At 39.5% G+C, this 72,089-nt stretch overlaps 1 protein-coding gene across 1 annotated transcript; it reads right to left on the reverse strand.

The window, feature by feature from the left end:
• Positions 1-3,441: 3,441 nt before the first annotated feature.
• Positions 3,442-58,349, reverse strand: osy (ABC transporter oskyddad). The gene is made up of 9 exons (XM_002053376.4): positions 57,636-58,349; positions 41,265-41,524; positions 23,406-23,565; positions 22,829-23,091; positions 21,880-21,973; positions 15,363-15,790; positions 15,083-15,302; positions 11,046-11,223; positions 3,442-4,570 (listed from the first exon to the last, which is right to left on the reverse strand). Exons 2-9 carry the CDS (start codon positions 41,498-41,500, stop codon positions 3,816-3,818), a joined length of 2,334 nt encoding a protein of 777 aa, XP_002053412.1. The 5' UTR covers positions 41,501-41,524; positions 57,636-58,349; the 3' UTR covers positions 3,442-3,815.
• Positions 58,350-72,089: the final 13,740 nt, after the last annotated feature.

Raw genomic sequence — 72,089 nt, forward strand, 5'->3', positions numbered from 1 at the left:
CTGCATATGAGAGTGCCTGTTGTTGCCGTCTCTGGTAATTGCTTAAATAATTAAAGCTTTCTTCGAATTTGGCAGTTGTCACTAGTAAATGCGTTAATTGATGATGGCTAATAAACACAAAAAGTTCTAGGCAAAAATATTTAAAAAAAAACTATTAACAGCTCTGCTGATTAAGTGGCAATTATTGCACATAAGTAATGCAATAACAATGCAATATCCATGAAACAATCAAAAATTGTTTACTAGGCTTGAACAAGTGGCACCCAAATTTTAATGTTCATTTTTTGGCCTAGTCTTGAACAATATGTATTCTTTATCTGTGCGGGCAATGCTGGCCGTTAAACTGAATATACCACACAATATATTAGTTCAGTTTTTTATCTACGCGTTGCGGAGTCCATATAATAAATACCTTAATTTATATGACACCTTGGCTTACTGTTTTATCTCATCTTTCTTTTGCGACCTTGAGACTTTTTTTCTTTGAATTTTTAAAAATTTTGAAAATTTTACAACTATGCTCAAGCACCATCGTCAATAGTGAATACTATTACCCACAATTCGCTAATTGGCATTTTGCTTCAACGAAAAGCTGCTTAAAAAATATATTTGTTGGTAAAATAGGCAAAAATGTTCAAAAAACTTTTTATAAGCTCGAGTTACGTATATAAATATATACATATGTTCTAGCAGAATGACCTCAATTACATTGAGGTTTAAAATTGAATAAAACAAAAATAAATAGTAATAGAGGTAAATATAACTGAAATATTATGTTAACTATCCAAAGCGAAATCCAACGCTCAATTTTCTAAATGTCTTCGAATTCGCATGAAAAGATTTTTTATCTAAATATAATCCAAGTGTCAGAATTAACCTCTTCTTATTTTGTGTTTCTTCGACTCATTATTTATTTATTATTATCGTCTGTTTCTAAAGTATACTGAGCAAATACAACTTTTTCCTTGCTGGCTACCCGTCCGTCAATTAGTTTGCAATTTATCTGTATATGTGTCCAATATGTGTTGCCGCTATTAAGGATATCGAATTGAATTTTCGCAACACTACGTTTATTTTTAGTTTCTTCATTTTTCCTTTATTTATGCAGAGCTAAGCTCGACACATTCGTTAAATTCATTCAAAATATCATTTAAATTGATTTTATTTTTATCTATCGATTTTTAATGACTGTCTATTTTCATAAAGTTGAAAGTTTTCTGTAAGAGTTCAGTGTTTGAGCCCACCTCCGCCTATAGACTTTTAAGTACTTTAAGACTTTTTAAGAAAGTTGTATTTTACGAAACCCCTTAACAAGCACCTGAAACTTTGCAAGCTACCAAAAAGGACACTTAAAGTCGAATTCTTGAAATTATTGCATTTGATTAAAATGGCACCGCAATTATGGCAAATGGTGAGCTATTTAAAGGCTGGTCCTGGCCCAAGCCAAAATAAAAACTCGATGCCTCGGGAATGTGGGGTTCACAGACCAATTTATGCCAAGGAACACACAACATTTACGCGCTGACATTTGTGAAAGTGAAGCCCATTGAAATGAACAGACAATTGACATTTTGAGCAGCGAAGCAAATGGCTGGCATGCTGAACAAGTGCCTGGGGAGTGGGCTAGGGTGAGGTGGCAGATGCTGGCTGAACATTAAATTAATTGAGCAATTAATTAAGACGCCATCGAGCTGGCGGAGCAGCAACACTTCACGACGTAGAAGGGCCAAAGGATCTAAAGGAGCAGCCCAGCGCGATTGCGAGTGCAGCAAAAGGAGCAGCCACAAACAAAGAGCCATTGTAGACATCTGGCTGACTGGCTGAATAACTATTGGATGTCTGATGGTCGGTCCGTCTGTATGGATATTATTAAGGCTTCATGGAGCACGTGAAATTATGAAGTTGAGAAATTAATTCAGCGGCAAGTCGAAAAGTTTGAACTTTCAATTATGTGGAAAGCAGCGCAAGCTGCCTGTGCTGGCAACATGAACATGAGAATGAGAATGAAAATGAAAATGAGTTTTTCCAGCAGCTCTCAACTTTCCAATTTATGTGCTCGAGTGCAGCCGTCAGCTACACTCAAGTAATCAATGATGGCACCCAAACCACAACAACAACCCAAAATCATTTCCCATCGAATGTGAAAAATAATAGCAAATACTTCCGTTCATCGTTATCGTTCGCTGACGGATATCTAATTCTAAATACACACGCTCAGGGCTTAAGATGAGTTGTAGGGGTCAGGCAGGACAAGGCGTCGCCTGCGCATTGCCTGACTGATTTGCGACAGCAACTCATTGAGCTGATGGAAGATGGAAGCTGCAGGCGTAGGGACAATGAAGATGGATAAAGGACATGAACATCAATGCAGTGGCAATCGCAGTGCTACGCCCAGTCGAAGGTTGGTCCTAGTCCTCAGCTAGTCCTAGTCACGGAAACGGACGACATGTGGAGCACGTTGCAAATTTCAGATATGGTCTGCCAAGTCCACAGTTACACGCCCTCTTGTGGTACTGACCTACATATGCATATAAAACACCCTACTGTGTGCGTGTGTGTGTATAGTGTCTGCCCGTTGCTTTTCGCAATTCCTGTCCCCCGAGCCGGGTCACCGCAGGAGCAGAAACAAAAGCTGAAATCCCCATCCTTTTGGCTGTCCTGTCACTTTGTCCGCTTGTTAAGTTGATTTCTTGTGCCAAACGGAAACTGCACGTGTGGCACGGCCACGTTACTCACCCCGGCACTTGCTACATGCATTTCCGGTTTAATTGATTTTGCCGCAAAATGTGAAATGTGTCGAAAACGAGCTGCTGGACAAGCTCAGCTGCCCCACCTTGATCGGGGGCGTTGCACCAACAAATAATGCGCATGTTAAAGAAGCAGCTGCAAAGGGGTTAAAAATTTTGACCAGCACTCAAACTGATAGATAGGTGTTTGGGGCCAACCTTTGATTGCAGCTACTCTCGGTAAATAAATATTGGCTAAATCAAAGACTGATTGAAAGGGTCGAAAGTGCCTTAATTTGGCTTATAATGAAGAGCATTCGGATCTGCATTTGAAAGTTCACTTTGGGGCTTAAATATTATTAAAGTTAAGTGCATCAATTTTTGCAAAGCAAAACAAATTATTGCTAATATAAGCATGAAACTTATCCAATAAAGCTTAACCTTCAATTATTTTTTCAAATTTAATACTACGTGGAAACTGCTTACATGGATGTCCTCGAAATAAAGTTAAGCAAATGTCTCTTGGAATAGTTACTGTGACCCATAAAAAGTTGAATGAGGTCCAATGCTAAAACCGAGTTAAAGTTTATTTCCGAATTTTAAGAGCTCCTTTTGTTCGCACTAATATTGTTTAATATAAGTTTAAATTTTTTTTAATTTTTGTTTTCAGCATACCCAATATAGATAATCCCAAATAATTAAACATAAAATCCTCTTATATTGCATTCACATTTTATTCATTTTTTCTTGGGTTTTCTGTTTCTTTAAACAAGGATAAAATGCTTAACGCTTTGTGTTATTGAATTTAACATTGATTTTTGTATTTATACCGAAAAAGGTGTAACGTGAATGAGCATGAGAAAATGTAGGTGAGAGGTGATAGCTGATATGAAACCTTAAAAATAAAAGGCACAATTATTCCATGAACATGTGACATCCGGAACCTTAAATATAGAGAGTTGTATCAAATAATTGGGTTGACTAACACATTGTACAAGAGACATACACTCGCTAGGCTTATAGAAAACTAAGGACTACCCTTACAACCTAATAAAATCATAGGCAATAACTATTGGCGCTGTTCTCGTCCTAGCCCTTTTTAAACTTCAGTAGCAGAATGGTGAGCACCAGAAAGACGAGCACCCACGCTGAGATGGAAATAAAACCATTGTAGACAGTTGGATTGTCCATGCCCCAGCCGCGTTGCAGTATAGAGCGCATTGATTCTGTAGGCTTGGTCAGTGGCAGGAAGGCGGTGATAAACTGCAGCAGCGGAAACATGCCCTCGATGGGCCAAATAATACCGCACAGCATCACAATGGGCAGGAACGAGCCCATGGCTACATATGTCGCCGTCCGCTCCGTATCCACAGCGCAAGAGATGACAAAGCCAAAGGTCATGCCACAGAGTCCGTTGAGTATGCACAGCGCGACCACCAGCCAGATGTCACCCACCAGAGTCAGCTCAAAGAAGTAGAAGCTAACAATGAGCACGAACACCGTCTGACTGAGCATCACCGTGAACTGTGTGACGACCTGCGAGAGCAATATTTCTGGTCCTGTTATTCCTGCCACCAGGCAACGCTCAAGCATGCCTTCATTGCGTTCAATCAGCATTGCGCCCGACGTAATGGCCACCGACAGAAAAAAGATAATGGTCAGTATGACGCCGGGTGCCGCAAAGTCTGTGAAATTCGGATTCCTATAGCCATAGATGGGCTGCGCGAAATCCACGGGCACGCGCCCCAGCTTGGGATTCACATTGCAATCGCTCAGCAAGTTCTCCACAAAGCTAAAGAAAGTGTACTGCAGGTCGCGATAAAGTAGTGTAGAAATCTGTTGATCTGTTGATGAAAAGATTAAGACCAGGAATGTTATTTAAAGTAGACAGATATACATATATCATAGATATGAATAGACATATTAGTCTGATAATCAAAAGATAACAGCTGAATTTGATGCAGAATCTTTAAAAATAAACATGTTTTTCATATGAGCACTTGATTTTTGACCGGCCGTGCCTATTGCAGCTATGTAATATATATATATATGTTGATATTCTTTTGTTCATATAGCCCATCTCATTGGGCAAATTGCACATTGACGCCCATATTATTTCGTTATTAATAAAACTACTAAAATGGCTTATTGCATATAATAGCAATTAAAACAAGTAAGGGGTTCTAGTCGGGAGCTCCCGACTAGGGGATACCCTGAACCCTCTTTTTCCAACATCAAATGCATATATGTATATATTCTATTTTAGAAGCTATATGTCAAGTTTGAGGACTCTAGCTCTTATTATTTACCAAAATTGCCAAAAAAATAGGATATCGATATCGATTGTTATCGATTGCTTGGAAACGGAGTTAGTTATCGATTATCGGGAACAAACTCGATCTGCGCAGGCACTAGGAGCACCTACATCTAAAATTTCAAGTCTATAGCTCTTATATGTTCTGAGATCCTTGCGTTATTCATACGGACGGACGGACGGACGAACGGACATGAAAGTCAGTGGGCTTATCGTGCGTACCTGCCGCGATGGCTTAATCTCACGGTTCCTAGTATAGGATTAATTCTCCGCCCGGAGTTATGTCGTTTTGGAACGTCAAATCTCCGCGCGAAGACAGCTATTAACCGAAATATTAAAAAAAAATCATCGGAAAAGATTCGATTTTCGCACCGACCTAGATTTTGAAAAAAATCGTCATAGCATATCCGCGCGGAGTTATGTCGTTTTGGAACGTCATATCTCCGCGCGGAGACAGCTATTAGCCGAGATATTAAAAAAAATCATCGGAAAAGATTCGATTTTCGCACCGACCTAGATTTTCAAAAAAAATCGTGATGATTTGGAAGGTCATATCATATCCGCGCGGAGTTATGTCGTTTTGGAACGTCATATCTCCGCGCGGAGTTATGTCGTTTTGAAACGTCATATATCCCCGCGGAGTTATGTCGTTTTGAAACGTCATATCTCCCCGCGGAGTTATGTCGTTTTGAAACATCATATCTCCCCGCGGAGTTATGTCGTTTTGAAACGTCATATCTCCGCGCGGAGTTATGTCGTTTTGGAACGTGATATCTCCCCGCGGAGCTATGTCGTTTTGGAACGTCATATCTCCGTGCGGAGTTAAGTCGTTTTGGAACGTCATATCTCCGTGCGGAGTTATGTCGTTTTGAAACGTCATATCTCCGCCCTTGGCTATGTCGTTTTGGAACGTCATATCTCCGCGCGGAGTTATGTCGTTTTGGAACGTCATATCTCCGCCCGGAGTTATGTCGTTTTGGAACGTCATATCTCCTCGCGGAGTTATGACGTCATATCTCCCCGCAGAGTTATGTCGTTTTGAAACGTCATATCTCCCCGCGGAGTTATGTCGTTTTGAAACGTCATATCTCCGCCCGGAGTTATGTCGTTTTGGAACGTCAAATCTCCGCGCGGAGACAGCTATTAGCCGAGATATTAAAAAAAAAATATTCGGAAAAGATTCGATTTTCGCACCGACCTAGATTTTGAAAAAAATCGTGATGATTTGGAAGGTCATATCATATCCGCGCGGAGTTATGTCGTTTTGGAACGTCATATCTCCCCGCTGAGTTATGTCGTTTTGAAACGTCATATCTTCGCGCGGAGTTATGTCGTTTTGAAACGTCATATCTACACCCGGAGTTATGTCGTTTTGGAACGTCATATCTCCGCGCGGAGTTATGTCGTTTTGGAACGTCATATCTCCCCGCGGAGTTATGTCGTTTTGAAACGTCATATCTCCCCGCGGAGTTATGTCGTTTTGAAACGTCATATCTCCGCCCGGAGTTATGTCGTTTTGGAACGTCAAATCTCCGCGCGGAGACAGCTATTAGCCGAGATATTAAAAAAAAATCATCGGAAAAGATTCGATTTTCGCACCGACCTAGATTTTGAAAAAAATCGTGATGATTTGGAACGTCATATCTCCGTGCGGAGTTATGTCGTTTTGAAACGTCATATCTCCCCGCGTAGTTATGTCGTTTTGAAACGTCATATCTCCCCGCGGAGTTATGTCGTTTTGAAACGTCATATCTCCGCCCGGAGTTATATCGTTTTGAAACGTCATATCTCCCCGCGGTGTTATATCGTTTTGAAACGTCATATCTTCGCGCGGAGTTATGTCGTTTTGAAACGTCATATCTCCGCGCGGAGTTATGTCGTTTTGGAACGTCATATCTCCCCGCGGAGTTATGTCGTTTTGGAACGTCATATCTCCGCCCGGAGTTATGTCGTTTTGGAACGTCATATCTCCCCGCGGAGTTATGTCGTTTTGGAACGTCATATCTCCGCCCGGAGTTATGTCGTTTTGAAACGTCATATCTCCCCGCGGAGTTATGTCGTTTTGAAACGTCATATCTCCGCCCGGAGTTATATCGTTTTGAAACGTCATATCTCCCCGCGGTGTTATGTCGTTTTGAAACGTCATATCTCCCCGCGGAGTTATGTCGTTTTGAAACGTCATATCTCCCCGCGGAGTTATGTCGTTTTGAAACGTCATATCTTCGCGCGGAGTTATGTCGTTTTGAAACGTCATATCTCCACCCGGAGCTATGTCGTTTTGAAACGTCATATCTCCACCCGGAGTTATGTCGTTTTGGAACGTCATATCTCCGCGCGGAGTTATGTCGTTTTGGAACGTCATATCTCCCCGCGGAGTTATGTCGTTTTGGAACGTCATATCTCCGCCCGGAGTTATGTCGTTTTGAAACGTCATATCTCCACCCGGAGTTATGTCGTTTTGGAACGTCATATCTCCGCGCGGAGTTATGTCGTTTTGGAACGTCATATCTCCCCGCGGAGTTATGTCGTTTTGAAACGTCATATCTCCCCGCGGAGTTATGTCGTTTTGAAACGTCATATCTCCGCCCGGAGTTATGTCGTTTTGGAACGTCAAATCTCCGCGCGGAGACAGCTATTAACCGAGATATTAAAAAAAAATCATCGGAAAAGATTCGATTTTCGCATCGACCTAGATTTTGAAAAAAATCGTGATGATTTGGAAGGTCATAGCATATCCGCGCGGAGTTATGTCGTTTTGGAACGTCATATCTCCCCGCGGAGTTATGTCGTTTTGGAACGTCATATCTCCGTGCGGAGTTATGTCGTTTTGAAACGTCATATCTCCCCGCGGAGTTATGTCGTTTTGAAACGTCATATCTCCGTGCGGAGTTATGTCGTTTTGAAACGTCATATCTCCCCGCGGAGTTATGTCGTTTTGGAACGTCATATCTCCCCGCGGAGTTATGTCGTTTTGGAACGTCATATCTCCGCCCGGAGTTATGTCGTTTTGGAACGTCAAATCTCCGCGCGGAGACAGCTATTAGCCGAGATATTAAAAAAAATCATCGGAAAAGATTCGATTTTCGCACCGACCTAGATTTTCAAAAAAAATCGTGATGATTTGGAAGGTCATATCATATCCGCGCGGAGTTATGTCGTTTTGGAACGTTCTATCTCCCCGCGGAGTTATGTCGTTTTGAAACGTCATATCTCCCCGCGGTGTTATGTCGTTTTGAAACGTCATATCTCCCCGCGGAGTAATGTCGTTTTGAAACGTCATATCTCCCCGCGGAGTTATGTCGTTTTGAAACGTCATATCTCCGCGCGGAGTTATGTCGTTTTGAAACGTGATATCTCCCCGCGGAGCTATGTCGTTTTGGAACGATATCTCCGTGCGGAGTTAAGTCGTTTTGGAACGTCATATCTCCGTGCGGAGTTATGTCGTTTTGAAACGTCATATCTCCGCCCGGAGTTATGTCATTTTGGAACGTCATATCTCCGCGCGGAGTTATGTCGTTTTGGAACGTCATATCTCCGTGCGGAGTTATGTCGTTTTGGAACGTCATATCTCCTCGCGGAGTTATGTCGTTTTGAAACGTCATATCTCCCCGCGGAGTTATGTCGTTTTGAAACGTCATATCTCCCCGCGGAGTTATGTCGTTTTGAAACGTCATATCCCCCCGCGGAGTTATGTCGTTTTGAAACGTCATATCTCCGCCTGGAGTTATGTCGTTTTGGAACGTCAAATCTCCGCGCGGAGACAGCTATTAGCCGAGATATTAAAACAAAATATTCGGAAAAGATTCGATTTTCGCACCTACCAAGATTTTGAAAAAAATCGTGATGATTTGGAAGGTCATATCATATCCGCGCGGAGTTATGTCGTTTTGGAACGTCATATCTCCCCGCGGAGTTATGTCGTTTTGAAACGTCATATCTTCGCGCGGAGTTATGTCGTTTTGAAACGTCATATCTCCACCCGGAGTTATGTCGTTTTGGAACGTCATATCTCCGCGCGGAGTTATGTCGTTTTGGAACGTCATATCTCCGCGCGGAGTTATGTCGTTTGGCAACGTCATTTCTCCGCCCGGAGTTATGTCGTTATGGAACGTCATATCTCCGCGCGGAGTTATGTCGTTTTGGAACGTCATATCTCCGTGCGGAGTTATGTCGTTTTGGAACGTCATATCTCCCCGCGGAGTTATGTCGTTTTGAAACGTCATATCTCCCCGCGGAGTTATGTCGTTTTGAAACGTCATATCTCCGCCCGGAGTTATGTCGTTTTGAAACGTCATATCTACCCGCGGAGTTATGTCGTTTTGAAACGTCATATCTCCACCCGGAGTTATGTCGTTTTGGAACGTCATATCTCCCCGCGGAGTTATGTCGTTTTGAAACGTCATAGCTCCGCCCGGAGTTATGTCGTTTTGGAACGTCAAATCTCCGCGCGGAGACAGCTATTAGCCGAGATTTAAAAAAAAAATCATCGGAAAAGATTCGATTTTCGCACCGACCTAGATTTTGAAAAAAATCGTGATGATTTGGAAGGTCATATCATATCCGCGCGGAGTTATGTCGTTTAGGAACGTCATATCTCCGCGCGGAGTTATGTCGTTTTGGAACGTCATATCTCCTCGCGGAGTTATGTCGTTTTGAAACGTCATATCTCCCCGCGGAGTTATGTCGTTTTGAAACGTCATATCTCCCCGCGGAGTTATGTCGTTTTGAAACGTCATATCTCCCCGCGGAGTTATGTCGTTTTGAAACGTCATATCTCCCCGCGGAGTTATGTCGTTTTGAAACGTCATATCTCCGCCCGGAGTTATGTCGTTTTGGAACGTCAAATTTCCGCGCGGAGACAGCTATTAGCCGAGATATTAAAAAAAAATATTCGGAAAAGATTCGATTTTCGCACCGACCAAGATTTTGAAAAAAATCGTGATGATTTGGAAGGTCATATCATATCCGCGCGGAGTTATGTCGTTTTGGAACGTCATATCTCCCCGCGGAGTTATGTCGTTTTGGAACGTCATATCTCCGTGCGGAGTTATGTCGTTTTGAAACGTCATATCTCCGCCCGGAGTTATGTCATTTTGGAACGTCATATCTCCGCGCGGAGTTATGTCGTTTTGGATCGTCATATCTCCGTGCGGAGTTATGTCGTTTTGGAACGTCATATCTCTTCGCGGAGTTATGTCGTTTTGAAACGTCATATCTCCCCGCGGAGTTATGTCGTTTTGAAACGTCATATCTCCGCCCGGAGTTATGTCGTTTTGGAACGTCAAATCTCCGCGCGGAGACAGCTATTAGCCGAGATATTAAAAAAAAATCATCGGAAAAGATTCGATTTTCGCACCGACCTAGATTTTGAAAAAAATCGTGATGATTTGGAAGGTCATATCATATCCGCGCGGAGTTATGTCGTTTTGGAACGTTCTATCTCCGCGCGGAGTTATGTCGTTTTGGAACGTCATATCTCCGCGCGGAGTTTTGTCGTTTAGGAACGTCATATCTCCGCGCGGAGTTATGTCGTTTTGGAACGTCAAATCTCCGCGCGGAGACAGCTATTAGCCGAGATATTAAAAAAAAATCATCGGAAAAGATTCGATTTTCGCACCGACCTAGATTTTGAAAAAAATCGTGATGATTTGGAAGGTCATATCATATCCGCGCGGAGTTATGTCGTTTTGGAACGTTCTATCTGCGCGCGGAGTTTTGTCGTTTAGGAACGTCATATCTCCGCGCGGAGTTATGTCGTTTTGGAACGTCAAGTCTATAGCTCTTATATGTTCTGAGATCCTTGCGTTCATACATACGACTCGGCCATTGATGCTGATCAAGAATATATATACTTTATGGGGTCGAAGATGCTTCCTTCTGCCTGTTACATACATTTGGATTTTGCACAAACACAATATACCCTTATACCCATTTTTAATGGGTTCAGGGTATAGAAACAGCTATTCAGTATACTCAAAAATATAAAATTCAATTAATATTCTTACTCGACCAATCCATGCGCACGCCTAAATCAGATGCCTCTACGGTGCTATCCTCTGCATAGCGGCCATCCTCGACTCGTTCGACTAGGGCATTCGTATAGTTGGGCTGTATGACAAGGGCGGCCCAGGCGTATCCGCGACGTACCTGCTCGTAGGCGGCTTCATCGTCATTCACGAATTTCTGTGCAAAAAAGAAAGAAATGGGAAATTAAGTCAGTGCATTCAAACACCAACTGTCAATCAAATGTTCATTCAATTAGCCTAAGAACTCAATACAACTGTCTAGCCAAAAGGGGGCATATAAAACCCTATAACTACTTCTTGGTACATGTGGGTGAGTGTAGAGCAGCGGCATGACTAGGCGTCTTTCTTTGTTGTTGTTGTGCAATTAAAAACGTCAGGGTGTCAGGGCGCGCGTAGGACTATTGGAGCTTCCTTAATGTGTCTAAAGCTTCGTGGCTGTTCCTTTGTTATGGTAGACGGTGTAACTGTTGTAAACGTAACTTGTAGTGTAACGGTATCTCGCATCATTTCCTGTCGCATTGTTTGTTGCATGCTGGGCGGCGTTGTAGCAGCACAATAAAAGTAACTCCGCGTAATTAATGTGCGTACTTTGCGTCAAGCGATAAATTCTGTAAACAGCAACAACAATAACAACAACAACAGTAACGAAAAAAAGGGAGTATCCTTAAGGCAGCGCCGCAAAACAATATGCGTTGCCTACTTTTGTGCGTTGCGCCTTTTGGTTTTTGCACGCCAACGTTATTGTTGCCGTTGTCAACAATATGTTTATGTTATCTTTCACAATTTCATTGCTCCGATTTTTTTTTTTTTGTCAGTTCTGCATTTTAGCTTTTGCGTTATAGGCAAATAAATAATGAAGTGTAAGCTCAGAGTAATGCCGCTTCAGAAATTGGTGCCCCGCATATCCTTTGGGCGTAAGCCACTGCTTGTAAGTGCTCATACATTGATTAAGTTTGTTCAAACAACTTTTTGGCCAGAACTTTGCCTAAAGTTTTGGCAGCCACTTATGTACATACAATAATCCACAGACAACAGCAACAACATCCACTCTGACTTGTGGCACATGTATTGGCATTTGTATTTGGGCTAAGCTTCAGCAATTTTGTGGCTTCCTCGTGCGGATATTTAAACCGAAGAAAATCCAGAACAACAGGCGTGAAATTTACGAAATTGCCCCATTAATGCTTGGACAAATGAAGACATTCACACGAACATACACATATACGCACATGCCGAGAAAATGTTTTTTTACGGCGTAAGAATACGCTGTCAATTGAACTTATTTATAACATTATGGTTATGATTAGCGAAAGTTAAAATATTTGAAAGAGTTACGCAGTCGTAATAACAACAGATATCAATATATATCAAGACAATGTTTGTTATCAAGCTATTGTTGTCCCATCGACAGCTACTTTGTTGCTTACGTTGTTGCCAAAAGGCTTACTGAACAAGATCTGATTGATTAAATATTTATAAAAAACATAAATAAAAATATGTAATGCCATTTAATTTACTCACAACCAATTCAATCACATTGCTCAGAGTTGCGGCAACAAATGGCAATCAATTCAGCTGCTTTGATAACTTTTGTGCTTTAGCTAAGTTCAACATTGTTTATGACAAACTTGAGCCACAAACTATGCGCAAATGAAGTCAACTTGGACGGTAAACAAGAGGGGTTATGGGAGGGCCAGCAACGGCTTATAGAGTGTTACAATCTAGAGCAAGTTGTAGCTCTACGCAAATGAGCTGGAGACAGAAAACAGGTGAAACTTTGGCGCGTAGCTGCGCAATTTTTGTTTTCACTTCCAGCCGCAAGTTTTTTGCCCATAAAATGAAACCACTGAGGAGGTATTCTTTAAGTTAAAGCTTGTCGCTAATCAAGTGCAACACAATAAACTGACTGCACTTAGCCCCGCCTCTTAGTTACCGCTAGCAGCAAAAGGCGCCTAATGAGCAGCGTTGTCACGCCTAATGAACTTTTAATTAAAAGCCACGGCAGCAACAACAATTTGGGCCCCGCCCACAATACGTTGTGCAATTTTCGGCATAATTTAAAAGCCAAAAGCGCTAACGGGAGCAAAGGGGTTGCCTTTTACTTGGCTAGCCTTCCGGGCTGCGTCTAAAAGGGTCGCCAAAAAAAGAATTAAAAACCAATTTTTATAGCACTTAGATAAGGGGGTCAAGCTAGAATGTGTTTGATGTAGAAAAAACCACAAAGCAAAAGTCTACTTTGAAAAGATATAAAACGAAATTATTATTATATATATCCATTTTTTTTAAGCTGGAGCATATAGGAGCTGCTGCTGTCGTTGCTTGTGGCAGCTTACAAAAAAACAGTAGTAAGCTATTGAAATGCTGTCAATAAGCGTAGCGCTTGAAGGCCATCAGTTGAGGCAGCAAAAATTTAAATTTCGAATGCCAAAGACCCTCCTTAGGGTATCCGGGGGGCGAGCACAGAACATTACGTTGCTATTGTTCCGCTTATTGTTGTTGTTGCCATTGCTGCTGCTGGCCACGTGCTGATGGCTACTGGATATGCTGTTCATTGAGCTAAATTAACTTTTGGGTTTCTCAACAAGGTGCGGGAGACACAACGAACAAAATACAGACAACAACAAAATTAAAAGGCGCAGCACATTTAAGGACTAGCGGCAGATGCGGCTTAAAGATACGCTTGGCTTGTATTTTATTTTTTGTTTTTTATATATTTTTTATCTAAGTTGAAATTTGCGCAAATTAAGAGTGATAAGGGAGGGACGGCGGTTGACCGAGCTGCTTTTCAATATTCGAGGCTAAATAAAAGTTTTTGCCTCGGGTCAGACTTTGCAAATAGGCAGTTGAAGCGTACGGATTGTTGTTGTTTCCGTTTTGCAGTTTTATTGTTACTGTTATTGTTATTATATTGTTTTTAAAAGAGCCACAATTTGTGGCGTCTGCTGAAAAAGGTCATGCGCTCTTTCGTTGTTTTTATTTTACGGCATAGGTTAGCTTTGATGTCACAGAAAAACATTTTTCAATCTTGATTGATTTGGTCAGCTGTCAGATATTTGGCCTTTAATTAAAAACCATTTTAAGATGTACACATGCTATATGGATACTTAAATGAAATATAATTTGAAGTATTCACAGTCGAATTTAAGCTTGTGAGAATCTTCCAGAGAGGCGCTGATTGTCAACAAATTTTAATAATATCTAAAACATATGCACACAAATAACAAGACTTATTTTTCTAACTCTCTTTCTCTCGTTTTCTTTCAATACTCTTCATTAATAAGCCATGATTAACAGATTGTGTGCTTGGGAGAGAATTTTTGTAGCTTAGACTTGCTTAGAGGACCAGCTTACAGTTGTGCACAAATTAGCCAAAAAGAAGGCATTGTTTTTGAAGCGTAATTTGCAATAAATTGCTATGAGGGGCAGGTCTTCTGCACTGGGGCTGGATTTCAACTACTATTTTTGCCCCACAGCCAGTAAATTTATTGATGATCTCGACCGGCCTGCAACTGCCCAGCTGCCCAGCCGCCCGACTGCCTTACTGCCACACTGTTGGTGCTGTTGCCAAAGATAAGCAGCTGTAATTTGTGTGCGCCAACACCAAAGGCAACAGCAACAACAGCAGCAGCCAAGATGGTGCCAACTCCAAGGGGGAATCGCTCTGGGTCTGGGATCCAGGCACTTGATTTAGGAGTGCGGCAGAATGGAGCAGGGGAGCAAGACGAGGGGGCCAAACGTTGTGTGCAGTAGATTGAGGAGCATGCACACGGTGGCTGACCAGCTTTGCTGTCCACACAAATTGAAATAAATTACACGAATGGCCGGCAGGGTCGAACCATCGTCTCAACGTCCTTCAATAAGCAACAGCAACGGCAACGGCAACGGCAACAACAACAATAGTTACTAGAGTGGTTATTGTACTTATAGCCCGGCTTCTATTGCAGAATTTGAGCAAAAGCCAATGACAGCGTAAGCCCCCTTTATGCCCCAAGGTAATTTGCATTGCATGTACTCACCACAACCATGCTCTTGTTCTTGACCAGCATATCGAGATAACGGCAGCTGAGCATCGTCTGATTGCATCCGGTGTGCACTGGACAGAATTGTTGCACAATCATTTCCTCGGACATCTCGTGATTTGCCACGGCCAATTTAAGGCCAGTCGGATCATGGCCAATCGCGTAGCAGAAAAGTAATATCTGCACCACCGGCAGACCCACTATGAACAGCATTATCCTAGATGAACCACAGTTATTTAGACAGTTGGCTATGTTAATTTGCTAGCCATTTACTCACCCCACATTGCGCATCATCCAGAGAAAGTTTTTCCAGATGAGCGCATGCAAGTGATGCGATTGCATCACATGCAGGTTGTACCAGAAGGATGTCGGCATCTCCTGCGCAGGTGGCAGCGGTGGTGCAGCCGGCGCTGTGCTGCTAATGGGATCACGCACCGCCGAAGACATAGATATATTATCACCGAACTCGCCAGAGATCTCGGCGGCATGCTGTTCATCGGACATGTCCAGCGCTGGATTCGATATGGCTGGCACTGTCACCTGCTCCACAATTTCCTGTGCAATAGAGGACCGCCGACGCTTGCCCATGTTCTGCATCACTGAGAGCTTAAGGAATACTTCTTCCAGCGATTCGGCATTATATTGTTGGCGCAAAAAGTCTGGTGACTCCTCAGCCAGCATTTTACCGCCGCGCAGCAATCCAATCTGTAAAGACAACACATTTTTTTATAGAAAATTGTTTCGAGTTAGAGACAAAAGTGTCGCCAAGTCAATTAAACTTTTGACTTTGACAGCGACTCGTTCGTGTACTTGCGTACCCACAAACCCCAGCACCCTTCCTGTTCCCCAATACCTTCCCATGCACGATTCAGGTTAAGGTAGTCTATTCCTGGCTTGTTTGAGCGAAAGTTTCTTTGTCTTTGCACAATGACAGAATTATGCACATCCTGTTGTTGCTGTTGAAAAGTTTTATTGACTGTCCTTGAGCCACGCCCCCTTGCAACAGGCAGCTAATCCAACGGCCGCTTTGTCACAACGTGCGGAAATTGAGTTAATTGATTTCTGTGCCGCACATGACTTGGCATACCGGGCAACATTTAAGGCAAGTTCGGGACATTGTTCCTGCCACTCCAGCATCGCTCTGCAGATTGACTGCCTGGCTTTGGCCGGCAAACTTTAGCGGCTCTGCGAAACTTGGCCAACATCTTCATAGCCAACTGCTCGCTCATCAATTCCAGTGCTCTGGATAGCTTCATTAGGCATGCACATGAGTGAATACAGCGCTAGTTCCTACTGCTGCCCTGTCTGTAATGTGCCTTCACTTGGAAATTCGCTGCAAAATATGCTATGGACACAAGCAAATTCACTTACACCCACATCCACAAACACGCACGAGCTCTAGTTAGTTAGAAAAGTTTTGCTGCTTGATTTAATTCTGTCTTCGGTCTACCGGAAATCGGTTGTTTCCTCAGGCGTGTCCATTGGCTGTTCCATTTGGTAATGCGTCGATAGAGCGACCTATTAACTTCCTAATTGATTGCCACTGCACGGCTAAGGCAGAACCTTCCTGACGTACGGTCAGCCAATTGCACTTTCATGGCCCTCGATGTGATCAGCATTTAATATTGTCCCAAACTCCAAATGCCATAAATAATTCCTTTTATATTTTATGCTCTGGCAGCTGTTCTTAAAAGAATGCCACGAAATGTGAAACGCATACATATGTAGGTATTGATGTACCAATAAAGAATTCATATATAATGGACGGTTTTTGGAAAATTAGCTCTTAAATTGGATAGAAATATTTAAATGAAAATAAAAAATTGTATATGCTATTGAACATATCAGCTTTAAAAAAAGTGGGCCTTTAACAACTTTTGGCACCAAGCTTACATATCTATTTAATTGCGTTCATAACATTAGCGACTAGTTTAAATACTGTTCTGAATATGGTAAAATATCCACCCAACTTAGATGCAAGGTACTTTATATGCCTGCAAGTGTATTTAATCTTCTGTATCATGAATATAACCATTTTTCTTGAATTTTTTTCGTGTATAAAGCCGGAAATTGAAAAATGATATACGAGAAGGGCAGTACCAAGGGCATTGTTCGAAATTGCAGGAAAGGCGTAGAGCTATATGCATGCACATGGAAAGAAGATGAACTTTAAGTTGTTAACTTTAAAATTCATTGTGGATTTTATCAAGCAACATTTAAATCTGTTCTCTCTCTTTTTTTTAGCAAACAAAAATTTGTTTAATAAATATATATAATAAAAAAAATACCAATTTTAATATTGATTCTCGCTTGTATGGGAATTTGTTTAGCTGTCTATTTTTTTTAATTTGACTTTCTCTCTTTAAAATTTATCAGTACAAGCAATTAGTTTTGCGAGCCTCATCATTTCTTTTCCCTTTGCTGTTGAATGGTTACAAATAGTTCGAGCATTTGTATTTCCTTGATTAAACTGCTCTCTCTCTCTCTCTCTGCTACTTCATGCCTCAATTTGTGTGTACGCATTTAAGCACTTCCTGCTCCTAGCGTCGCCGGATGTGGAAACATCTTCGTACATACATATCTGACGAAAGACCCACATCAAAGGCTGGCAGCATATTATGGCAGAACATCAACGCCTGCAATTTGTGGCATTATTAACCAGACCCAATCTAACACCCAACTCAAGACTAAATGGCTTGCAACTAAAATTGTAGCTTGGCGGCAACAGTGTTTACGTTCCGCTGTCTGTCAAAGTGATGCGTTTCTTTTTGGCCCTCTTTAGACATTGCTACCTAAATATGATGTGAACGTTGGCTTGTGTCATGGGAATTTTTTGACCAACACAAAGACCGAGAGTAGTAGGAAATCGCGTATACGCCGCATATTCCGCGCAGTTGATATGTCGCTAGGGCGGCGGTGGCCCTTTGCTATTACCCAGTTGTATGTGCAGCACTTTCTGCTCTAATAAATGAAATCAGGGACCGTAACATTATTTGATGGATATATTGTTGCGACTACTTCACAACCCCCCGTCGCATCCCTTCTCAGCACCCCTGCAGCGACACTCAGAGCTCAGAGCAGTTGGCAGTTGGCAGTTGGCGTTTCAGTTTCTGTTTCTGAATTTTTGCTTGTTATATTTTTTTTGTCTAGTATCTTTAATAGTTTATGCTGTCTCTTCTGTGTTGCATTTCTCTTTTGTGGCGTAATTTTCCGCATGTTGCTTTTAAATTCAGAAAAAAAAATATGTATAAAAAGAAAAATATGGAATTGTTTTTTGAAGCCAGCACAAAAATGCAAATGGACAGTTGAATAATTGCTGATGTTGAAAAATTAAAAAAAAAATAAGCCTGCCAAATGGTTTGCTTGTCTACGCGTATGTTCATATGAGAAGCTGAGTAATTATTGCAATCATATTGATTGACAATTAAAAGCAACATGGCAGTCGCCATATTATTATTGTTGCAAGTGAAACAGTCAAACGGAAATTTTTTATTTACAAAAGTACATATAAAAATATTTTTACGCAGCGTAAGCCAATTATACTTTTGCCAATATTACCCTTTCGACTTGGCCAAAAATGTTTACTGTGATATAACAGAGTGCACATGAAGGTACAGTATAATGGTGTATAATAAACAAGTACATATCCGAATTTTAATAAGTCTATATATGGATTTATGTTTGTGCTACCGTATTTATTGTTTTATTGCCAAATTAATTTGCTCTATTTGCAAATTTCATTAATTAATACACATCACATTTTAAGAGTATTTTACTTTTAGTCCCAATCAAAGGGTAGTCAGTAAGCACCATATAAAGGCGATCTGACTGCCAATTCATAAGCCTCATAAAATTTCAATAAACAAAATTATTACAACTTTTATCTAATAGCCAATGTTAATAGCTTAGCTTTAAACTTGATACAACACAAATTTTAATGATATCGCTTAAAGTTTTACAGCACATCGAAGTTCAAATTATTTTTCATAAATTCAGCCAGCGGCAATTGCACATAAATTTGTTGGGGTAATGCATTTACAGCCAATAAAATGCACGACATGCAATAATAATAAATTTTAAATGCCAAATTGGCGAAAGCAATGCACATGAAATCCGAAAAAGAATGGGCGGACCAAACCTCGTGCCTAGGTAAGTGTCAATAAATATGTTTCACTCAATCAGCACGAACAGGAGCTCAGTCTAGTAGGTCTATGTGTGTGCGTGTGTATGTGTGTGTGTGGGTTAGCAGGAGTGGGAGTGTGCGAACTGTTCAAATACTCACACCGAGTGTTTTAGTGTGCATGCATACGCTCCTATGTTGCCCTCACGCAATTCTGCTGAGTCAACAATAAAAGGACAAAAAAACCGAAAAACCGAAAAAAAAAACACAAACTGACCAAATTCCACTGGGCAGTTAGACAAGTAAGTCGCACGACAGCTGAAGTCCAAGTGACGTGCAGAATTGGCGAAAAATATGTGATACTGCAGGATGACTCCTTCGAGCTGAGCTCCAACGTTGAGCATTGCGCAACCTGCGGCAAAGTAAAAACGTGGCACGAAAAAGTGACAAAGCTGAAAAAGCAATTTGCTGCCGGCAATAATACGAGTAGTCAACTCAAGCGTGCACAATCTAGGCGAACTCCGTGCTATGGTATTGCCGCCTTTGTGGTTGTTGTTGTGAAAAGAAGAGACAACACGTGTTCAATATGAGCAATTAAACACTGTCACCAAAGTTACTAGGCAGACAAAAGTCGGACCAAAGTTGCTGGCCGCTTGCCACCATAGGCAGTTTGTATTTCTTTTTTTCTTTCTCTTTTTAGGATTCCAACAACAATTGCCATTAAAGACACATTTCAAAGGGCGACGCGTTGCGGTTAGATTAACTAAACAGTAAACCTAGGGCCCTATTTTATGGACTGGGCTTCAGGTTACCAGCACGTCTTGTGGCAAACAAAGGCGCACAATGATTTTGTTTATTGGCCATAACTCTTTACCGCAATGACACACAGCGAGGGTGCTGTTGTCGTTTCGACAAGCGTCTAACAGCTGTTGCCAGCAGGCAACAGAAGGGGTTCAATTGTCGCGTGTGTGGCAGGTTCCGTAAAGTAGTTGGCTAACAAGCTCAAGAGCACTCTCTGAAACAAATACTCGAATATGTATCAAATAAGCCGCTTTACATAAGTTAATTTTTGTTGTTGTGGAAATGTATTTAAATTCAATTCCTCAATATATATCCTTTAAGGTAAAACTTTGTACAGGATATATAAAATTCAAAAGCTTGCATCAGTTTTTAAGGCCATTTACTTAAAGTAAGTAAGTAAGCTCACGAAACATGAAAAGCTTAACTGTTGAATGTATTCAATGCTACCTGTAATATTAAGCACATCTGTGCAACTTGTTAAGTAATTCGATTTATTAAATCAGCTATATATGAAAGGAAAGACTACATACAGAATTTAGCTGGATAAAGTTAAAACGAATTCACATAAGCCCTAATTTTCCATCTTGTGAAAATGTACAATTTTAACTAATTTACAATTTTTGCAATGCAGCATCCCCAAAATCGAATCAAAAAGCCATGCAAGCCCCATAAAATGTAAACGGAAATCAAATCAGTGCCCACGTCTGTAGATCTGTTCGCCGCAATTAAGTGTTGATAAGGACCTAAATAAATCCGTGTTTTGCAACGTTATAAATTGCTTGGCCATCAATCATTCGATTTCATATGCCGAGCATAGTGTATACACGTGTCGTTTTGTTTGTCTGTTTTCTTCGACCCAACTATCGTCAACTCTTTAAGGTCGTTTCTTTAGCATCAATCTTTGGGTCTTGCTACTGATATATCTACAGAATTGGCTTTAGCTTAGCTTCCGCTCGGACCTGACCAGCATAAGTGCGTTTCTGTGTGCAAGGACTTGTTTGTTTTATATATGCGTGCGTGTGCTTGTGTCTCTATGTGTGTGCATATCCTGTGCGTGTCGCATGGGTATCTGTTGGTCTATCTATATATCTGTCTATCTAAGTGTCCATTGTGACGGGCGTTTGCTTTGTGCGTTTTGTCACGCTTTATTTCTGTATTTTCCAAGCATTTTTTCTCTCTTTTTTTTTCTGTTTTTCATATTTTTGCTGTAACTGTCAGTCGCTCGCACAGTTCATTGTCTGCCACACACATTGGCAGGGGGCAGCAAATGACTAACACAAATACACACCCGCTCCCTCACGCAAACACATACACACATACTGAATGTATTCCCGCATTGGCTGATTATGGTGCTTCGCATTGCCAACATAAATAAATCTGAAGTAAATTTTGCAATGTGTCTCGCTCGGAAATGCCTCGTAAATCGTGCCATGGCCATGGGTCAACAGCGGGACAGCCAGTAAAATTATACTTTTTCGAAAGAGAGAGAGGACACAGATTTGTTGCAGCCTGCGCAGGATACAAATTTGCCAGCGACCAGTCCCACATGTCCCGCGCCATCGGCACATTCATTCCCTAACAGAAGGAAGCACTTAGCGCCGCGTGTTGACAGCGCACACTCGAGCTTGAGCTGATAAGCGCCGCCGCTGTGTAGGGACTCCCTCGACAGCTGAACTTTCACCTTTGCCAGCCCGAACCATCTGAAGCGCATAATATTGCCCATACGCCGCATATTACAAATAGACGTGAAAGCACCGACTATTAATCAAGCTAGCAAACAATGCGTGGGCGCCAAAAAGCCGTTGACACTTGCTGGCAGCCACAGCTCTACACCCGCCGCACCCCCCTTAATATGTGTCGAATGTGAACTTACCACATGCGCCTGGGCACACTCGTCGATGTAATGCGTGGTGATTATCACAGTTGTGTTGCCATTTTTCGTGATGTCCACCAAATGATCCCAAATGCTGAAAATGTGTAGAAGAGTTAATCAGAAACCATCAATTTAGTAAGTTAAATAACATATTATCTACTTGATACCACCATGAGCGGAATCTTAAAAGCATCAAACAGTTGGAGGAATTGGTTTGATCCTGGCTAGCTAACTCGTACTTAGATTCGGTAAAAATGTTTCTATTTCAATATAAAAGCAATTTTAAAATTACGGATTCAACTTTATAATTTTGGTTACCTGGTAGAGGAAAATAATAGGGATGCAAGCCATTCCAATATTGTTTAATTTTTCCTTATAAGAAATTATTATGCGCTTGCAAATTTTCCGCTAAAGATTTGCTTCTGCCGAATTTTCTGATTGAATGCGGAATTCTCGCGAAATGGTGTATACCCTTTTCAGAATGCTTTCGACAAACTCATTAAGCGCACGTGGTAAAACAAAAGCTGCAATTTTCGCCTGTGAAGCTCTGAGATATCCGTTTTTCATTTCAGCTCGAAATTTATAATTACATTTCATTTTCTTCCTTTTGACTTGCTTTTACTGTCAGTTTCACGATTCTCACAATAAACTTAATATGCGGATATATTTTTCAATACATCGCTTTTCCAATTTTCCCTCTAATTGTTATTCATATCATGAGAGCATAATTCGGATTAAATGGAAATAAATGCATTCATTTTTAATATTATCGAACAAAATGGAATTACAATTAATTGGATTAAGTCCACACTCACAAAAGTTTGTTGTTATGATCATATTAATTGAGACATTAAAAAATTGTTTTGCTTAGCGAAATTCTGCGGGCTCTTTATATTCCCAAGGATTGAGCCACCCTCGAGGCACTATTTATTGTATATTGTATACGCACCTCTGTCGAAGCACCGGATCCACGCCCACTGTCGGCTCATCCAGAATGAGCAGCTCCGGTTCATGAAGCAGAGAGACAGCCAGGCTCATGCGACGCTGCTGTCCACCGCTCAAATTCTTGACAAATTTCGAGCCATTTGGCAAATTGAGCAATTTGAGCAGAAATTCGGTGCGATCCTCTATGTCGCTGCGGGGCATGGCGGCAATAAGTCCAAAGTAGATTAAAGTCTCACGCATTGTGAACTCCCCATAAAGAGCTGTCTCCTGCGAAATGGGAATTAAGACCGAATTATATAGCGAGAGCGTACGAATGCAAATACCGTTGCCTACTTCACGGCGTTGCAGCTTTATGAGCCCCGGGGACTAAAAATATTACTGCGCTTTGTCGAAATTAAAAGTTCTGTGCTGTGCACCAGTTAAAAGTTTTTTTATTTGCTGCCTTTTTTCTCTTACTCTGGCCTTTAACGTTTTATTGCATTTATTTAATTTAGTTACGAGCCATGAAGCCAACTGCGGCAGGGCAATAAAAAGCGCATGAAATATTTAGGCAGCTGCACGGCACATGGAGTTCAACTCACCTGTGGCATGTAGCCAATTCGCGGACCGGGTACACCGGATCCGGGTGAGCCCGGCCGTCCGCCAAGCACCCAAATTTCGCCCGAATTGAGACGCCGTCGTCCAACGATGCAACTGAGCAGTGTTGTCTTGCCACAGCCAGAGGCGCCCAGGAGACCATAGCTGCAAGAGTGAAGGAGAAGTATGAGGTGGAGTGAACAGGGAACATGGGCTATTTAATACCAAAGCTTATATAATAAAATGCATATAGATAAGGCTGTACACACGCTGGTATGTATGCTTATATGCATGCATGAGAGTAAGTCAGGAGCTGTTCAGGCTGAAAATGGGCCCAAAACCATTCCGACTCTATGAATGAGCTATGAGTACTGTAGCGGAAACACTGATTATTATAAATTGCATTAAATTCTCCGAAACGAGGTTACGTAGTAGCGATTCACTATAAATTTTATTGATTTATAAACAATAGTTACTTTTAGAAATAATAAACAATTGCTCAAAAATTAAATACGCCATTATTAAGTACTCTCACCTTGAATCTATTTTTGAAATTTGTTGCAAGCTGGTCCACAATCGAACAACTTTCAGAGATACCTTTATCACAAAACATTTAAAAAAAAAATAAAAAATGTCATGGACCCGTTCAGGGATTGGCGCCCAATACAATTGCTGCACCTAATGGGACACCGAGCCAATCCACATGAACCGGTCGAGGCAGCGGCATTGCATTTAAGTTGAGTCCTATAAAGCGAGCCGTTCGTTGGGAGCCCAGACAGTTGGACAGGCTGCCAGGCATGCCACAGCTTCACAAGCAGCCAGGCAGACAAATATTTTAAGCACTTACCCACACACACTCACAGGCGCGTAAGAGGCATAGGCACACCATCAAACACACACACGCGCGCACACACACACACACACAGCACACACTGTGGTCCATGAAAAGCATCAGGTGAAAAATCAACTGTGAATAGTTTTGAAAAAATATTCAGGTGCAAAAAGTTTCATTGCAGTCAGCAGTGCCCTTCGCATCGCTGGGTCGTCCTTACCGTCCTGCCCATGGCATGTGTGCCGCTTATCTCGTATGTGGAGTGGAGGAGCTGTTGCAAAATATATTTAGGGAATGTTTAGCACAGCTAAGAGCGTAGAAATCCCTTGCCCATGTCCATGTACAGGCCAACGCCTTCGTGTTACTATGTCTGCAGCGCGCGATAGTTTACAGAATTACCAGCTTGGCTGTTGGTATTTTGTTCACTGTGGTGCGCTGGGGCAGGGCTAGCTGCCGTGTGTGCTAGTGTGTGCTTAACCATGAATAACATGCAGGTCAAAGTGACTCCGCAGTGTGCACACGAAAAAGCCACACTTGAATAAGCCAAGCCAAGCGCCAAAGGGGTAAATAAGAGCGCAACTCTGCGCAGGCCAGCTTCAAGCTAAACTGGGATCCAACCAACGTGCAACAAAGGTAACAACAACAGCAACAAAAATAATAGTAGGAGCAGCAGGTAAAACAATAAGCGCAAATATGATTTAAGTGTGAAAGTTTAAGAGCTGCGAAGAGTGCAAATAAAGTCGACAAACTTCTTTGTTGGCTTTAAATGTTCCCAAGTCAACTAAATTGGGAGTTAGAAATCTATGATATGGGAGGTGTTATAATAGCTTAATATTTTTTAAATTGTGGGTTGTGCTTACATTTATAAATTGGAATTGAGTATAATTAGAGTGAATCATATAAGTAGAGTGAATGGCATTCTAGGCATATCTATTAAGCTCCTGGGCACACTTTCAACCATTAACCGTTTGATAACTAATGTCCACTTTTAATCACACTGCACAACTTATTTTTATTTTCATGTTCCTGTGCTAAAATGTGTGGCTGCTTGTGGCATTAGACATGCGACTGCATATTGCCACACGATTTTACCATAAATTTCGCCCCACAGAGCTCGAGAAATGTCACCGTGCGTTAAATGGGCGCCGTCAAGCTAAAATTTCACAGTGGAAAAAACGAAGCCATTGCAAGTCACAAATTACCAACATTTACCTGCGGCGTGCGCATATTTTAGCCAGACGCTGTCGCCGTTATTCAGCTAACAAACACAGCAAAAACAGCAAGCTGCAACAACAACAAACAATGCAACTTCAAATGGCGCCAACCGACGACCAAGTTGATTTTTGAAGCCATTAAACTTTTTTGTGCGCAGCCCGATGCATTCGCCAAGCAGTTGGCCAAGTTGAACATTGCTGCCGCAGTGATTGATGATTTGTGCCGCTGAATTAGCTTGTGGCATGCCACGCTGCACTGCCGCACATGCTTTCTTCAGTCCCACTGAAATGTTTACTAATTAAATGTTATTTAACTCGGAGACATTTGTCATTAACTATGGATCCATTGCATTCGAAATTATCTATTATCTGTCTCTGGCTTAACTTACTGTCAGTTTGTCTGTCAGTTAGTCACTTAGTCAGAGGTCATAATCTCCGCTGATAATTAAATTTAATGTTTGCGTATTTTGTGCCATATTTTATTGACTACAACGTGCACACCAGCAAAAAAAAACTTTTTAGTCGACTTTAAGAGTTAGGTGTTGTTGTATGTAGCTGTTGTGCATTACTCCTGTATTTTGCTGTTCTTGTTGTTGCTAAGCAGCACATCGCTGGCAATTAGAGGCGCGGTAATGCGTATTTAATTAACAAGCTTACTTTGTAGTTTCCCATGGAACATTAAGAGCATTGTTGGCAAGTCTGAATGACTTACTTGAGCGACTGCTAACAAGTCAGCTGTCTAATTAAACGGTAAACTTTTCTAATAGCAAATCGCCTGCATGCTGCTCGCTCGCCTTACTCAAGCATGCAAAAGTCTAAGTGCCTATCTCTAAGTTTTCTATGGCTACTACTTGAGGCAGAGTTAAATCAGTTCGACATATAGTTAGATTAATAAACAAGAAGTTGGCTAAGCTCTAGATGATTAAAAACTTTTAAATATTTACAGCTTTGTGAAGAGCTTAAAAGTGACTCCCATTTACCTTTTTTGTAACAGCTGCTGCCTAAATACATAGGTTGTAGTTGACAAAGAGCTCGTCCAAACAATGGTACAGTCTTGCGTATGCTTGATATTTTTTCAATTAGAGACAAAAACGAACGCGTTACGCATACGCAATGTGGACCCAAATGTGCAGAGCTCATAAAATTCAGACGGCGTCGCTGCTATTGCGCCTGAACGTATGCTAATAATTAAAATGTGCTGGCACAAAAGCAAGCAACCGAAGGAGCGATGCGGGAGAAGAGCAGGTTATGGAAGTATGACTGGCAGCCCAGTTAGAGTTATAGTTGCAGTTACAGTTACACTTGCTCATTCAGTTGTAGTACGTGCTGACCATTATATACACAACACTTGACCCCGGACTTCGGTCAAAACAATGACTTGAATTTTGTGTTTTGAAAGGATTGTTTTGCTTGCCAGGGCAACCACAGCAGCAGCACCAGCAGATGCCTGATTTCATTTTGCAGCGTTTATAAATTATTTAAACAATTTCATGTGCCAAGCATATAAAAAGCGCTTTCATATTATTTCCCATATTTAATACTTGCTTTTGTTTGAGCAGCGCCGGCAAACTCAGCGTTTTTCCACTTGCGGTCAGTTGGACACAACAAAAAACAAGATAAAACGGCTATCTTCGGCACACCGTGGATTAAATACCCTTGTAGAATTAGGGCTTTTGGATATGAGGAGGATAGTAAAATTAGATTGATGAAAATATCTTGAATATAACAAAATTAGATATCAATAAAACTCAGTTTTCGGTGAATTTTACCAAAAGAGCGCTTAACAACATTTGGTACATTTGGTAAGTCTCCCTTATGGAATTTCATGGATAATTATAATACCCTTTGCAAGGGTATAATGAAGGACGTACAGAAAAGATATCTCTAGGCGAGAGTGAACAGCTAGTAGGTACCCGGTGGGAGCATGTATATATCTGTCGTAACGACATTTTATATACTATTCGGTTTGTAGCGTTTAGGATTATTATACTCATAAATATGTTGATGTTTATCGAAAAGGACCTGTTAAATACTATCGACTATCAAAACGATCAAATAGGATTCACAAGAAAACTACTAAATTAAAGAAAATTCGCTGTTTCCCTATTATGTACATTTTTTAAAGTCCATTTAGTTGTTAATATTTGATGAGGTCCACTCTGTTATTGATATGGATGTCTGTTTGTCAGCTCGTTTCTCCCCCTGTATGTGTACAGGGTATAAAAGCCAGCTAATATTGCCACTCAACTGAAGATGATGTTGCTCTTGCATCATCTACCTCGCCGCCTCCGTCGCCAACGTCCCTTGACTGCGTGTATTTGTTTACTGTCTGTCTGTCTGTTGCATATCAGTGGCATATGCAAAGTGCATGTGTATCGTTATATGTTATAACTTTAACAATTTTGTTTTCGGTTCAGTCTGGCTTTTGTGTTGGTAACTGTCTTCCGCATGGCGTCCCGCGTCCGGTTGAGCACTGTTTTGACAGTGGCCTGTTATATTTAAATGGCTGCCTTGCTTTTTGGCTTTTAATTAAGTTTGCGTGCTGTCAGTTGGCCAGTTGAAATTGAAAGCTCGAATTAAGTTTGCGAGAGCTTTAAGTGTGCCCTCCGACTATCTGGGCGTGTCCACAACAACTACGTTTATGAAACTTCAATATTCGAGCTCCGGTAAAAAATTGCAATTTTCTCGGGATAAATTTTTGTCTATTTGCTTCGTTAACCGCACATACAAAATTCTATTCTGCGACTGAATGTTTGCAAAACTTTGTTTTTCCCTCCTCGCTGCGCATTATGCTAAACTTTCTTGCAATTTTTATACCCTGAACCCATTAGGAATGGGTAAAAAGGGTATAATGCTTTTCTGTAAATGTATGTAACGGGCAGAAGGAAGCCTCTCCGACCCCACAGAGTACACACATTTTGGGGCAGCATCAATGGCCCATCTCAGAACATTGGTAGAAAAAGGTTCAGGGCATCCCCTAGGCGGTCACTCCCGGCATGAGCACTCTTACTTGTTGGTTTTTTGTTGGTTTTGAGTTTTTTTAAAATTATTTTTGTCAAATGCAATAGGCAACGCCAAAACCAATTACAAAACTTATAGCCGCATCGTAGGGAACAAACAAGAGTGAGTCGAAAAGTGGGCGTGGGTGCAAAGTTAGCTCGCAAACAATTGCAATTTATTAAGCCAAGGGCCAAGCCAAGCGGAGCAGAGCACAAACAATGTTCATGTCCAATCTGCTCAGCGGCGGCTGTCTTCCACCATAATTAAAACAAAGTTCAATGCGCCAATGCTGACTGCGTACAAGCTAGAGATGGAGAACAAGAAAAACAACTAGACATGCATTTAGATATGAACACGTTTCAAATTGAGAAAACTGGCCTTTATGGTATTCAGATATCGTGTGCTTTTGGACATCAGTAAAATTTATAAAAAATGCTGTTAAATAGGTACCAAATTTAATTTTAATTAGAAGCATCGCGAAAGTAACTACACTTGTTTTATTTCCATACTCTACCCGCTAGAATCAAAGCTAATGATCGTTTCGTGTTTTTCTTTGCATGTCTTTAAGTTATTCATTTTCCTTGTGCGTCATTCATTAACGTTGTGAAACTACGCGTGCAACCTCTAAAACCAAATTGAATATATTTTTATACACTCGAATCTATCAATCATTTCCTTTTCATTATTCATCTCTTTATATAAATTCAGCTGTAAGTTCTATTTTATTTACATACTTGTCTCAAATATGATAAATATTTTAAGCCAAAGCCTAGAATTTTCTTCTTTTTGTGTATTTGTTTTATATACTGTATACTCTCTCATTCTATAGTATAGTTTCTATAAGGCCTAATAGTATGTGCAATTAGGAATTATATCTTTCAAATAATCTATTTTAATTACATTAAAGATTAATTAATTCTCAATAATTACATTGTGTACTCTTTGCCATACATTCTTCCATGGGCGCATCACTGATGCGAGCATTGCTCATACGCCCAGCTGTACGAATTTATTATGCGCTGCAGCGTTTCCAACATGTAATTATGTTGCAATAAGTTGGCTGCCCGGTCACTGGGCAAGCAAAGCGTTAATGCGCGTGTTACAAATGTGTGAGCAGGCACTTCAATTGATCAATGGGTGGGTGAAGCAACTGGGGGGTGGACGAAGGTAGCAACAAAGACAGAGCTAGACAATGGAGTCACTGATTAGTTGTGAATTTACTGCTGATTAAGATGCCTTTTAAAAGAAGTTGCCGGCAAATGAACTTTAGCACAACTTTCTGTATGTTGTTTGTTTGTCTGTTTGGGCGGTGTGCCCGGATCTGTGTGCTGGTGTGTGTTTGCTCTTGTTGTTGTCACAAACTTTTCGTTGAATTGGCAGTTTATGAGAAATTCAAGGACAGCATTAATTTCGCGCACAACTACGTACAAACACGCTCGCATCACTTGAAAGTTTGGACACGCCAATTGTAAATACATGTGAATATATACATAGGTATATATTTATATAATATATTAAGTTACGTTCAAGTCGTGCGGGTCGTTGAAAAGTCAGCAATAAAAATGTGAAAAAAAATCCAAAATGCTGAAACGGCTAGTTTTCCGCTTAACGCAATTTATCGCCATATATATTAAATATATCTCTATACACATATTTATATAAGATATATATATATATATATATATATATATATATATATATATATATATATATATATATATATATATATATATATATATATATATATTCCAATTGAATCCCGAAAAAGTGAATTACAGAGGAAGTTGTTTTATTTTTGGCTTTTATTTAAAATAAAAATTAGTTTTGTTAGGCCCGAATCTGGTTGATTTGCATATATGTAATCTAATAGACACGATAATAAGTGTCGCAATCCCATAATTTTTAACTATATTACAATTTGCCTGCCTGTTCATAGCTGCCATATATCAAAATATTTACTAATGCTTATTCATAGGCACAACCTACTTAATTACAACTTTTCATTATGGATACAGAAGCGCGATTCAATGCAAATATTTTGTCATTCAATGCAAATAAGTGCAGTGCAAAATGTTATATAAACAGTGCAAAATAAAATCACAGCGTATGGGCTTTTGTTTTGCCTTGTTTACAGGTTAAATGAAATCATGACAATCAGCTCAGATGCAAATTGCATGCCACACGCATAGATGCAGACTCAGATACAGATATATGAGACTGCCTCTACTGCTGCTGCTGCCGCTACAGCTGCTGCAACCATATGTCAATTACTGTTTTTTTGATATCTAAATTGTTGTTGTTTTAGATGCTATTCCTGCTCTATTGACATGCTAAACTGTTGTCTATTGCACGCTAGCCCATGCCTGATTACAAAGCCAAACAGAGGGTCACAATTTTGATGTTGTTCCCGCTGTTTTACAAATACGTACACATTTTTTGTAATGAATATGTGTGCGAGGGCGAGCAGCAATGCAATTAACAATTAAGCGCAACGGCAGCCATTTTGTTATTGACCCAACTGACAATTGGCGAGGTTGTATAAATAACCAATACAAATTCCAATTTAATGTGAATTTATTTTATGCGCATAATTTCATTTTAATTAGAAATTGCATTAAGCTCGCGTACTTAAACAAGCAGCAACATAGTCAGAGCTTCAGGCCATGCAGCAATAAATAAATATGCTACCAACTATGTTTTAATGGCTAATTTAACTCGCTATTGTGGCAAAGGTAGGCGCCTACCTAACTCACATATTCAACTGAATGCTGCATCCTTTTTAGCGGATGTTGCGCATACGCCATGTTGAAAGTAAGGTCAACCCAAATGCCGCCAGGCACTTGGCGCTAGTCGACCAAGCTAGGCAAGAGCACTAGTATGTGTGGTTCTGTATGTGTGCATGTGTTTATGTGGCCACATTATACTGCGCACAAATGAATGGGCCAATTGGCTGCAATGTGCATTTTGTAGGGTCTGCAGGCATTTACGTGTAAGTGGTGCGTGGGCATAAGATGCTCGCGTCATGTGGTTTCGTTAATTGAAGAGTGCGCAGAAAGTGCATAAGTGGCTCGAATGACTTGATGGTTGGGCCACTTAGATCTAAATTCTAGGCGAGTAAATCTACAGGATATTTGCCGTTTGTGAAAAAAATTGTCTTCAACTTATGTTTAATTTACAATTTTTTTTTGTATTGTTTTAGCATTAAGTAATTACACTGTACTAAATGTATATCACCTATCAATTTAAAATTGCTTATTACAGTGCAAGTATTGGACATCAATTTTACAATCAATTAGAAGAGAATAATAAAGCTTAAAGTAAATAAATGTTTCATTTTTTTTCATATTTACACAAATGTATACTTATACCCTTATTAATTTTAAATTCGCTGCTATGGTAGCGCATTACATATTGCATATGGGTCTGAATAAAAAGTAAAATAATTGTGCAGGAAAAACAAGGAAACAATGTCGCAGCAGCGGCGGAAGCTTTGCAATTGTGTGTGTGTAGGTGTGTGTAAGCGCGGATGGCTCACCTTTTCCCACAGGTGAATGTGTGTATTTGATGTGTATGTGTGCCTTGGCGCTTAACTTATTAAACGCGCACACTCAGTTTTAATTACTCACACAGCTGTAAAAAATACTTAAATATATACGCACATATGTGTGCTGCTAATTGCGGCCACATTTACCAACACACACACACACACACTTTGACAGACATGCAAGCGTGCACAGTTAATGCGCACTTCCGTTTCCGCAGTAATGCCCTGAACCACAGTTATTTTTATAAGCCCGCCCGCCGCTTTGCCCTCGACAGTGAGCTGCAAGGTGCAGGACCCACCCGTAATTGTTGCTGCAGTTATTGTTGTTGCTGCTGCATTTTGCGGCATATAATTGTTAATTTCAACAGTGCTGGCGCACTTTGAATGATGAACGTCCAAACTGCCTGATTGACGCACAGACTGCACCTCGAATGCAGCGCAGTGTCTTGCCACTTGCTACTTGCCACATGCCACATGCCACATGGCGCGCTGTCAGTTTGATGTGCTGTGTTGCAAATTAACAACATTTTAAGTGCGCGGCCGCAGAATGAAAAACTGCCAACATGGATAAACATTGACAGATGCGAGTGCACAGTGGGGTACGAGAAGAAGCGGGCTGCGGCTTGGACTAAAAATGAAGTGCAGCTTAAGCAAATTAAGCGCAAAATCAGAGCAATGACAGCAGGAAGCGGAAAAGAAACAGCAGTTCGAGAGAGTTAAATTGATGGAGAAGCAAGCAAAACATCTCAACCATTTGAGCCAGCCTGAGATTGAGGCAGCTGCCAAGAGTTGAGCTAACAGACTATTATGCAATCATTTAAACATTGAGTAGAACAACAAATACAAGCGAAGCAACCTCAGTGGCAGCGCGAGCTATGCTAAAATAAATTGAATTCCTAGACGCCTAATTGCGGCCAGCACTCAAAAGCCGCCTGTCAACGTCCCAGGCACGTAATGTCCTTGACAGCAGGACAGCAGCGGCAGTTCAGCCTCTCCGTTTCGTTTCTTACATTTCGATCTGGGTAATTGCTGCTTGAATTTCAATTCGCATTCCGATTTGTAATTGCAGAGTTGCGACGACCCAACCCGACCCCGAGGACGTGGCTGTGTTCAGTGCTTAAACTACACTGGAATTTTCACAGTGCTTAGCAGTCAAATCGAATTAAGTATTTTTGTGTAAAATCAAACTGGTCTCCTGATGCCTTTTAATTAAAACTAAAGTAAATAAGGTTTACCCAAAATTTAAAACTAAATTACAATAATATCGGTATAGAAAAAGAAACCTTTTTTATTTAGTATTTAGTGTGATATAGCATTTAAAATACAATATAACATGTGCTAGTAGTTCATTAATTGAAAAACATTTAGCTGAACGAATTATAACATAATTATAATTAATTAAGGATATACATGAAGCAAACAGTTTCAACTTCATTAGAAAATCCACAAGGCCTCGAGAGAAGAGCATGTGAAATTCATTTGTTGGCCAAACTAATTTTCTATGCCACTTAGTTGAATGGGGGCGTGTGACTGGGCTTAATTTGGTCGCTGGTTGCTGGATGCGGGTGTGCTGCCGGCGCTTGACGGCCATTTTCAAACAACATTCAATCAATTAATTATTGTTTTATGTTGCTCTCAATCCTTCAAATGGCACGCGGCGGTCTGGGCCGCTGTGCGAAGGCAACGAGCAAAGCAAAATGGCCGCACACTTTACAATTAATTTGCCATTATGTGGTGAGGCTCTGTGCGCTGGGTCGGCGCCATTTTTAATCGATTTTCATTACAGACTCGCTGCGGCCAAGTACCGTTCGTCACTCATTTGACGCGCCAATTGGCCACGTCCAGCAAGCCGGCTGCTGCCTAATTTAACTAATAAGCTGGCCATTGCAGCGGCTGTTGAACTTCCGTTTGCCGGCTGCCGATTGCCGATTGCCTAGCTGGCTTAGCCAAAGGCGCACTTTGGTAATTATGTGCTACAAAGTTGGGCGTTGAAGCGTCTGCCAGCCGCAGGCTTCAAGTACTGCTGTCCCTACCCAGTCCTTGGCCATTGACTTTGCCCTTTTGTCAGGTTCTGCTACCATTTGCTTTCTTTGTCGAAGACTTCCATGATGTTTGGCCTCGTCTGCGCGGGTTCCGTTTCATGTTGCTGCTATTGGTTAATCATTAGCCATAAAGATTTTAATTTCCGTTTTTTAATAGGCAAGCCTTCTGATTAGAAGCGTGAGCCGCCTGTTTAACTTTTGTTTGCCTTTTGAATATTATACGAAAATTAAGCCAATCTCTAATTGTTTTGCTTGCACGCGCGCAAAGTTTAAGCTGAGAAATTTACAGGCACAGGGCTTTAAACAGCCAAAAAATCGATCCTACAGCCCTGGCAACTTAATTAGTCCAAGAAACTACATGACGTGCCAATTAAGCAATCACAAGGCGCTGACAATTCCATACCCAAGGGTTATGAATGCAAGCAGAGTTGTGCATTTCTCAGTTGGTTAGTTTGAGTGTCTGTCACTGTGTCAGTTTCGAGTATATTGTAAATCGTAGTAACAATAGCCAGTCAGTTGTATAAGCCAAATAGGGCTGGATAATCATACAGCCTGTCAGACAGTGTGTCAGACAGTCAGGCAGTCAAACAGTCAGTCGAGCATCGATTTATAGGCTAACAAAGCCGCCATTCAAAATCACTCAATAATTTAGAAGATACAGTATCAAGGGAGAATGAGAGAGAGATAGAGAGAGAGAGAGAGAGAGAGAGAGAGAGAGATAGAGAGAGGGATGAAAGGAGTGTGCGAGCAGAGCAATCACAACTAATTGCTGCGCCATATCGAAATTGAAATGCTATAATTTGAGTAGCGGAGATACACACATTCAGTTAAATATGTACAACTCGCTGTAAGTCGGATGATTATATGGCAGTCAGCGCCAAGTTTACTTACGCAAATGAGACTGATTTGAAAGGTGTTTTTACTGCAGGCAACAATAATGTGTCTTTATTGATTTACACACTATTCAAGTATTCCGAGTCGCCAACAGCCACGCCCCCCTATCCCGGGGCAAATAATTGCCGCGGGTCGAGCAGTAACATTATCAGGCATACAGTATATATGCATAGTTTGTGGCTGTAATTAGTGGCAAATGCCTGCGCTGTGTTGACCTCAAATTAATGTGAGCTACACAAACAAAGACTGCGCCTTGAGGCCCAAGCTTAATTTGTACTAAGAATATGATATACATCGCACTCAATCGCATTAGAGCATATCATTTTCCGTTAGCTGAACCAGTGGAGTGCGTTGGCACTCGTGTAAATGGGCAAAATGCAAGTAGGTTGTGCATCTAATTGTTGGTACTGCGAATTCAAGTGACTACAAACTAATAAGCATACTAAGAAACACTCAGTTAGACAGCCACAGCACTGTCTAATGAGCGCCGGTTGGTTGTAGCCTGACAGTGGGCAGCTCTGCAAAACTTATAAAGGAATTCATTTGTCTCCGTTTTTATTTTGAACTATATTCGTTATCGTTTTGCTGACTGCGTGCATACTTATGTATGAATACATACAGCTCGCACACAGAGTTCACACTTGTGTCTCTGGCTGTTAAACCTTCTTCTTTGTGTCATTTGCATATTTGCCCCTTTTTCATTTGCTTTTCAAATTTTTATCAATATCTTTTTCTTTTAAATTCGTAACCGTTTAAAATATATTATACGCGCTCAAATGCGTGGTGTTCAAACATATTTTGCTCTGATTTTCACTTTATACTCTATGAAGCTCTGAAAATAGTTTCTCATTTTTCTATTCGCTGTATTCGTAAATGTAATACTAATACCGCTGTATTGTCCCACTGTTAATCCTCCTAAAGGAGCAAACAACTTCAACCCCTACCGTCCTGAAAGTCCCTGTGTGTGTACTTAATAACCCACAATTTGTTAGGGAAAACCTTGGTATCGTTCCCTTTTAGTTGATTGTAATCTACACTAGGCATACGAATCTCTAATGTCGGCACTTTATAACACAAATTGAATGTCAGAGATCATAGCATACTTATAACCACATGAACACAGGCTCTCGCACAATTAGATGGCTGGACAACGTCTGTTATTAATATGCAAAAAATAAAATAAAAAATAAATAAAGTAAGGTCGAGCGCTTAACAATTAATGCCAGCACGTAATACTCATGCCGATATCAAGGGTATCGACTAACGCAATTATTAAAAGCGGCCTCAGCATCGGCCAAGCTGTTGTAATTAAATAACAATTTAATGTCAATTAAAAGGTGAATCATATTTATGTGTGTGTTGTGAGTGTTGAAAATCACAGGTCTCCCACTTGCACGCTTTATAATCTCTTGCATGGGCTGTTTATTGTGTGTGTGCACTCAATTTGGCCTGACTCATGCACCATTAATTGGCTATTTTCATGGTTTCTGCAATATACAGAATCCAGCTCGAGCCGTCGAGAAAGGGTCACTTTCCCCTTTTGGCCAGAAGACCCACTCGAAGCTCTTGGCCCTCCCCATGGCTGTGACCCCTCTCAACGACCAATTACACCTAAACAGCTTTAATTTAATTTAGACACCCTGCGAACCGTTTTCCTGGCCCAACCCCACCCCTTGGGTACTCACTAAGGAGCATGGGGTTTTGTGGGGGCAAGAAACAATGGCGCAGATGTAATGTTCGCATTATGCTCGTTCACAAATTGTAAGCAGCCATTATGTTTCTTCATGTTGCTGCCCCATGTTGCCGCATTGTAATGCCCAGGACCCTGGACCACCCCAACATCAACAGGCCTGAGTTCTAGTCCCCGGTCGCTGTGTCCTTTTCGCCAGCGTGTAAAATGGTTCAGCGCTCGTGTTTTCCATTGTTCCGGCCGCCTCTCAGCTCTGTCGTATGTCAAAATAATGGCGGCTTCGTGAGGCCATTGTTGTTGCTGAGCTATTGTTGTTGTTGGCCATGGCCATGCGGTGGTATTACCTGGCCAGCATGTTTTTGAGCCATATTTTGCAGCAGTGGTTTAGTTGACTCAGCGGCAATTGCACTGCCAAATAATAGCAAAGTTTTAGCTGTGCTTCTGATATGCACTAATTTTAGTTGTTTATCAAGTTAATGGATGATGCAATGTGCCCCGCAGTCTTTGTGCAGTTACTTTTCTTCAAGCTCTAAAACATCAAACCTGAACAATCAAGTTTCCATTGCTGAAAGGTCAGCATACACACTGCACATTTGCTCGTTGTCTCTCGCTTGCATTTAATTTACACAGAGCCTCTTGCTTTTCATTTTCCTTTTCTGTCCCATTCATAAAACTTTTACTGACTAGATGCTCACAATTTCCCTAGCATTTCATTTCTGCATAACCTTACCACTCTTCTTTTTGTCGCATTCAAAGCCGCTTTATGTTTCTTCATGTTTCCAATAAAATCCCAGCATAATTGCAAATCAGTGTCTGAAACTGAACAGCTCGTTTCTTTGACTTGCAGGTCACAATTTCATCACATTTCCTGTACCCAATATCAATTTGCCTCAACGGCATGTATAAATCATGTCAGAAAGGTCATTACCGCAGAAATTACATGGCAATCAATGGGGCCTGCCTACAGTTTGTGGTCGGTAGCTCGTCCAAGCCAAGAAGCAACAAGTAAAAAGAGCACAGCACCTGCAATTCCGATGCCAAAAGGCAAACATAAAGACGAGTTGTTTAAACAATGCCGATGATTTCATACCCTTTAGCGATTATGAAGAAAATAATATAGTAATCATGTGAAGACATTGCGATGCAATAAACCCTTCTAACCTTGTGCGGTAAAACTATAAAGTAAGTGTAAAGTAAGTGGATTAAGTTAAACACATAAGGATATTTGCCGTTCAATCATGTTCAGTTTTAGTCGAGCTATTCACAATATATTGTCATTGTGACCAATTCGTGTGCATGCAAAGAGTAAAATATAAGATTTCAGATGATTAAATTACAATGTGAATAGCCTAGCAAATTATAAGGCTATTTTTTATAATTATTGCAATTTGTAGTCTGTGCGTGTGCATTAAGTGTTGTTCGCTTTATGTTGAATATCAGTTATTTCTCTAGTTGTTTTCCATGTCTAATTTAGTAAGCCGCAATAACTTCTCTCTTGTAATGCGAACTGGATCGTTAAATACGGGTAAGTAATTGCTTTTGTTTCGCGGCATTCGGCTTGTGTAATCATAAGCGAATTACACAGTCCAATGATTAAACCAACTCAAATTAAATTCAATTTGAATGTGGACTATGACTTCGATTCATAGAAACACATATTTGTGTTTTACCGAAATTGAATTTAGTCAATAAATTTGCCAAATATACACAATCACGTTCTATTGCTTTTTCCTAGATTTAGCCAACATCTCTTTTGGGAATTTTAGTATTGTTCGTGACAACTATAGAAGAAACGTGATGTATCTATTTAAAGTTTTAATTAGTTAAGCAATGCAGAAATATTCAACATTTTAATATTTTACAGTTGGCGCTGACAGCAACATACAAATTTTAATACATTTATAAACGGTATTTTATAGATGATTTATTCTTTATGAAATTCACATTTGCAATATAATTCTTATTTGGTGTTTGCGTATAAAAATTAGAAAACACCTAAAGAAAATATGTGATTATGCACTCTGGACAATCCAGTCTGTCTGCAAAGAATATTCGACTTTCTGGCCTCTATTTATTTTTAAAAACCATTCACAGTCTATTGGATTCGTGAAAAAAAAAACACACACACATTTCACTCTCACTCTGTCTCGGGTTAATTCAGTGCATTGAAAATTTAATTCAAAGCTCTTAAAACCACTTTACAGAACAGATCCCCGTCAAGCATTCTCGACCACAGCACTCCATATTTTTATTATTTTGAACGCCTGCCACTTATTAGCCAACAGAATTGATGTCCTTTGTTTGCAGGCCGGCTGGATTTTTTATTGGGTCATCGCTAACTGATTGTCGATATTGAATTAAAACCGCCGCCAGGCTTTTCAATCGTGCAAATCAAGTACACTGAGCGGAAAGCCCATAAATTTGCCCCTGTTCATGGCTGTTGGAAAAACCGCGTAATTTCTGCGTACTTTATTTATGCGTGGATGGCGTGATTTATGTGCGAGTTTTGGCAGACCGCAGAACAACACTTCAGAAGAGGACTCTGTCACACTCCTAAGTGTTTATTGTCTATGCTTGTCTTATTTGCCTATATAAATACGTGTGTATGTATGAGTGTGTGCGAATACCCTGATTTCTGGTGTGTGTGTGTGTGTGTGTGGGCTTGTGGCCAGCAACAAAATATAAAAACAATATAATTCATTGCAAATAAAGCAAGCAACATGCAATTATTTATCACTGTGGCAGCCGTCAGAGATGGCGTTGCTGATGTATCCGGCTCTGGCCACGGGCGAATCCCTCACCGAAAACCGAGCAAATACTTGTACAACAAAACAAATGTCAGTCACCAGACGCAGACACAGACAGCCAGACAGCTAGACAGCCAGACAGATGGGAGCTGAGCCGCGCCTAAAAAAGCCCCTAAAACTTTTGGGCTTAGGGATTGCACAGTCTTTCTCCCTTTGTCTTCCTTTTCGTCATTTTTTTTTTTTGTATACATCACAACAACACAAATCTTCGCCTAGGGCTCGACTGACAGCTGGGAGAACTCGAGTCGGGTGAGCAGGGGCGACATATTTTGTGCTAAATCTTCTTGTTCACACTAACGCGCTGCTGACAGTTTTTCGTTTTATTTTATATTTTCTTCTAGTTTTTTTTTCACTCGCCTTTGTTTGTCTGTCTATTTGAAGCCGAAGTTTCTGGGGTAACACTCGCGACAACGCGTCGGCTTTTATACTCTGTGTGTGCGTGCTTTTTCCACAGATTTGCGTGACAGTCAGTCACTGAGTCAGTCAATCTGTCAGTGGTATAAGTGGTGTGAAATATCTCGCCAAATGGTCAAAACAAACACCCGCCTCAAGGCAGTCGCTTCGATGATTTCATGGTCAAACTTTTGTGTGGGCTGCTTCATTCATGTTTTTGTTGGCCGTTTTCAAAGTCTGGCAACGTCGCAGCACGCTCTCTGAGCGCTCGAGCTGTGGTTTGTGTCTTGTCTACAAAACTGGTTTCGGTTTCGAGATGCTGTAGCTTCAGCTACTTCACGGGCTGTCGCGGTGTCTCTGGGCCAACGTCTGGTTAAGTCATACACACATACTACCAATCTCAAACTCAAACTCACATTCACACTCAACGACTTTTTGTGTGTTAATTTGGCAGTTTTTCAACTGCTGACATTGACCCACTTACCGTGTCGACAAAGCGTCGTCGGCTTCATCTGCGCCTCATTTGCTGCTTGGCAACGCCACATCAACAGCAATTCGAGTGTTAAATGCGGTCAATAACATTTTACCACACGCATACTATCTACACCAAAATATCTCCCACTGACCTGTCGAAGAGCATTTGCATTTAGCTGTTGCTCTTGTTAGTTGGCAGCCTTTTGTTGCAAGTTCAAGCGCCACAAATCACCAGTAACGCCGACTCCATTTTGGCTGCATTGCACATACACATATGTATGTATGTACATATCAGATCATTTCAAATATAGAGCTTGAGTCAAGTCTTGTAAATTTTTTTGTTTTATCTATTTAATCAATCTCATTGGTTAAAACTGTTTATTTTCATGACATGGTCGGCTCAAAAGAATTTTATCCGAATTGTCTTTGACTTTAACAGGTCTCGACACACTACAGAACACTTCAGACTCTCTTATGTAATCAAAAATTTATGTGAACCTGAAGCGGAATTTGTTAAATTGTGCTTTTCAGTTTGAGTTGATAATTTAAACTTTTCCTTTTTATCCACAAATTCTACATGTAACATTTTTGAAGTTAGTTACTTTTATTGAAGTTCATTTAATTGGAATTGGATCTAAAATCGATCAATTAGACAACTGGAACAGGGCGCACTAAAAATGCAATAAGACGTTTTTGTAATAAACAATATTTGCAAGTTTATCCGCACAAAACGAAAGATGGGCTCAAATTGGCGTTTACAACACTGCATTTTTGAATGTGATTAATAAGCCGACGGTCAAAAATATGATATTTGAAATACTTCATTTTATGATATTTAACCAATTCCTTAACATTTGCTTGCTTTAAATCGTAAATGCTTTGATTTGATATTTGTAAATACCTTGGTGTATTTATAATATGCGGGAAACAAAGAGGATGAGCTGAAACTTACTTAAATAGTGAACTGTACTTACATGGACCCCTTGGGCACTGTCATATTTAGGCCATCCAACACGATATTTGGACTCTTGCCACTGCCATACATCTTATGGGCGCGCCTAACACAGACGGCCTGCTGTCGACGCGTCGCCAGCGTCGAGGGCTGTGAGATGAAGAGGCGACGCCGGGCGGCCAAGTCCAGATCGCTGTTCGCCGTGGTCGCAGCTGCAACTGGCGCCGTTGGTGGCACTCCATCGGCTTCTGCGTCCATATTTTAAGCTGTTGTTGTTGTTGGCTGTAAATGACGATACATATACAAATCGATGTGAATATTTACGTATAGTGAAAAATTGAAATAAAAAAAGTTTGAATTGGCAACGTTTCGCGCAGCGTAGCTTTTGCCGCTGGCATTGTGCATTGACAAGGAAAGTGAATCGATAAGTTCTATATATATATATATATATACATCTATAGCTATGACCTGACATGGCCCACGCAGCAGCTCGCGTAAATGAAGCCAACTCCCATTCCCAGTTGCTGTCAGTACGCGTCTAACTCTTCGAAACTCCTGCGATAGCCGTTCTTGTCATTGTTGTTGTTCTTGTTTTTTAGGGGCTATTTTTGCAAGTGCCGCTACTGCCACTGCCACTGCTGCTGTTGCAGTTGTTTCACAGTTGATTAAACCAATTTTTGTATATGGCCAAGCTTGACCAGTGCCGTGCAGTTAGCTAGTGATGGATATTGCTGCCATGTAGTGGCAGCTCAAAGTTGTTTTGGCTATTGCCAATTTTCTAGCAGCCAGTGAAATGAAATTTTCAAAATGGCTTCAACCCGTTGACTGACCTCCTGGCGGGTTAACAGCTATTTGGCGAAAACACCCCAGTATTTGCCTCTTCATTTTTATTTTTATTTTCATTTCCATTTTCATTTGAAGTTGACATTTTGCTAATCGAAAATGCAGCAAACAATTTGCGAATTGCCACTAAAGTTTCGCAATTATTTTTGCCAAACCTCAGGCAAATACAAACGAAAAAATAAATAAACAGAATAAAGCACAAAAAGTATTCTAAGCTCCGTTTCATTTATTGATTTACTTCGCACTAACAATGGGCAGGCCAAAAAAAAATATAAATAAAAATAAGCATAAGAACAGCAAATAACTAACCAAAAGTAAACAACAACTGACGCCTTGTGGTTCGGGGCTTGCCTCTGTTTTGCTTTCGGCTTGCTGAGCTTTTTTCGGGACCCCGGACCCGTACTTGGACCCTGGGCTGGCAGCAAGAAATAAACTTTCTTGATAAATGACTTCAATGTAATTAATTTCTGCTCAGCTCGCTTGCAGTGCTAGCAAAATTGTAAGCACAAGTGTTTGACGGGGTCGAGTAGGTGGGTGGTGCGGTTTGGTACGGTTTGCCTGGTTTTGTGGTGCTGTGCGAGTAAGCTCATGAGCAATGGCCTGGTCAAACGCTGTCACTGCAAATGTTCAACTAGGAATCTTGCTGCCTGCCTGTCTGCCTGCTCTGTCTGTGTGTGGTAATACAAGTCAAAAGCTGCCCCGCAGCATTTCAATTAAGAAATATTGTTTAAACATGTAAGTAGTTGTTGGGCTAACTTATTGTTGCTCACACATGATAAGCACTGCAGAGTATTCTATTTGTTGTATTTCCTTTTCAACATAATTACATTATCAACTTCAATGAGTTATCAGACTTTAAGGTTAAGTTAAATCTTCTGCTAAATAAATACTCCTTTGGTTTCTATGACATATGTGCAAAGATGATAAGCTTGTAGGAGAAAGGACTTCAAATTGTGTTGCCTTAAATTACTTTTGTAAACTAATGCAGGATCCTTACAATAAGCATTTTTCAAAACACAATTTCAATTCTGAAAAAATTAACAGGAAATAATTTTTCTGCATAAATTTAATTTGAAAATTTGAAATTCAAAATGGATTTACTGATTTTGCGAACTAGTTTTAAAAATTGCTACAAAATCTGAGTCAACAATAACAACTTGTGTTTAATAATAATTTTCCTAAAATCACATTCAAACAATTCACATTTAAAAAAATGTTGCAGACACGATTTCCGCTACACTTCATTCACAATGGAGAATCAGTTAACTAAAAAATACAATTAGTTCATAAAAGTTGAACAACATCCGTTTCCGCTATTGCATTGCGACTGAAAACAAAGCAAGAGATAATCAGATCTTATAGATATTATGAACTTATTTGTTTTGTACCGTACCGTACCACATTGTGGTTAGCCAGACTGTAGTTAATTGAATTTGCATGCAGCTCCCATAATAACCACTGACCTTTGCTAAGCCTGGTGGCTTTGTCGCTTGCAAATGCCTCCAATTAAAACTTTATTTATCTTTTGCTGGCCTGCTCGAAGAACTCGCAGGCTGATTGGCTCTAGTTGAGAGCCGAGTGCAGAGTTAGCACCACAGCAACCACAAATTTAATCAAACAACTGTAAAACTATGTCCATCCATAGGCAAAGATAACAACTACCTAGGCACATACAAATACAAATACAAATTCAAATGCAAAACAAACAAACAAACACGTACAAAATCTTTGAGTGGTTGCAAATTGCAAGAACAACAAAATGTAGTTGTGGAAAAATGTTTCAAAAAACAAAAAACATAATGGAACGAGAAGGTGTTGGCAAACTAAAAGTGTATCTGAACTGGCAAAAGTATACTTTATTGTAATAAAGCACCTAACGGCACGTGAGCAAGCTGAAGGCAGACAGATCGACAGGCCTAGGGGCAGGTACGCAGGCAGACACTTTTTTGGTTAAGGTAAATCTTTTAAAGTTTTCACGGGACTTGGCGCAGCGGTATCTGAATCGAATACACAGATTTGTATCCGTTCTTTATAATCTTTATGGCTGTTGTCGCTACTATGGCTGCCGGAACAGGTGCCAACTTGGCAGGCACAACGGAAATAAATAAAATCACACACAAGGCTCAAGAGCTTGGCCAGTACCGTGAGTAGGGGAGTGGGAGAGTGGAAGCGTGGCAGCTGTGCGCAAGCATGAAACGTAAAATATGTTTATAAATAATATACGAATACGCATACACTCAAAGAGGCAGACTTGCACTCACACACGTGTACATAAAGTTTGAAGTTCGAACAACATAAAGAAGTGCAAATTGTTGCGTGCTGCGATTGTATCTAGCGAATGTGAGCACACAAAGGTATTTCCTGACAACAAATATAAACGCCGCAATAAAACGAAATACGGAAACAATAACAACGTCAAGGGCTGGCTCGGCAAAGAGAACTCACAAGTTTTTGGGGGGCAAACAAAAAAAGTTGTAAAATGAAATGATTATCTGGTGCCTGGCGTTCGTCTAGCCAGACCAATACATGAGTAAATGCGCCTACGCACACACGCAAGCATACATACACACCTCCACGCACACACCTAGCTATGCCCACCTGAGCTATGTTCAATGTTTCAGGAATGTCTATGACAAAAGTTGCGTCAGTTGTATCTTTTATTTGAATTTTTGTTTTCTCTCCAGGTAAATAAGTCTATAAAAGCCGAAATTCGACTGCGGCATGGTTTATTGCAATGCGAGTCACATATTTGTACAGCATTTGGTTTACTGCATTTATATGATGTGCCATATATTTATAGCAAATATTATGTTATATACGCACTGATCTGGTATTATGATTATGGATCAACAGTAAATGTTTATCGTCTACATAAACTTTAGTGCACATTGAGATGTAAATCATGGCACAGCTCAGATCAAGGATACGATTCAAAGCTCAACTGGGTGACGGCTATTAAATTATTTAACAAGTTGTGTATTTCTATTGAACGAATGTATGATTTGTGAAGTAATCCACAAAATTTTTGCAAAAATGTATTGGATACGCAAAACAAAATAAAATTATTTATATAACTAAATTATAAAGTAATTTTATTAGAAATGTTGTAAAAAAATAGACGTAACTAAAGTTTAAAGCATAATTTTAGTAAATTATCTTCATAATAATATATTTTGCAGTTGGTTATTTATTAGAAATATATTTTAAGCCATTACGTGTATGCATATATGTATGCATTCCTTTTTCAAAACTGTACACTATTTCTATACTATATTCAATTTGGAAGCTTGTTAAATTAATTATACGTAATAGTGTTAGTGAAATATAAGCTATAATTCACTATAAGTCGTGCACTCGCCTTGCACCGACTTAACACATGAGGTCTTATAATTATCTGCCCGTTGGGTTTTCCTGCAATTATCTTTTCAGGAGGCGACGTCATTAGCTGGTTGAATGCGTGATTTGATTGCTTGGCCGAGTCCCTAAGTGCCCAGCAATTTTGACCATAACTACGCACAGTTTAAGGCGTATATAAAATGGGTCAATGGTCTTCCAAGCGCACACTTGCAGACCCGCTTCATTTACATATAAAAAGCATTTGATGTGCCGAGAGCTAGAGTCAGGCACACAAAGTCTGCCACACAAAAGTCACTTTTCGCAGAGTAATAAATATTTATATTTATTTTTGCACATACACAATGATAGTGTAACTTGCTCTCTCTCTCACTCTTTCTTTCTTTATATCTCTTGCACACTCTATTTGTCTCTTTGGGCAGTTGGTGTTGGTCAAAAAAAAAATTTGCACAAAATTTTACGCTCAATAAATTTAACAACAAAATTTTGCCGGGCAATGCCAAAAAAAGCGCTCATGTGTTAGTAATGGGCGAGCTTCATAGGCACACGCGCACAATCATATACACACATATGATATATATATATATATATATATATATATATATATATATATATATATATATATATATATGTGTGTGTGTGTGTATATATATAATAAATATCCAGAATTTCCATAAAAGTTAGCAAATTATTGGCCACAGCTCTACGCAAATAGTTTGTCTATGCTTGAGGCAAATGTGTATTAAAATATTTTTCTCTATGGTGAGAGATTTCCATATTTTTCAACTAAGTATTTCACATAATTTTGGCTTTTGGGCAAAAATAGAAGGCAAGCAAGAGATCGCAGATGGCAACAATGAACACAGAACTAAAACAACATAAGCTCATGAAATAGTCATAAATAGGTAAACACAAAAATTCAACTGCAAAATTCCATTCAAAAATTCAACACACAATTTTCAGGCCGTAAAATCGCTCACATAATTTTAGACCAAGCCCATAGGTCTCTACGAATTGGGCTCATCAGACGCGCAAACAAATACACGGACACACTCACACTCATATATGTACTAGTGTATATATAGATCATTTGTTAGGCTTGTTCCGGGCTTTCGGGTTTTTGGGGTGGATTGCTCGTTTGCCAAGCACATTTGTATGTAATGGAGCCTATTTTGTTTTGCTTTTTGCCTTTATTTTGGGGTGTTACCAACATAAGCTGCAATTATTATGAGCCTTTTTTTTTAATAAATAATCATCGAAGCTTTATTACGCGGCTTGATTGAGTAAATAATTTATGCAATTGATATTAAGGTAAATAGCTGCAACAAGCTGTAAAATAAGTTAGAAAATATTTTAGACAAATATAATGTGAATACTTTTTAACTTGACTTAACTTTGTTAGGTTTGATTTCCAAATTTTGGCTATGCTTTAATAAAAGTAGAATATATTTCCACTAAGAACACGATTTGGGTTTATTCAAGCGGATGACAGCCTTGAAAATCAGTGTTTGTCTATTCATAAATAATAAAAGTGCATCTGGTTTCGTTGCACATACAACAAGTACATTCTTTAATTTAGCTTTAAGGCGCATTTAAATTGTAAGGGGATAAGCAGGACAAATACTTTGAGCATAATTGGCGAACAATTTCGGTTTCAATGAGCACTTTACGTAAAACCCACATACAACAACGGAGTTTAAGATGACAACCACATACTGCATTCCATTTGAAGCAAATCATTATACCCTTTACGCATGACAGAAGTACCATGAACTTGTGCATGCAGAAGGTGAAAACTCTTTGTATATATTCTGGATCAACATCAAAAGCTAATGCTATGCCCACACATATCAGCAAGCTGATTACAGGGCACCTGCTAGTGAAGTTCTCTTAACTCGAGCATTCTTGTTTTATTTTCCATTGTTGGCTGTATTTTCGCAGTTATATTGATTGCCATTTCAAAACAGAGCTACAAAACAGTTTGCGTTTAGCTGGAATGTTCTAAGCTTGTCCTTGACCACCCTGATTGCCTCCACGCCCCTACACTCACACACTTTTACAGGCGAGCATATCGTTTTCATTATATGTAGCATACTTTTATGCGTTTGGGCTTTGCCACAACGTTGTTAACTCCGTGTTGCATTCTGATAATGCGCAAAACTAAACTACACTGCGCAAAATAGCACCGCTATATGAGCTAAAGTGATAGGCAAAGTATTAACTATTTAGTTGCTTAGTTTTCTGATTTATTTCAAAGCACTTGGTTGCCAATGTAAATGCCAGAGCGCTGACAATAAAATGTATGGCCTACACTTCTTTTTACCGTGTACTATATGCAATCCGTTTCGCATTTTTGACTGTCATCTTCCTGTTTGGCCTGACTCAGCGCAATCGTTGGCGCTGTTAATTGAAAATTGTGAATTCAAAATTCTAGTTTCCAGCATAAGCCTTGCCCACTACTAGTCCAATTGGTCAACTGTAAAATGGGCATCAATGCAATCGATTTGACAGACAATGGAATTTTTCCAGCATGGCGAAACGCGAATGCGGTTGGGCTCTATGGGCCAGTTGGGTGGAATACTTACATTCAGAGACTGTAGCGAAAAGCAAGCTAAGCAGAGAATAATGAGAGTTTCAAAAGAAAATATAATGCAAAAATATCTATTGTAATCATAAATATTTTTTTGTGCTGTCCTCAGCAACATTTTCAATTTTGTTATTAAACCTAAAAATTTTAAAATAAATTTCAAAAACATTTTGTAGTAACTGTAGTAGTAACTGTAAGTAGTAACTGAAATGAAAATAAAACGTAAATTTTACTACTTACTAATTATCATATTTACTATTTTATTGAGAAAATTCTCTCGTGTTGAATTTTACGCTCAGTTCGCAATTATTTTTACATTGAATATTTAGCGGTCAGTCTAGACTATGAAATTATTTATAAACAACAATTCAATGTCGTAAAGCAACAGCCACACAACTAAATACAATCAAACTAATTAAGTAGAATAATACTGTGGCTAAGAATCTAGCCCCACACATCTACACAGATACACATACGCTGGCAATTGTAGCCTTGTTGCTATGTAACTTTACAAATCGTTAGTTTTAATCGACAAATTGCAAGATTTCTGAGCTTGTTGCTCGGTCCGTTCAATTGAGTGATATGTGCACTTTGAGCTGCTAAAATTATCAGCTGCATGCCAATTACTGGGTTTATTCAGTTGAGGAGCTAAGCAGTTGATGCAGCGTATCGACTTTGAACACTGCACTCGAAAGTCAAGAGAGCTTGATGAGCTCAGGGGCAAGTCAAGGAATGTGCATCCTCAACAGTGTGGACCCCAGGCAAACAACATATATGCATATTGGGGGAAAAACTGGCGACTTCATTGCACTTAGTCACTCTTAAGAATACGTGTGTTTATGTGCGGGGCTGGGGGAACCGGTTTCGTAAATTAAGCTGCTAATTAACGTGCCTTTAACCGAACTGTCATAAAACGAGCGGCCGCAAAGGTCGCATATAGATAGCTCAGTTTCTGTGGAATAACGATATACTGTATAGTATACAACTATTCGAGTATCATATATAAATATATGATTCGACGAATGCTGCCTAAACTTGACAGTGAATTTATTTCTCGTTGTTCAGCGAGCAAATTTCTGAACAATGGCAACGAAATGCCGCAACTAGTATGCAAATGATTGCAACTTGTCTATTACAAAATGGCATGTAATTTATACGCATATTAGAAAACAAAATTGAATTGCTATCCCCTCTTGTCCAAAACATGCAATGGAATAATATGAGTTTATATATCTGCTTCACATATTTGAAAACAGCTCGGAGCTAGCTACAATCTCGAGTACGCAATGCATGAGCAATTGGATAGGGTCAGTTTGGCAAGCGGTTGTAGTATCTCTTCTGTCACGTTAACAATACCACGCCCACACACGCCCGCACATACACACATATGCATACAATATAATAATACAATAATAAGCAAAAGATCGGGCGCAAACAAACTACAGCAGAAATGCACAAAACTGTGACTGCATTATATAAGTATCGATAATTGCTTAAGTCATGTCTAACAGTATATTAACTTCAAATATATAGTGCTGTTTGTTTTATGGTACGCATTAGCGTTATTATATTTGATATATTGCTAGACAATTATAAGTAGTTAAGACCGACTTACTTGTTTCATTAAACGCCCATTGCTGTTTCAAGTTAAAGGTCTTAGTCTTACCTGTTAATTAGGATTGAACAACAAGATGATTTAAAATTGATTGCTTCTAGAAAAGTGAACTTTAAGCATGAAGTAATGTGAATAATTTAAATTGTTATTACATTTTTAGTTATTATTACTCAGATTATGCGAACTCACAAATCTAATTTATTATCGTATATATATGTATACTCAATAATATTTATACTCAATAATATACTCAATAAATATTTCCCTTCAATTATTGACTAGAAATCTTTGCCGTTCGCCAAAAACTATCTCATTCAGGAGATCATCTAGTGTACTGTACTACTGATTAAGCGAAATACTAACATTCAAGGATACGTGGACTATAGTGTCGGACAGTTGCTCTAGCAACGGATAAGTAATAGTTTATAATAGTTTTACTGAACATCTTTGGCTGCATCAGAATTCTTGTACTCAGCGAAACTTAAGAGTTCTGCAGTTCTTAGAATATGAATTTTATGTCAACCATCAGCTTAATACTCAAAAAAACCCACATTTGAAAGAGGCATTCAGTCTTTGCATGACCCTGACCTCGAAGCGACCGCAATTTGCTTTAAAACTAACCAGAAAAAATCGCAATTATCCTTATTCTGCTATTTTTGCGCATCTCCAATTCCCGGCTAGCTGCAGTTTTTCTCACACTAACACGTAAGCAGGCACATTGAAATATTAATGTCAGTGCATATTTTACAGAGACATTTGCACTTGACAATAACAACAACAAGTACAAGAGTCACTGCAGCAGGACCCTGTCAGGGCAAGGATTAGCGGCAGCAGAGGCAGACATTGACGATGATGACGTTGACAATCACTGCAACAGCCGTTACAGCAGCAGCAGCAGCAGCAACAGCAGTTGGGGGAGTGGAAAGAGTGGAGAAATGTAAGAGAAGGAGCAACAGCCTCGAGACGATGGCGCCGCCATCAGCAGCAGCATTAAAACATAAAGTGCAATGCGTCTGGGCTGGGCATGTTTCAGGTTACGCTTTGGGATTGAGTTTAAAATCGGAATTGGGGTTGGGGTTTGGGGTTTGGTGCTTGGGGCTCGGGGCTTTTGGGGTTTGGAGGTTGGTGGCAGAGTTAGACAAGGACTGACATGCACATGGCAACCCAGACATAGACACACACAGAAACAGAGCAGCGAAAGTGTTGTTATTTGTTAGGTGGGTGACGAGCGGAAGACACACGCAGGGGGGAGACTGTGCTTGAAGGCGGCTCGGTCATGTATAGGCCCGGGAATAGCAACATATCCCAATTTCTCTGCCACTGTCAGTCGACAGACAGAAGTCAACAGACAGCAGCTTAGCACAAAACAATAACAAACAAAGCGTACGAAATGCATACATTGAATTTCTGAAAGAAACCTATCAAGTATACGCCGTGGCGGTTTGTTGCTGAAAAACCACGCATTCGATCGAAAATCAAGCCAAAACCAAAGCACTCAAGCAAAAGTCGAGACAGAGCATCACCTCCTTCCCTTCAGCTCGCCTCTGAGTGTGCCCACACTCCAGAGTGTTTAGCATTTATTTGCATATGAACATGAAGGATGCGTCTGTGCGGAAGGAAGAGGCGGAAATGTGGGTGTTTGTTTGTTTGCGCTTTTGTGTGAGTGTGTAAATATTTAAAGGCCCCTTATTGCTTTCTTTACGTAGAAGGCAGAAGGCACAGTGGAAAGTATCAAAGGTTTTAAATATTTAAGAAGAAAATACAATGAAAATGTAATATTTATATGCAATATTTAAATAAATTTCAACTGTCAATATCAATATGCATACTTCATAAATATAAGATAACAAGATTTTTGATTAGGAATTTTGATGGTAAGTGTATAAATCAATTAAATCTATTGACTCCATATATATACATTTTGTATGCTAATTTTCAATATAAACTATAAAATTAAATAAAATAATTTTTACATATTACAATTACAGAATTAATTTCAATACAAGAAGCGAACGAGAGTCCAGTATACTCAAAGGCCGATAAAAATAATATATAAAATTTATTTGCCGTTTGTGCAGTTGGTTTTACTTCACAAAAATAGAATTGACTGGACAAGAACAAACAATATTTGTGCAATGAACAAATATATATGACGCATATATTTTGTTGCTCGTTTGTCTGCGGCAATTTGAATGTCGCCTGCAATCGCACAGTCAGTGATTTAAGTGGCATACACACACATCACATACACACACATATGCAGCTGGCGTAACAGCTAGCCAATCCAATAAAAATGGTCATTTATATGTATTTTATGGCATCGCATAATTCATTTACTTGGCTTGCAGCAACTCGACATGCATTTTATTTATTTAAAGCTTTATTTGTTTATAAACAATAAAATCTAGTAATTAACCCATGAAGCTCAGCAGCATGACAAACAACATAACAGCGATTCAGAGTTGGTTTTTAATTGCACACCCTTACACATACACACACCCAGAAAAGCACGCACAGATTTTCCCAACTTTTATGCACAATGAGCTTGAATTGTTTTCAAGGTTTTTTAAATTTTGCACACACACCGAACATCTAACCAAATTTGGTGTAAAATAACAATTAACAGTTAAATAAAAAACCAAAATGAAAAGCGCTGGGATTGCAGTTAACACAGTTTTACAGTTGAGCGGTTTGCAATGAAACCCACCGCTGCGATTGCGACCAAGAGCGACGCCTCGGTTACGCTTGGAAGTCGCAGATTTCGGTCGCTTCTTCTTCTTTTTCTTTGCTTCATATTTGATGGCCAAGTCTATGCCTAGGTCTAATCTAGCCACATTTTCTCAGCGCTTTGTCATGGCTTGCTTGCACTCTTGCGACTCTGGTGAGTAATCGCAAACTGATGAAGAGTCTTTTTATACCCTGTAGCCATTAACATTGTCAAAGGGTATAATTGGGAGAAAAGACAGTCGGGAAGATCGATCTACAAAACTATTAGAGAGAAATTAATGCCAATATTCCTATAAAAAATATCTTTATATATCTTATTGCTGTCCCTAATTCAAGAATCAAGAGAAAGTGATTTAAGTTATGATATTCAAGTGTGTGTTCAATTTCATAATGTTATATGTTCTTAAGCTTAAAAATATCAAATTATAATCCCAACTAGCTGCAGGGTATTCTCTAGTTTTTTGTTTGTTTGTTTAATGTTGTCTTTAGCCATTAGTCGCTTTTGATTGCTTGAGTGGAACAACTTCAAGCATTCAGTACTTGAAGAAGTCAAGAACTGGAAATCTTAAGTTTGATCAGTTTTTCGCCTGATTTAGTTACTTGTATAACATTCGGTGAGTAAGCCATGTTTTGAAGCCCAAAAGTTATTTGATTATTTAAAATAAATCACAGAACTTGTAGCCTCACTTTATTTGTACGCATATAATATGAACCCCTAGGTAGCAATAAAAAATCGCAGTCAACCTTTTAAAATAGTATGCAAATAAGGCGGAATACCCTGCGAAAAATTGCCCTGCAGAGCCAAATGAAAATCGGCTACATATGCCTGTCTATATGCAAATATTACTCTTACATATGTATGCAAACATTTGGCAATTACTCGACTTTGTTGTGGGTGTTTTTGTTGTTGTTGTGCTCTGGTTGCCGCCCTGCGGCTGCGTCAGTTGTTTGCCTATTTGCAGATACAAATTCACTGCGAAGAGAGTGCAAAAAGAGTCCAATTCACATTTTTTGGGAATTTTCAATTTAAATTGTGATTAAATTTTGCACGCCCCAATGCCAAAGTCGCTGCCCTCTCTCACACACTCTATATGTAGATATATATTTATTGATATCGCGCATTATGCGCAGACTTCTGTCGAGTGTGTGTAAAATCCTGTCTAGGCTTTGTCCTATTTCCTGCGTCAAATTTTGCTCAGTTTTGCCTCGGCTGCTATTTGTCATGCAAATTTATTTTCGATTACTTGTTACCAAAGATTTGCTTCAGATTATGCAAATGTGTCAAACGTAAAACTCACACATACATACATACACGTGGGCGTGGCATTTTGAATGCGTATCGGGGCGCCTCATCGCTGCCTTACAAGTGGCTTATTACTCTTAGTGGTTGTCGTTGTCGCATAAATGCAAAAACTTTGCATATTTTCATGAACATTTTGCGGAACGATTTTCGTATATTTAGGCATAAAAAAATATGACTTGGAAAATCTATTTTCGTATTCACTGATTGTTTATCGCTCAGGCTATTGATTCCACATTGAATTGGGACTGGGCGTCCTTTATTTTGCCATTTCACACATTCGCACACAGTCCTGAGTCTATAATATAAATTTGCATAATTTGAGGTGGAGCCATTCTGAGCATTGAATGTTATTCGGAATTATACAGCCTCACTTAATAGAAAATGATTTTTATTAATATTTATAGGGGCAACATCAAAGAAAAAGTAGTTGCAGAAATTGTTTTGAAAAATTATAATAAGAAGCTTGGGACTAATGCTTGAAATTTAATTTAAGTGTTTATAAACACAAATTGTATATTGAGCAAAATAATTTTATAGAAGAAACAGTAATTAATAGTATTAAATATATAAAAGTTAATGGTCGTATGTATGTTCTCTTAACAATATCTTAGTCATATGATCCAAATTAATTTTTCTGATGTTACTTTGTTCGGCTCTGACCCCCCATTTTTGTGATATTAAAGCAATTTTAAATATAACCAAATAAATAAATTACATTTATAATTGGACACAATTCATAAAATGCAATTTGGTTTCGTGCGTCCGTCTGAAAAAAATGCATTTATTTGTATTATTATTATATATATTTATTTGTACCTGGTGTTTTGTTGTATTTTATATCTGCTGGACCGTTTTTATTAGCGGTCACCTTTGGTCACTGTCATTTTTTTTTATAAATTTTATGTGTGGTCTTTATAATTGAATAATTACATACACACGTATGCGTTGAAATTGTTGTCTGTTTTATATTTTTTGGTCTCTTTTTAACGGGCTAACTCTGTTTGTATAGCTTGTAAATCAATTCCCATTACAATGCCTCCCGTTTGGCAGCAAATAAAACAAATGACCAAAACGTTCAATAACCTTTAAAAACTGAATGAAAATCGTTTACCGGCAAATATGTTGACAGCCCGTTCAAATTATTGTCAGTGCGCGAAAATAAAAGTTGGAATTGCAGCGTAGAAATAAAAAATATAAATAAATTTTAGCTGCATTGCATTAAATGCAATTCCAGAGCCCGCAAAAATGCCAAATGTTAAATGAATTTTATTGCAATTTTTTGAATTACTAAAAATACAGTCAGACACGCAGACGGCAAATGAATGCACTGTCGAATAGTCACATACTAATTAAAAATTTTGGTGCTGCAATTAGCTGCTGACAATTACCAAAACTAATTTCAATTTACCTATACCAAGCTAAATAATAGAAAATAATTAAAGACAACATTTAAAATATCAGTTATTTAGTCACAATACTTTTTCTGTAGTTTGTGCAAGGTTTCTTCTTAAATGTTCTTTTTTTTATTTAATACGTTATGGTCGCAGAAAAATTATACTTAAAATGGGATTTTTATTTCTCTCAGAATGCCAGCCCAGCCCAGCCAACCAGCTGGCAGTAAAATTTTAAATGCATTGCCACAACAATGATTTTTTTTTAACGGACGTTCAAATTACTATGTAAATAACGCAATTAAAAAGTATCGATGCATCGCTTAATCAACATAAATTTCACATCAGAGTGACTTGTAAAATGCAAAGTTGGTTCGTTATACTTAAGTCCCGCGATGACAAAATATCGGTGCAATAAATTAAAATCAAAATTCATAACAAACAAAAGGCCAACAAGAGTATTTTGCGGTGGCTTTTATTTTTTTTTATATTTTCTTCGTTCTTATCGAGCCAGAATGCTTTACACTTTATTAAGTGACTCAGTCATAGCTTTAAGCATTTTTCTGCAATTCATGGCAAATAATTAAATGACCAAGTCCAATGCCAAAAGGAGCCGGAAACCCAGCAACAGCTAGTGGTCAAGAGCGAACAGGGAAGGTGATCGACGAATGAATATTCTTTCCGGTTCTTACTACTTATTGAATTGTTTTCTATTCAGTTTCGATTTGTTATTGCGTTATGCAAATTATAAAGTAAGCGTTGATTATCGCAAATATTCTTATTATATTTGTAATCCATAATGCTTGCACCTTTCAAAACATTGTGATTATTGAGATCAACATCGAGCTATGCTGCTACTCCCAGCTAGATAATTAAATCTATAAAGTTCAACATTAGAACAAGATTACAGCAAGGTTTATAATATTTTTCTTATAATTTTGCCTATCAATATAACATGGTATTGTTGATATATTCTGAAACGTGCTCTTCGATGTGTAATACATTAGGTAGCAATAATATTATGTCCCTTACCACCGCGCCATCACGACGAAACACATAAAATACACTTAACACACACTCAACTGAACAAATGCCGCATAATCGTTACGTAATTATTTAATTAAATTAGTCTGGAATAATGCGACTATAACTGTACTTAAATTTGCGTTCTTTAATTTTGACCTTTTTTTGGGGGGGCTTTTTGTGTGCATGAAAAATGTTTCTTGTTTTTTTTATTCATTTTCGAAATGCCATAAACAAAGGGCAAATAAGTGAAGTGAGCAGCCAGCAATGGGTCAAGTTGTGTTTTGCGGTTTTAATAGAGCCAAGTAATGCGGTTACCGCAACTGCTGTTTTTGTAGTTTTTGTATTTGTTATTGTTGTTGTTGTTGTTGTTGTTGTTACAGTAGTTGCTCTCATTGTTGCGGTTTTTGTGTACACCAAAAGGTTAAGTGGCGTATTTAAAGCAACGAATTAAATCATTATAAATCACCACGGGACAAACAAAAACACAGATATAAACGCTTGACCAGGCCAATTATTTGTGAAGAGTGGAGAGTTCAAGGTCTGGCAACGACCTCTCAAGAGGTGATCAGCCTAAAAAGTCATTACGTTCGGAGATATCTGTTAAAAATCATATAATGACTTTATGAAATTGCACTATTTCCGTTCGTTATATTCGTTGTTTAATTTCACCAACTAGATTCAACTATATAAACTGGATAAATTTCATTATTTAAATACCTTGACTGGGTCACAATACCCTTCGCAGAGATACAAATCGAGCTACACGCAGACCTATAACAATAGCTGGCTTATTCATAACAAAAAACCCGGCAACAAGAAGCTGTAGCATTAAAAATGAATAAGTTGTTGTGTTCGAAGCGCATGAGCTGTACTCAGAAATACCCTGTGCACAGTATATAAAAGCGTAGAGCCGGGGTGTCGTATTTAATTTAAAATGTTCTAATTTGAATGAATCTCCATTCCAAAAGATTCAGTACCACATTTAAAGGAAAGTTCACCTTCACATTTCAAAATTTGGTAGCTAAAAATCCTTTAGTCGCCGAGCTCAATTGAAATAATTGAAGAGCAGGTGAGAGCAATAGACACGATTTTCATTAATTTGCGCATTTTGTGATAACAGGAGAAAAATTAAATTTATTTGTTATAAATACTCTCAGTAAATTGAATCACTTAATCATTTAATCCCATACAGGGTAGCAGACGTTTCAGCAGCAATCGCAGCAATAACAACAACAACAAAATGATTTAAGAAGCAGCAACCTCTGCGCTGTTGTTGGATGTCGTCGACTTCAGGTGAAGCTTCAGCTGAGTTTGCATTTTGAAGCGGTTGCTGTTGACCTTGGGCTGCATAAATCGAATTGGAGCAGGTCGTTGCCGAAGCTGCTGCTGCCGGCGTTGTTGTTGTTGCTGCTGCTGCTGCTGCTGCTGCTGCTGCTCTGCATTAACATTTTTGCGGTTGATATCATCCTTGAGATTGCGCTTGCAATTTCGCAAGGCCTGCGCCCTTTTACAATTATAATGAGGTTTAGGTTTTTGCGGTTTCTTACCTGTTCTTAAAGTTGCGGATGTTGGTGTTGCGTTTGTTGCTGATGCAAGTTTTGCTTGTTGCTGTAGTTAAAGTTTTGCACACAAAATGTAAACAAAATGCTTGTATATGTGCACTGTGTCGTTGTTGTTGTTGTTGTTGTCGTCGTCGCTGAATAAGTTTGGCGCGTTTTGCGTTTGCAAAATCAACAAACGTAAAGAACACGTTTGCTTTTAGTTAACCTGTTTTGGCAATGCCCAAAGATTGCGATTGAGCAAAGATTGAGACAGACACACACACACACACACAATTTCACACACACATGCACATAGATACACTAATACACGTATACAAACTAGACAAACTGTGCGCATGCGAAATGTGAGCGTTGCCTGAACAGTTGTTGTTGTGTTGTTGTTGTTGCTGCTGTTCGCTGATTTTTGTGTCTTTTACTCGCACAATTAGCCAACAACTAAAGCCACAGATTAAGCCACAATGAACAACTCGTAAAGACACAAAAGTTACTTAACTTGCTTCGTTCACTGGCCAATCGACGCGTTCTAGTAACTTTCAATTTTGATCGTTTGCACCTGCCAATTTTCGTTGACGGTCGATTTTATTAAATTTGATTTGAATTTATTTTTGTTAGCCGCCTGCTTAGCGAATTCTCTCTAGCTCGTTGCTCGAAACGTTTCCGCGTGTTGTTACCAGAGCCAGCGACGAATGTAAACTGAATATCAAACCGAACGCTTATTTGCGCTGACAGATCGCCAGTTAGGCTAGAGCAGCAGCGCAGTCGAAGTCGCCGTCGCCGTCGCCGTCAGCGTCGGCATCGGCGTCGTTGTCTTAAAGTTGTCTAAACGGCCCGTCCAAAAGATCAATCTGTAAGTGGTCTACCTTATGCGGCGGCTAAACAGTCGTTTAGCTTTTGGGAAGAGTTTTATTCTCAGGTGCGCGTCACGACTAAAACAGCTGATCGAGCTTTTAGATGTGAGAGAGAGAGAGAGAGATGGGAAGAATGAGCGAGAGTAATGCTTGCTAAGCTTTGATCATTTAAGCAAGCTTTTTGCTAAAGTTCAGCACTGAGCGTCGTTGTTGATTACACTAGGCAACTATGTTGGAAATATGTTGAGGTAAAATATAGGTTTAAATATAATTTATTTGCTTCTTGATTTCATTAAATTTCATATAAAATTCGTGGGTTTTCAGGAGAAGATAATAATTAATATATCAAGACGAAAATGACGCCCACAAATTTATACTGTATTTATATTTGCGGCCGAAAGAATAATATTCTGATATTATTTATAATTTTCAATACATTAATTCTGTCTGTCTGAGCAAATGTGAGATTTGGTCGGATCGGAACATTATATCGTATAGATGATGCAGGAACGATCAGTCGAAAATATGGTTCTTAAATAAATAGCATTTCTTAAGATATTTAACCAAATTAACCACCATTAAGTATACCAATATAAAAAAATAAGTTAATCAGATTACTTTACCATACGGCTTCGATGGGAACAATCGGTCGGAAATAAAGCTTACCAAAGATAGCCGTTCTTTCCTGTTAGCAGATAATTTATCTACCATCTGTCTACTTCACCCCCGAATGCAAATTACTTATTAACTTTTTAAATCTGAAAAAAGTTAACTGCGAAATTCTGTTGTTTTGTGTAAAATATTGTATAGCGCTGTAAAATAATATTCGGCAATCAGTTGATTGGCTTGGTCCAAATAAAAATTTGCTAAAAATGCTTAGGAACATTAATCATATTATATACCGTTTTGTTGTGCTTAATGTACATCGCCTTTACATTACAAACAAAGCAGTTGTTCCCAAACAAAGATGACTTCGTGGCTGGCACATTTGATGCATTTTCCATTATTTTTACTGTACACTTGAGGCATTAGGTAACCAGGGTATTTTCTGTATTTACCTATTGTTGCTGTAGCACACTATGCCATTTATAAGGCTGCTTTGGTCAGCTTTGTTTGGGTACTTGGCGAGGCATTGCCATGTCAAAGTCAGGCAACCTCTTAGTGCCACTCCCCCAAGCTCCCACGCTGAATGTCGCTTTTATCATTGTCAAGAGTTGGCAGCCTTTTTAGGTTTTCAGGTATGCTGTAATGGCTGGGTGCGATATCTTGTCACCCACCTTGCCCATGCCGCTTGCTGCATGCCGCTTGCCCCATGCCGCATGCCCACTAGCTGGCCTCGCTTGGTCACACTGTCGAGTCACAATCACCTGACATGTGCACGTCTTTCGCTTTGGATTCGAGAAATGCTTAAATGAATTGCCGCTTTTGTAAAGATTTCTTGAAACTGCTTCTTTTGGCTGCTTGCTGCATGCCTCGTGTTGCAGCTTGCACCTTGGTGTTGCTTGACTAACAAGTTACACGTGCATGTCTTCAACAATGTCGCCATTTCAGTTTCCGCTTCCGTTTGACGTCCTTTGGATGCGCCTCTCGAGACGCAAAACATTGAGCTTGCAGCGATTCATTCCTTTTGTTGCATGTCTCTGAAATGGCAATGTTGCAGATACATTTCAAGCACACACGCACACACACAGACATGCAGTTTGAGCTGCTTAAGTGTCTACAATATATTTGTGCATCCTTTTAACCCAGATAAGGCAGCAACATTGCTCCCTTCCCTGCCCCCTGTCGCCTGCCATAGCTGGCATTCTTAGCCAGCCAAGCTTCCCGAGCTGCTGCTGCTAATGAAGTGCAGGGCATGCAGGCAGAGTGCCTTGAGCAAATGATATGACAACAAACCTCAAACCTAATGCCAGCCATGACGATTGGGTATTGCTTTCGAGTTTTCCTCTACGACTGCTTTCTTTAAGATCCACAGTTACAGATATTTTCTTGCATTTATCTCGTGTCCACTTTAGTTGCGCTTCGCTTTAGAGTGCAATTTTCAGAAATAAATTTTACCCAACGGTGCAATTTTCGTACTAACAAATTTATGTGCTCAACAATTGATTTTCCTGTTCAATTTCGACTGCTGCAGAGACGTGTTCGCCACCAAATGCAGCGCTGAACCGAACCCCGACGAACCGCAAGGTGCAAACGGTAAAAAATAATGGCCAGAAAAATGAGGAGACCTCCAATGGCTGGCAAAGGTGTCGCGGCCGAGACACTGCGCCACTTCATAAAATATGAAATTAGATTTGCAAGTGCAGCAGCAGGACAACGAGCGCACTCTAAAGGATGCGCATACATATACCTTGTTGCAGGATGAACAGAACAGACAAAAACCGGATAGAGGGTGGGCGAATTGATTGTAAGTGGGTGACGGTGCTGCAGTCAAATGGTCATGCCAGTGAGTCAGCCAAGCGACCAGCGTTGACTCAAATGGCTTGACATTCGATCAAAAGTTCGACGGAAACGGCAGCTCAAAGCAGGTTAAGCCAGCTGACCAAGCCAGTGTGGCAGCCATATACGCTTTAGGCATAATATGTATTGACAGCAATGCAACGCCTTCGAAAACTTTAACGCAGCCAGTAAAACATTTAAAAATGTTGTTAGAATAGGGAAAGAGATTAAAAATGCGACAGGTAATATACATGGGTAAGCAAAACTCTTTTATATTTACTCACTGTTTTTAACAGTGTTCGTACCCTGTAAATACAAAATAAAAAATAAAAAAATTATAATAATTGATAATGGTAATTGTTAATTAATAATAATGTCGGTACAAAATAAAATGAAGAGCAGAAATAAAATTAAGTGGTCAAAGCGCCGTAGAGATAGGCAGTGAGATAATGCGACTTGAGAGAGAGAGTTAGAGTCAGAGTGAGAAAACAGGTGGATAGGGGCAAGAAAGATAGAGAGAGAGGGAGAAATAGTGAGGCGAGGAGAAAAGAAAGGAAACAAAAACAGATGGGAAATGGAAGTAGCAAATAGATGAGTAACGAACTAATTGCAAGAGAATATATGAGTTAAATATTAATATTAGAGAATATAAGAGTTAAATGCCAGCAAAAGAGCGCATTAAAGAGTATAAAGAACCATTTAGTTTGAGAAAATAAGATCTTTGATCTCCACATAATAAAGCTTGATTAACATATGCATACACATATGATTGGAAAGTACCAAAACTGTTGCGCTGCTTACACTATGTCTGGAAATTCCATTTTTGGCCAAACTACCTGCAACATATGCTTTATAAAAGTACCCAAGACAATCTTTATTTATAATTCGGATCGGCGTGTCGTCAATGCCCGATATTTGCAATGATTTGTAGCGCATAGCAGCAGCACAAAGCTGCAGAAGGAAACAGGATGAGAAGTGATTTTAACAGCAGGACCACGACACACAAATACCAAGCGCAATGCGCGGCTAATGCCGCTTAATAGTTTTTACATTTTTTGCAAGGGTCTTTGGTCTTCGTCCAGAACCAAAGCCAGAGTTTGTGCCGAAAGGGGGCTGAAGGGTCTAGGAAGGATGTGCTGACTTAACTGATTCGCTTTTTTTTTTCTATTTCTCGCTTTAAAGCCGAGCGCTATGTTCAATAGCTGGAAAATGTAAATCCCATTGAGTTGGTTCGCTTTTTTTATTTTATTTTTTTTTCGCTCTAATTTTATTTTTCCACTTTACTTTTTTGCTGCTAATGCTGCAACAAAGGGCGTGGCTGTGGTTGTGGCTGTGCATGTGCCTGGGCTCACCGCAGTTCGCCTCGCTTTGGCTGCAATTGTGGCCGAAATGTCTTCATCGGTTTGATTTTCAATTCGATTGCATTTAAGCCGTGTCCTGGCATAAGCTGCGTGGCGAACAAGAAAGCAGCCAGCGTTTCAATGTCGATAAAGAATTTATTATGCTTGCTTTATGGGCGACTACCTCGTACTCTCATCTATTTTTAGTCGATTTATATAGACAATTTATGACAAGATTTATGATAGCGTTGCCCCATTATGTGGCAACATCAACCAAGTGCCACAAACGTAATTCGTATATGCATAATAACTAGGCAGCAAGGAAAACAACTTGACGTCTGATAATTTTGTAGGGTAAATGAAGACACATTCGCATTTTGAGAAATGAGTTTAGAATAATATAATGTCTCACGTAAATGAACATGACTTCAGCAACAATGAAACATTAATCGAATAAGCAATTTCCCCTAATCTTATTTTATCTGTGGTAGAGCATTGAGGCTTCGTGCAGCTGGCTCTGTTGTTGTTCTTATTGGTTGCGCAGCAGCCACAAAGTTGACACCTCAGACAGCTACCTGCTCAAGCCCCACAAAGTACACAAGAACGACAACGACAACAACTTTGTCTGACAACAATCAATCAATATTTATGTCCTCAAGCATTTAGCAGCTAGCTGTCTGTGGGTGGGTGTGTGTGCGTGTGTGTGTGTATCCATAGTTACATATACTTATGTTTTTAGTATGTGTATGTGCATGTGTCTTGTCACAGCTGTGCTTTGTTCTTGTTATGGTTGCTTCGGCGCTGTTACAGCGCTCTAATGATAATGACAAGCGCAATAATACTCACAACACTGGCAGACCCTGCCCCACCCAATACCCTGCACACGCCGAGTTCGAGGTACTATCCCGTGGCCATTGTACGAACTTTACAGATTTATGTTTATCCGCTCAAGTGCCCACGCTTCAGCCGTAGCGGAGCTGTGTCTGTAGCCAGGGCATTGGCGCAGCTTTCGCTGTTGATTGATGTCCCGGCTAAGTTAATTACGTGACTCAAAAAGTGGAAGGACTTGAAAAAGTTTGCAGCTCGTTGCTAAGAGCCGCAATTAATTGATTATTTTTGTTGTGCCAAAATAAAGCACTTGACTGCGAAATAATAATAATAATCTGAGGTGCTGCCAGCATAATGATTATTATAATGATATTGTTTTCGTTGTTGTCTGTTGTCGGATAGGCGTTGGCAGAGATTACGCATTAAATAAATCATCCGAGCTGCTTGGCGAGATGTGCTCAGCAGCACTTCACAATACTTGAAGTCCTCAGTAAAGATTTATTGTAAATAAGCATTATTATCATAGTATCACGTATGCGCCATGCTCAACTTGACAGACATGCTCGCAATAGAAAAGGCCAGCACGAGACCAAGCCTGAAAAGGGCGGCCTAATCAGCTCCAGAAAGACTAGGCTGATACTCGGCTAACGCTAATAAACAAAATTACTCCGTGCGAGCCACGACGGCGCATCTGCGATATGTTTGCTTGGCACTTTCAGGAGTTATTCTCGAAAATGGGGCAGGGCGTGAAATGAAAATCTTCGTTAAGAGAATCTGATAAGTTAAAAAGTGTTCTAAATATTATATTTTAATTACTGCTTCTATTTAAAATATAACAAATTTATTATCAAGATAACATAAAGGTATTATCAATATTCTGGAGCACCCGAAATAGAAATCGCATGAGGTAAAAATCCCCAATTGAACTTATATATTGCACAGCAAAATGTTAGGTTACCTTTCAGAAAAAAATTGAACAAATTTTAAATATTCTTTCGCAACCTAGCTCTTTTTCTTCCCTTTAATCCAATTACCAGCTCTCCCGAGCAATAAACTCTGTTCCATTTTTTTTTAAATAATATTTTCCCAAAGTAATTATATTCGAATTACGCATCGACGGCTGTGAGGAGTTCAGTGCAATTATTAAATTTGTTTGAGTTTCTAATTTGTACATTTTAATAATTGATTAGTCAAAAAACACCGCTATGTGTGGCTGCAACAAGCAAATGACATGCCAACAAAGAAAAAAAATGTGATGTAGGGAATCTTTTCATTTGAGAAGCTCGCTATCATTGGACGGTTTACGTGTAGCTGTCACAGTTGCTAGCTCTCAAAGTCAAAACGTTTTAACCTTTTAAGCGCAACTGTAATGCGACTAAAGCTTCTGACTATGAATGGGCAAAAGTGGAATGAAAGGAGATGGCAGCTGACTAGGGGCAGCCGACGCCTGGCAGCTCCAAGCCACGAAGCGCGTGTTGCCAAGGACACGCTACTCTGGCAGCTGTTGCGAGAGTCCTGAATCTGATGCGGCTGCTGATGCTGATTTGCTTGCAACACATTGAGGTTACGCGAAGCGAAAGAAGCTGTACAAACGGGCAAACAGTCTGGCTGGCAGACAGACCCACAGTCCCACAGACCGACAGACAGATAGACAGATAGACAATTGAAAGTGTACACGCTAAGATATGAGTTCCTTGTGTGTGTGCGAGTGTGGGTGTGAGTGTGTGCTACTGCGGTGGTCTGGCAACATAGATATGTCTTAGATATGGCATGGTTTTGTGGCGTAGATACGCCAGATTCCATTTCTCAGTTACGCGGGTCACTCAACAAATGTGTCTGTGTGGGCTGAGAGGGGCGCCATTCATTGCAATAGTTGAGGCAAACGACAAAAAGACAAAGCGTTGCAAGTGCCACATTGAGAATGTAAAAGGAGTTGAAAGAGATGCTTGAACAAATAATATGTGATTAAGCTTTTGACTTCAAAAAAAGGAGAACAGATTAAATAGATTAACAGGAGTTACATTAAGCTTGAACTACTTAAGGGTGCAAAAAGCTTATGTTTTAAATTGGAACCAAGCGGCAAATATTAATTACTATTTCAGGGTCGTACACAAGCTTCAAAAGTTCAAAGCCAGCTCAAATATGTGTTCCGAAAGTTGAACTTTTCACTATTGATAACTAAAAAAAAGCTATTCAAAAGTGCAGCTACCATATAATTTTTCGCTTAGCATAAAATTGATAAATAATCGAGTCTTGCAACACTCAGAATATGTACACAAATACAAATTTCAACGCATTACATGGGTGTAGGAGCCTTTCAATTTCGGCTGTATAGTTGGTGATTACATTTTACTAGAGCTCATCTGGGGAGCCATCAGTGTTAATAAGAACAATAGCAAATGTGCTATTAAAGTTGTGTTTACTGTAGATGCGAGACTGAACCGCGTCGCAGGCAAATTACGCACATTATAAGCCTCATTTTCGTGGCATCAGGCAGGCAAACGGTCTGGCCGGGCCCCAAACTGCTCGTTAACCCAGGCCCAAGCAATGGCCCACACTTGACCCACACTGGCTGACCTTGAAGAACTTTTCAGCGCTGACCAGGCTTCATCTCATAAAAAACCGAAATAGAAACTGTGGCAACTGCCAACACTGTACAGAACTCCACTCAAACTTGACCTACTGCTGAAGCAATGAGGTCTTCTTGAGATCTGGGTTTTACCTGTTGCGAATGTTAAAAGCAGTCAAGCAGCTGCTTTGGGGCGTGGCACATAGTTCTAGGGGCTAGCTGGTGCAAATGTAATTTTTTTTTCCGTTTGGTTTAAAATGACATTCATAATTTTTATTTACTTTCCTTTTGGCGTAGCTTTTCGCGTTCTCTCATTAATATCGCCCGCTTTTTGGTTTTGTCGCCGTTGTACCACGTTTCGTATACTTAATGAGATTTCTCGCAGACATATTTGCAATTCGGCGGAAGCCGGCTCGTAAAAGTTGAAACCGCAAAATATTTTGTATTGCTTGGGCAGTCACAGGGACGGGTGCCTGGTCGCAGAGGGCAGAGGGCCGAGTGCCTGCCGGTTCAATTTAAAAAGTTTCCTTTTTTGGCCCGCGCACTGCAGTTAAACCCCCCAGCAACAAAAACTAATTACAATCTCAAGTTGTTTTTTCAACACTCAAAGCTGGCAGACGGCCCCCACTGAGCCAGTGTACCACTACCTTGAGCTCAAAGCGCACAGTGGGCGTGGCAAAATTATATTAAAAAATAAAAAAACGCAGCAACGCAGTTTGGGAGCAAGTTTAATTTTAGTTTTCCCAACTATTTTCTCAGCCGCATCGCATTGTTGTTTTTGTCTTCATTTTGCACTTGGCACTTTGTGCGCAGATTTATTATTGTTGATGCCCCTGCAGTAGCAGCTCCCCTGGCAGCCCGCCCCCCTTGTTGCAACGCCTTCATCTTATTCAAGTTGCAGCAATCCTCCTTTAACTCACCCACTTTTTTTCTTGCTCTCTCTATTTCTCTGTCTCTCCGCTGTGTTCGGGCTCTGCTCTTTGTTCAAATTGCACCTCTGTGATTATGGCCACTTGGCAAAGTTATCCTTGTCGTTGTTGTCCTTTTAGCCATTTAATGTGCAGCTACGTTCTAGAAATGCTTTGGGACCATTGGCTTGCTTTTTGCATTGCTCTAATGATGTTTGTCTGAAATGCACTTGACAACACCTTGACATTATTCATTAGGATTTGAATTGGTGCCAAGCGACACGCACTAAACTATTGTCCCATACACCTCTCCTACCTCTTCTGGAACTCTCCTGCACCCACTTGAAAACAGCAGCCTAATCTCTGTCATCAAGCTTGATAAGCGTTGGGGCTTTGGCATGGGCTTTTTCGGCTGTGTCCCGCTGCTCTGGCTCTGCGCCGCTGGAGATCTGTCCCTGGATTTGCTATTTTTCGGCTATTGGTATGAAATTTCAGGGGCTGCTGCGTCATTATTCAAAATGTCAATGTCATTTCTTTTCGGTTTTCTTTTTTGGGTCTCGTTTTTGTCGCTGAGGTCTCAACTCGAAGCTCTGACAGCTGCTGATTGTTGTTTGCCCTGCTAGTTCTACCAGCTCGCACTCTCGAAGTTTTCTAAAATTCGCTGACAGTTTTTGACACCCCGCTTCCCCTATTGACAAACTGCTGGCATATTTATGCATTTAACTTAAGTTCACATTTGAAATATACGTTAAGCATTAAAGGCTCTTAAAAGGCAACTAACAAAAAATTCTAATGGAAAACTTTATAGTCGCAAACAACTTGTAAAAATAATCACAAAACCTTGGCTTTCATAAAGGTTAATGCTCTAGCAGCAGGTATTTAAGCTATATAGCTTAATATAACATAATCTATTAGCTCGGTTTCGAAACTTTGTCTATGAGTATTGATAAAAATACTTCTGTATGCTGCAGACAAAACACAATAAGTTTCTTTAGAATTCCAAAATGATTTAATAATATCGAAATTCGTCTTAAAGTTGCACTAATATTAAATCAAAATTTCGGAATATTTTCATCGAATTTATTGATTTATTGAAATTTATTAAAAAAAAAAAAACAAATAATTGCTATTTATCTGGTAGTGTATTTACTATCCGGTGAGTTTTTCATTCAGTCTTCGAATGTTTTAAACGCCATTTACAATAAAATTTTTGGCCCACTTTATTTGCCAATAACCGCAATGGCCATCAATTTATTTAACAAATGACAAACACTTTACAAATCAAACAACAATAACTAATAGATGTTTTGTTTGTTATTTTGTGGGGCATTTATGTTGTTGTTGTTGCTGTTGATTGCTGTCATGTTATTTAGTACAAATGGTTTTCTCTTATCTACGGCACAGACAGCCGTGGTTACGGCCTGAAACCGACTTTATCAGAGGCCCAGCAGACGGCCGACTAATGCACTCTGTACAATAGTACCCGATTTATGTATTTGTATTTGTATATATGGAATGCATATTAATAACCGATTTGCGTGCTTAACGCATATAAGTCCCGGTTAAGGCAGCCTATTCTTGTGGCTCTTAGTTTCAGTATATATCTGTGCATGTGTTTGTGGTCGCATAATGGAAAATATGATTATCATTTATTAAGTCGTTAGCTTGCCTGCTTTCGCTTTTGCATGGCTAATGCAGTTGCTATTGCTACTTTGATGGCCCATTGTTGAGGTTTCCACGTTTCAAACCGCTGAAACGAAACCCAACAAAGAAATTTGGTTGAATACAACAAATTACACAAATTACTTATAAAAAGTGTGGTATAATGCTGATAACAATGGCTGCACTTTAACGACAGTAAATTAAATAAATTAATGTTGCCGGATATATTAACGGAAGCTATTAACAAAAACAATAATATACAAGTCTCTCAGCAAAGAAAATCAATGATTTAATTTGAAAATATTTTTCTCAAATCTATGACACCGGCCCCCCAATTGGTTCACATAATTAACAAAACAAAAAATCAGGTTTTCAATTACAAGGCTTTAAGCCAGAGGAACATAAAAGTAGCTACATATTTGTTGACCTCCAAGTTTTATTAAATTCAAATTTGCAACTCAAGAATTAGTGCGAGCATTCTGACCTAGTTGAAATTTCTGTTTTGTTATACTGCTTTTCAAATAATTCAAATAAAATAATCCTACTGATACTGTTAAGAAGAGATACACTCATGTTTGCAAGGATGATAATTCTTTTTTTCAGCAATTACTTATTTTGTATCGTCATTATGATAATTATAAGCTATCTTCACTGATTAAATCAAGCTTAAATTAAACAAAAATATATTAAAAGACAGCTCTACCACATGTGATTGGCATGGCATTGAACAGCAGTCGATGTGTTTTGTCAACAATCATTCAGCTCCAGGACAAATCAAATTGAAAACTTGAATCCCAATTCAGTTTAGAGCGTAAAGCAAACGTATGGCTCCCAGCGGGATAGGCGCTTTTAGGGTGGTGGCATCTGGATAGCATGTTGCAGTTGCTATTGGAATGCTTGCCGTGCTATTAACCGCTCAAATGTCGAACTGTCAATTGCGCAATAATTTGCAATGATACGCAACACACTGTGGAAAGCACACACACTCAGCAGCCACATACGCACACACCTCAATCAGAGGTCCAGCCGCATCCAATGGGTTGGAATTACACGCAATAAGCGTGCTACACGAACTGCGCTTTCGCGTTTCCTCTATAGTCAACATAGCACAGGGCATGGTCAAAAGAGCCATTCCTCTCAGTTATTTGGATGCTAAAGCTATGTCACAAAGCCATATGAAAATCTGGCAACTATTGTACATGCTTTAGCTGGACTTCGACTTTGGCAAAAAAAAAAAAAAACGATTGTGAAACCTTTGTTCAAATGAAATGATTCCGAAATCAGTTTGGAAATTATTCCTAACTTCTGGATGAGTCGTGAAAACCCAGAGTCGTGCCGGGAAATGCTATAAGGAAAATTTTCATAATGTTACCGCCAGTGTAAAATTGGTTTTACCTTCTATCTGTTTTTTTCTGTTGCTTGTGCAATGCACGTTAGTTTTTATGGGGTGTGGTAGGCCTCGGGCTCCTGCTCTACGTCTAAGTCCGTATCTACTGACGTCAGCTGTTTACCATTTAGGAAATGAGCCATAAAGTGGAGCTGAGCCGTTTGCTGTCTCTCTGCTGGAAATTGGCTCAGTCAACTGCACTTTAACCCAAGTATGCACTCAATTGCAGTAAGGGTGAGGGTGTGAGTATGAGTGCTGTGTCAGTGTGGGTGTTATTGTGGGTGTAGGTGTTGTCTTTGCATGCATAAGCAGCCATTTAGTGTTGTTATGCTTATTATATGTGCATACATACATACATACAAACGAGTAACGGAGCAGACGGCGGCTGTCAACTGCCACTGCCGTCGTTAGGCCCATTTTGAGCAGTCTACCTAAGTGCCGAGATGTCTGAACCCACGTACACACTCACACAAAGCTATATACGGCACAACAACCTACACAATATCAACGTCAGCTGGGGCAATTTCCATTTTTGTGTGGAGCTCATAAACCTTCAACTTTAGCTACAGAACAGCAAGGACATATGCAGGTGTCTATGTCTATGTTGACGCCAACGTCAGCGTTAACGTGAGCGTTAACGTCAACGTCGCCTACATATTTTTATGTGAATTTATGTATTTGATTAGTGCAGTGTCTAAGTTATATATGCATTTCAGCTTTGACTTTCATTTTCTCACATTTTAATAAATTAAACGCAATAGCAGAAGGCGGCAATAGTAGCAGTTCCAAGAAACAGAAACCGGCCAGAAAAGCCGAATATCACAATCCAATCCAATCAATGTGAAATGCGCCTCATATAATATATTTTGTGATTGGGTTCTTGGTTTTTGGGGGCCCTTTTTATTAATTTATTTCAATAAATCTTGGATGTTCACTTTAGCTTACGTTTTTATTCAGTTTATATTGTTTTCGAAATTTTTTCAATTTATAATAATTGTATAAACACCCAAATATTCTAATACTCTAAAAAAATATTTAATGAATCACTGAGCATCAAAAAACTTAATAGAGTTCAACTAATTTTATATTAGCCAATTAAAATATACAATTGTTGTTTGTTATACCCTTGCAGAGGGTTTTATAATTTGTTCATGTGTAACACATAGAAGAGACATTTCCGATCATCATAAGTATAAATTTTTCGATCAGTGAAAACTGCAAAATAGCCGTCATACATATATCTGCTATAGGAAGAATCAGTCAAAAGATCAAATCTTGACAACATTCGGCATCCATTAAATATAGATAAGCAATATTTTATCAACATCGTACTACTCTGTTATATAGGACTTTAGGCTGAATTGGTTAAAAATAGTTGTATGAAAAGATTTTTTGTTCTTATGATATTTCCATCAAAATTAGTAATTAGGATCCTAACTATTTGACTATCATATATGCAAAATCCTGTGCTAAATCTTAATAGGAGTATTTGACTTGCCATGTGCCAATGACAGTCGTTCCGTCTTGTTTTATTTTCTATGAGTTTTCATTTTGTGGAACTGATTTGTTGTATTTCCAATTTACTGGTATCATAACGGCAAGTAGTAGCCCCAGGGCTCTATTTTATTTATATGCTCGTATAATTGCACGCCTACTTTGAGCTCTAACTCAGTGTCGTTCTCAATTCAAAGCCGCACCCAGCACGCACCGATTTCGCACTCTGACTAACACACACATATACATCCATTCACACATATTTATTGCCTGCATGCAGGCTGTCACATTTACATATGTGCCGCGACTTATGTTTTGTTCCTGTTTTGTATAGTCGGAGCGCTGCAAAATATGCTATGAAAAATGAAATTTATGCAATTCAGCTAATTTAACCATGCAAATGCTGGATATTAACTATTTATGCGGCTTTCCAACAGCCAAATTTATTGGACTCTTAGTGCTACTTTCCTATGGTCTGAAAAGCAAAGCTGCAACTCTTTATTTTTATTACCGTTTCCATTGTTCAGAGTAGAGGCTTATCTGACAAATCTAGCTTAAATTTGTAATCAGCTTTGCGTTCTTTTACTTAAAGTTTATTTATATGATTCATACAACTTTAATTGCCTTGAGCTAGAGTTTTGTTTTTTTGTTTCTTCTTATATTCATTTTCTTTTGCGTTTTCATTTGATGCTTATTTCTGCCAGGATACATGGCAGCAGCACAATAAATAGTTTATTTAGGGATTATGCCTTGCTGATGAATAGCTGCCCAATCGTACTCACGCAGAGCAGGCACTGCAGGAATTTTCAGGGGCTGGCATTTTAGCAGAGCTGGCAGAGTGCGTCGAAATGAAGGAATGAAAATTCATTGTTTTTGTGCCCCAAGTGTTGTGTCGCAAGTGAAAAAGTGTCGCATTTTGATTACGTTTTTCCTTACATTAAACAGCGTCTGAGCTTTTCGCCAC

This window comes from Drosophila virilis, chromosome 2, assembly GCF_030788295.1.
Source record: "Drosophila virilis strain 15010-1051.87 chromosome 2, Dvir_AGI_RSII-ME, whole genome shotgun sequence".
Lineage (NCBI taxonomy): Eukaryota > Metazoa > Arthropoda > Insecta > Diptera > Drosophilidae > Drosophila > Drosophila virilis.

Bases quoted from the DNA above. Each gene is read 5' to 3' on its own strand.
- osy (XM_002053376.4), bottom strand. From the start codon at position 41,500: ATGGACGCAGAAGCCGATGGAGTGCCACCAACGGCGCCAGTTGCAGCT. The intron at 23,566-41,264 runs GTAAGTACAGTT...TCACTCTTGCAG, and splicing joins ACAGTGCCCAAGGGGTCCAT to CTATGGTCTCCTGGGCGCCT. The intron at 15,791-21,879 runs GTAAGTTCACAT...TTGTCTTTACAG, and splicing joins AGTGTGCCCAGGCGCATGTG to ATTGGATTGCTGCGCGGCGG.